We start from the raw sequence: 72,089 nt of genomic DNA on the forward strand, positions 1-72,089 counted from the left end.
GCTAACCAAAAAGGAGATCATTCGGGCTGAGAGAAATTCTGGAATTGTTAGCGGTGAACTTAGGGAAATTCAGGTAAGTTTCATGTTTGTACTTTCAGCAAAATACATATGTTTTCTGCAACATTTAGAGGTAACAATTTGGACGAGATGCGTTATGGGTCAAAATGATTAAAGAGGTTTTGTGCATTAGATATGCACTTTGGGTAACTTTCGACGTGTTCCGTTTAACCCATTATTTTAATTTTACGCTTGTGGCCCACTAGAGAGAACATATTCCAAATTAGTGGCTGTACACACGCAACAACAACAACAAAAGAAAAAAAAATCCTCTTTCAAATCAAGGGCGTTACAGTTCGACCCGTTGACCAACCAGGTGCCAAATTAGGTCCACGATATTTCTCTCATCCGTTGACACCCATCAAAGAGGTTCGTGTTTCTGATTTTTTCAATTAAATTTTCATTACCATTAACTTGCTAACATGTAATCTGGCCCAAAATTAGGGTTTGTGATTGATTCGTTAAATGTAATCGTTATCATCGTTGTTGAATTTTACCTATTTTGCTTCACTGATTTTTTGGAATCGTTTGAAGGTGATGGCCGATTTGATGATTTTGTTCTTATTTGTTAGAATTGATAGCGGAATTTGGCACAGGTTTGATTGCTTTTAGTGAATGAATGAATGTGAATGAATGTTTAGATTAATTAGGTTATCTTTATATAAATTTCCGTTTAGTATCTCCAATCTATCGAGTTTTTATATTTATTTTTAATTTAAGTATGTGTGAAGGTATAGGTACCAAAAAGTAATTATTTTTTCTTTTGTCATCTCTTGAGTTGTATGATGTCGTTGATGATGACCTTCTTAAAGATGTCTTAAGTAATGTGTTATTTTATTTTGTTTATGATACAGTTAGGCAGCGATGAATGATCGATGCTCATCAAAGGAGTTTCTTCATTGCTTTTGTTTCATTGTTCATCATAAGGTATGAAATACTATTTGATGCAGTTAAGTTTTAACGTTTTGACCTTTCTTTGAAGTTATGAAGTTATAGTTGTTAAATGAACACCATTGAGCAAGTTGAAATAGCTAATGTTTATTTGTTGCATTTCAGTTTGCACACTATGTGTTTGATGAAATGTCAAAATGATAAAGGGCTTAAATTTTGCAAATATAATTGTATTGTTTAGTTTTCAGGTGTTGATTTGAGCTACTCTTGATCAAATAATCAAATAACGGGTCAGATTTTCAACTTCAACTTTTAGGGTTTTTCCTGCTTGAATTTGTGATTATGTGTGTTACTTGAATTGACTCATTCTCGATCAAATGGGTTGAAATTGTGACCTGTGATTTTTTGTGATAGTCAAATGGGTGAGTTGGGTATATGAAGTTTGGATCTAAAACATCTATTTAGTAACTGTTATAAAAATGATCATGATGTAATATATCATAATTTGTATGGTACATCTCATAGTATAATATGGTTATTCAAATGCAACCTGAAATGAGCTACCATCACAGGAGAGCAATAAATGTTTTAACGTAGTTATTGCATTTAAAAATGATTATTTTTTTTGGTTAGATTGTACTTTTTGAGGTCTCTTTTTGTGATGTTATCTATAATGTGATATGTAAGTTTATTGACTTTGATTCCAGGTAATGAATATAAAGTGGTAAAAAGTAACGGCCTTTGACCACGTGTTGTGTTTGTTTAGTTCGTCTAGAGATTATCTCGAGGCTTGCTTTAGTGTGTCAATTATTTTTTTTGATGTACAAATGGTGTTAAAACAACTGAGTGATATTTTTTAAGGAGCCAAAAGTTCAGTGTTTGGGACTGAAAGGAGTAACGCACCACTATTTTATCTATGGTGAATCTCTACGTCCAACTATCTCCAAGTATTGTGACACTCATTTTTGTACTAAAATTTTCTTCCTTTGTTTTTTTGTATCATTTTTCAAAACCTTTTTTTCGTCTTTGTAATTTATAAAGCTTTGTAGATATCAATGTGTATATAAAGTTCCTTAAAATTTTGAAGCACACTGTGTATATGAAGCTACTTTTCTAATTACTAATGTGGATATAAATGGTTTGGTAACATGTGATTGTAAAATGTGTCGTCTAAATCGATAGCTTGCGTTAAAATCGCATAAACCTTAGAGCAGCAACGCGCGAACCCTCAATTCTTGTTCTATGTCAAAGCTAGTAAATGTAGCTTTGCAGTGTCAAAAATTGAATATCTTGGGCATATAATTGATAGAAAAGGAGTAGCTCCAGACCCTACTAAAATTCCATCCATGGTTGACTGGCCCACACCTCAGACAACTAAACAATTGAAGGGGTTTTGGGGTTATACAAGGCTATGCTAAAATTGCAGCACCCATGACAGAGCTATTAAAGAAATATGCCTTTTTATGGAATAGGGGAAGCTGAGGTGGCATTTTAAGCATTAAAAGAGAAAATGGTTACAGCTCATGTATTGATTCTCCTTAAATTTAAATTACCTTTTCAAGTGGTACTGATGCTAGTGGTGTGGCTATTGGAATGCAAGATAAGCACCCTATAGCTTATTGCAGCAAGAAAATGTGTTTAAAATTGCAAAGATCATCTACTTATATTAGAGAGCTGTATGCAATGACTTCGGCGATTTCTAAGTGGAGACAGTATTTGTTGGGTGGTCAATTCACAATATTCGCAGATTACAAGAGTTTGAAACATTTAATGGAACAAACTATTCAAACTCCAGAACGGCAACCCTATTTGACCAAGTTTCTTGGTTATCAATATCAAATAGTATACAAGCCTGGAATATCCAACCCTAGCAGATGCTTTATCAAGAATGCGTAGTCTAATTGGTTCATTTTTTCTATTACTACTGTGCAATTTGAGCTAATTAGAGACTTAAAGAAAGTGATCCATAATGATTCAAAATCTTAGCACTTGATTGTTGATATTACAAAAAATTCTCAACAAGTGGAGCATTGGAAATTCACAAATGGGTTGTTGTACTATAAGTACGGATTATATGTTACTGAGATCATGGAAATAAGGAGGGCAATATTGGAGGTATTTCATTCCACTCCCATAAGTGGACATCCTGAGATTCAAAGAAGAAATTTGAGATTAGCTGTCAATTTTTATTGGAAGGGAATGAAGCAAGACATGGATAATTTGTAACGGATTGCACTGTTTGCCAGCAGGTAAAAACCCTTAACATTGCACCTTATGGGTTGTTACGGCCTTTAAATGTACCTGATATGGACTTTATAACTGGTTTACCTAACTCTGGGGGTTACACAATTATATATGTGGTTGTAGATAGGTTGTCAAAGGGAGTCGATTTTGGTAGTTTACATTCTAAGTACACAACTGTTACAGTAGCCAATGTACTTGTTTTTTGAGATGGTGTATGATCATATACATAGGCATGTATATGCATATTTTAAGTGCAAAAGGCAATGTAAATACACGTGCAAACAGAACCGCAAAAACAAATAACAACTGCGAACTGCGCTATTAGATTGCGGAAGCCCGCATAAACTCAACATTGCGAAAGTGTCCCGCATAAACACTGCAGACCAATAAAGCATGCGCAAACATTGCGTCCGCGAAGATTCCAAACCTATAAATAGGGAGCTTGGCCTCTCATTTTAGGTAGTTGATTCTGTGCAGTTGCTCTAGTCCTTCGTGATTCACTTGTGACTACGCCCAAGTATCAATAATAATTCGACTAAGGTAATGCAATCAAGACCGGGACATGGTGATTGATCACTTGATTCTAAGTGAAAGATGATCATATGGTCCCAAAACATTATCTACGCCATCATCCACCCCTCATTGCACTCAATTCCTAGATTAGATCTTGCATCTGATCTAGGATTGATCAATTGACGCCATCCGTGGGACACGAATTAGAATTGAATTTGATAAATTTTCTTCGCTTAATCGAGTGATTTAGTTCAGAGTTCAATTTTAATCGTGTTCTTGTTTAATGAATTGCAGATTTACACGTCTGATTAAAGACATTGAATTCAAATGACGACGCATAATAAGAAGAAGACCAATTACACAACATATGTCTGTGATTTTAGAAATTCGACAGCATTCGATTTTCAAACAAGTCCTGAGATAAGCAAGCAAACGAAAGATTTGCTCGCTAAATCATCTGGAAATGTTGCCTCTAATGATGGAACACAGCCAAACGCTGCGGCTGAAAAAATAATTGCAGCTCGACGCAATACTCAACAGAATACACAGTTAACCGCGAAGAACATACCGCGAAAACTGCTTCTACAAATTCCCAAGGGAATGCAGATAAAAATTCAGCGAATGAAGGCACTACAAATGTTGTTAATAAAAACGCAGAAAAAGACGCAATAGCAAAAACCGCAAAGCTCGTGATAATGCCCTTAGAAGAAAGGCAATTACTTCAAGAAAAGGGCTTTGATCTTCATATTCCACAAAACTATGAATGGTCGCTTAATGACACTTTGCCAAATATGCAGCGATTAGTAATAAGTCACTGCGAAGATACAAATGATGACACGCGCGAACGCAATGCGTTTGGATCACCTGTTTTGATCCTAAAAATGCAAAACATTCGAAAGTGCAACGCCAGCTTTCTGATAATTCAGAAAGTGATCCTAAAATTATGGAGGTTACAAGAATCAAGCGTAAGAGTCCTGGAACACCAATTCCACGCTATATGGAAAATACGAAACTTCCCAAGCTACAGAAAAAGAAAACGCGTAGTTGTTTCTTGCTGATATGTTCCGAAAAATCGCGCCAAAAGACATGCAACATAAGTTTGAGCAGCCTATGTCATTCAGAAGATGATTAAGAAGTATTGCGTAGATAGCAAAGAAACGCGCACTTAAACAGCAACAGAAATCACTTCGGTGACTGACAAGTTTGTTCCGCATATTTCAGACTATCCAATCACAACACCGTCAATTGTGCCTGCAACATTGGGCGTATACTCAGGCTTGACTGGTCCGGTAGATTTTTTACAGCGGTTTGAAAGAGTAGTGAGCACATATAATTACGATGAGCCAGTTGCATGTAGCATTTTTCCCATGGTCCTACAAGGGCTTGCACGAGAATGGTTTCACAATTTGAATGCGCGAAGCATTGTTGGTTTTATTAAACTTCGCGAAAAGTTCCTCCTGCAGTTTCAAAATCTCTTGCCGCAAAAGAAAACGCACATTGAGTGTCATGATATAAAGTAAGGGTTTAAAGAAACGCTTGGTGGTTTGCTCACACGCTACATCTATGAGTGTCAAAAGATACCTAATTTGCATGAAGATCAAAAGATTTATGGATTTGTCCATGCAATCAATCCGCAGAAACATCCTACGTTAGTGCGGCGATTGTGCAGAGATGTACCACAAACCTTTGCAAAGGTTATGCAGGAAACTTATGATTATATTCGCTGCGGGGAGGATAGCAACATTACGCATAATTGCAATTGGGGCAAAGAGAAAAGTTGGCATGATGATCATGATTCTTACCGCGATCGCGATGGTAACCAAGATAATTATCGCGATACTAACCGCGGATCATGGTATTAAAGAAGAAATAAAAATGGAGGTTACCCGCGTAATGATCGGCAACGAAATAATGGCAATAATGGCAACCATGGGTACAACAATCGTGATCGCAATTCTTCCAGAAAGTGGAGTAATGACTCCTTCAACATAATTCAAGTGTTGTCTAAAACACCAAAGGAGATCTTGATGCAAGAGTGGATTTCCACAACTTTCCCGTATCCGCCGCCGCTATCAGAAAACAACAGACGCGATAAATCTAAGTTTTGTGTCTTTCATGATGATTATGGTCATGACACAAACAGATGTCGCGATATGGTTGAATTGATTGCTGAAGCAACTACGCAAGGAAAGTTGGATCATTTGTTAAACGCAATGATTGCGCCCAATTTGTCCAATACACCCAAAACACCGAATGTTAGCGCAACTGTGCAGCAGGAACGAAAGGCTCCCGTAGTTAAAAATTTGGGCGCAAAGGTTGTGGGAAAGAACGAAAATTTGCAAGAAATCAAAGTAATCAATATGGTCCAGGTGAAAAATAGAAAGCAAAAGAGAAAGGCTGAAGAAGTTTTGGAAAAATTTCAGTTTGCACCAACGTTTCCACGTGTCTACATTGGATTGTCATATGAGCCTATAATTATCTCTTGCAAGATTGCGGACACAAGAATTGTAATAATAAAAATTCACATTGACACAGGCAGTAGCGTTGATGTGATGTATGAGCAATATTTTAGCAAATTGCCAGAAGACATCAAATCAAAGTTGAAGCCAACCGCAGTGTCACTATCCGGCTTTTCTGGTGAATCTACATGACCTGTGGGGCAATTAGAGCTAAATATTGAGTTAGTGGATGAGGCAGATGCAAAGCTGACGCGAAAAACATGTTTGAACTTATATGTTATGCGCTCTACTTCGCGCTTTAATGTGCTATTAGGACGCAGTGCGCTTTGTAAGCTTGGCGTCATTTCATCAACAATATATGGCATGATTAAGTTTGCAACATGTAAAGGGATAGCGACAGTAACTTCTGCAGAAACAGAGCCAATTTTCAAATTGATTAATTCGCAGGAAAATGTGGGTGTTGAAGGTCACAGGGTTGTGACCAAACGCATTGTTCCAAAGCAAAGCACTGACGGTTCATCAGATGAGAATGCGAATCCAATGGCAATGACAATACAACACTTGTCGCAAAAGCCAATTAACTCTGCCGCAAAAATGCTACCTGCGAAGGGCAGTAGTGGTTTGTTTATGACAACATTTATGTGCAACTTGCGTCTTTTTGCGAATGGATTGCGCAAGTATTTTCAAAAGGGTCACACAGTTGATCTAATGCATATGCAAACTTCGGTTAAAACCAAAGGCCCTGTTAACATGGATGTGCATGTTATGCGGGTTTAATGAGCAACACTTAATGAGTCAAGTACTTCATGCGCATCATCAGAATAATTGTTACAACACATGAATACTTGTGAGTATTATGAAAGTTGTTACCTTATGAAAGGTTGTTTGAATGAAACTTTATATTGGCGCAATGGTATTGCGTTTTATGCGTAATTGTAATCTGAGTTTGATGAATAAAAGCAAAGTTTGCCATGTTATTGTGTACTTCTTTTTTGTGAAAATAAAGACCAGTTTGCGTATTAAGCCGCAATAATTATTAAAGCGATGTAAAAGCCCGCTTCAATGGAACACAAATTATTATTAAAGTGTTAGCGAAATGATGGAACTTATACATATTATTTACCTAAGTTGTGAGTTTACCCAACTTAGATGTTTCCCAATAACACATTTGGCGTATTTTAAACGCATTTTTTGCCTAAGGATCTGATGATGTTGTGCAACTATACATCTTTTACCCTCTAAATTTATATATGATTCAAACACTACAAATAAGCACACACAACTAACGAGCACTTAGAACCCCAGTTATTATAGCACTTCAATGTAAGTATTCTTATCAAGTTCGTCCCAAGAGAGTGGTGTAAGTCAAATATTTGAAACTATCAATTGTCCTAGGGTTTGTTTGATTGGGGGGTTTTGATTGATATTAATTAACAACTAAAACTTACACAATTAAACAAAATTTAACTTAACAAGTAAACTAGTAGCAAGTAACAAGTAATGAAGTATTAAGACTTAAATCAAATTAACTAAGAAGTGTTCACTTATCTAATCCTCTCTCTGCTTGGATTGCCCCGTTTTGCCCAAATTTCTATCGCACTAGTTGTTGAACTAATAAATGTGTAGCATCGCTACTAAACCTTAAATCAAATAACACTCTGCGAATTCACATAAGCATTGTATTTTAAGATCAAGTTAAGCATGATTTGGTTATTGAGATTATGCTTGGGTTGAAATCAGTTAAAACCCCCAACTATGGAAATCACTTAAGATAATCAGCACTAGTATGTTGACTAAAGGCCAATTGAAAACCAACCTAGATCAAGAACACAGTCACTTGAAATTCCTAAGCTAGTTGTCTAGATCACTCAAGGTGTTGAAGCACACATTGATTCACTTCTCAAATCACTAAGAGAGCTACTCAACATATGTAATCAAAGTCAATCCTAAACCAAACTCATAGCAATGGATCTTTAGCTAACACAATAACACATGATCATGTAATTCGTTCAAACAACATTATTCAATTGATTTTTTGGGCAAACACTAGCATTAGAGATTCACAGATAAGCAAACACAAGAGATTTAGCCAATCATGGCTAAGATCAAACTAATAATAAGCATAAAAACATAAACAATCATCATCTTAAAGTTATTACAAGTAATAGATCAAAATATATAAAGTAAAGTGAAAATTACAACCCAAAATGTAAAGAGATGAAGATCTAGAGCTAAAAAATGATGGATCTTGAGCTAGCTTCCTTGAATCCACCTTCAATCACCAATTGATGATGAAATTAGGGTTTTGTAAGTGAAATTCGGACCTAAGACAGCTACTATCTAAAGATACATATGAAAAATGACCTAATCTCGTTCCTTTTATAGTACTAAAAATCTGGGCTGAAACAGCGACAGGAGCGCCGCTTTTGGCTCAGGAGCGACACTTTTGGCTTAAATGAAGAGCGGCGCTTTTGATCAGGAACGCCGCTTTTGGCAACATTCAGGAACGGCGCTTTTGTTTTAGGAGCGCCACTTTTGGCTGGATAAGAGCGACGCTCTTGGCTGTAGGAACGATGCTTCTACTCACTAATGGAAAATGAAGCCAAAACGTGCATAAGAACGTCGCTTTTGAGATAGGTGTGGCACTTTTTGAGTTGAATCTTGCACTTGCCATTTCCTTAGCCACTTTTGATTAAAATTTGGTCAATTTTACACTAAATCAAGTTCTTAGCCCCCAAATTACCATTTAGCTCAATAGCACATAAAATAGGCTCCAAGATCGTCAAAAACCGAACTAAGTGATGGAGATATCGCGAGATAAAACATATATAAATGGAGCGATATCAGGATCGTTTAGGCGCACTTAGAAGATTCATAATATATATTAATTATACGATAAAAGATTGTTTCGTGAAAGTAAATATTTGTTATGTGCACAATAATGAATATCGAAATTGCAAATGATAAGTCTCTAAATTATGAATATAAACAAAGCGCTATATAAATTTAAATAGTTTGTAACTGAGATATAAGGGAAACTTCATTGCTAATATGCAACAAAATTGCGTCAAAATATTTACAGAATTTTACAATATAACTGCGGATAGATACGCAATACAAAATCAATTTATGAGAAATAACTACAAGTTGAGTTCCATTATGTATTCTGCAATCACGTTGTCCTTGCGGCTGATTTCTAATAGCGCAGGAATTTCAATTTTTTGCAACCTCTGCCGTGCACTGGTTGTATGCCTCAATTGCATATTCCATTGAGCACACTTCTTTCACAACAACTTCAGGCAGTGGCTCGGCAAGGTTGGTGACTTGGATTAGAAGATCTAAAAACTCACACCGCGTTCGAATTTTGGCAGCATGTAAAAAGTTGCGGAATTTATCAGTTACAGGCGCATAATCCATGATCTTGTAGCCCAGCTCAGGAAAATAATTGACAAGTTTTTTAAACTGATTTTCTGCACGATCAGCCCTTTTGCTTTGTTCTTGCGATGCTTAAGTGCGCCTCGAGCATTCTCAAGCTCTAGAGTTAGTTGCAGGTTGTCTTGCTCAAGCCTATGAACTTTTGCTTGATGTGCTTCGGTTGCCAACCTTTCCACTTCAACCGCTCTTGCCAGCGCATCGTGGCGTTTTACGCCATCTATCATTGAACAAACTGCGTTAAAGCAGTTTTGAATGTTCACATTTTCTCCGACAATATCGCCAAGTTTTCGATATTCACTGCGCACATCCTTTGGCACCACTTTGCGTAGTCTTTGGAGTTGATCTTCAGCTGCGGCATTGCTAACATTAAGGCTTTCAACAAAGTTTTCAATATGCATTGACTTGATTGGATTGTAAGGTGACGCGAATATATTAGGATCGCTAAAGTCATCCAGTGGAAGTTCTTGACTGATGAATTGATCATCTGTCTCCTCCGTATCCTCCGTCAAGTCTACGGTATCAGCTGAAAAGCATAAATACACATGCAGTAACATACAAGGCAAATGTAGAAATAATTTCGCATAATTGCTACACAAAATTATTATTTACCTTTTCCATTTCCTTTGTTGGAAACTTCTTCTACGATAGGAGAAATGCGAGGGCATTTGCGCCTGGATTCTGGCGCAGTAGATTAACTTGTGGTGGTGCTTTTGCGCTTGTCCTTCTCAGCACCTTCTGGGATAATGGAAACATTGAGCAATGGCTCCTCAACATCCACCGCTGCACTCCCACCTTCTTGTGGGCGGCGGATAGCTTTAAAACCAGTAACATCATCTAGTCGCATTACATCCGAAAGCTCAATTTCTGCGAAAAACAGTATTTGTTAGTAAACCTGGAGCGAAAGTGATTGTGCACAAAAGAATAACTTAAAAGTAGTACTGCGTACCTTGATTCTTGGCGTTTACTAATAGATCATCATAATTTCTCCATGGCCAATATCCCGAAACCTTTCCCATGTATAGTGGAACGTGGCTATATGGGCGGATTGCCAAATAAATATTCTTAATTTCTTCTTGCAGTTCTTTAATGTCACTAAGTTTGATGCGCTCGTTTGCGTTTTTGCCAAGCTCCATTGTCCAGGAGAGCCTACCTTTGTGCTCACGCACAACATCTACTTTGATAAAAAAGAAAGATTTGCGCCAATTCCCGACGAATACCTTGGGAGTTGTGATGATGCCTTGGCGTGACTTGAAAGAAAACCATCCGCTGTCAACTGGACAGATGGTGTCAAAATTGCGAAACACCTCAAGCAAGGGTGTTTGTTGATCGCCCTGCAATACATTTCAAATAGCACAATTTTACATAAGGGTGCAATTGGGAGATGACGATGTTGTAGCAATCACATACACCCTAGAAAAAGTCGGTCAGCGAAAATCTAAGATTTCCTTGGTACATAGCGGTTTCATAAACCGTAATCATCCCCTCTGGTGGATTGTTTGCCCTTGCATCCTCAATAGGAGCGATTGGGAAGAATTGATCCAATAATGGATAATTGACCTTTAACTGCTCAATCTCCTCATTTTTCATATACGATGAGAAGCTATTCACAGTCATTGAGTTGCGGATTGGGGAGTATAGGGGGAAGCCATAATCAATAAAGAACAATTAAGATTATTTGAAAGTAACGAAAAGTGGTAGAAAGTGCAAATGGCAAAGTAAAATTGAGTATTGAGCAGCGGTGAATTTATGGAGATAAAAATTAGATTGAAGAAAGAGATGAATAAGCAAGTGTAAAGTTGAATTGTGCAGTAATCGGTCCTATTTATAGTGTTAATAGAGGCGTTAAATGTTTATTCGCAATGATGAAAATCAACGGCTATAAGTTTGTATAAATGCATTAACGTCTAGAAAAGAGCCGTTAGAAAATTGCTGATATATAGTCTGTCAGGCGCATGCGCGTAACGGATATATTTTTGCGGACCGTTTTAAAAAAGAAAAAAGCACACATTTTTAACTACATTTTTTAGAGTTTATTATGTTATATTTTCCGCGTAAATATAACACAATAAACTGGGGGGACTTCATCATATACATAAGCATGTATATGCATATTTTAAGTGCAAAAGACAATGCAAATACAAGTGCAAACAGAACCGCGCAAACAAATAACAACTGCGAACTGCCCTATTAGATTGCGGAAGCCCGCATAAACTCAACATTGTGAAAGTGTCCCGCATAAACATTGTGGACCAATAAAGCATTCGCAAACATTGCGTCCGCGAAGATTCCAAACCTATAAATAGGGAGCTTGGCCTCTCATTTTAGGTTGTTGATTCTGTGCAATTGCTCTGGTCCTTTGTGATTCATTTGTCACTATGCCCAAGTATTAATCATAATTTGACTAAGGTAATGCAATCAAGACCAGGACATGATGATTGATCACTTGATTCTAAGTAAAAGACGATCATAAGGTCCCAAAAACATTACTAACACCATCATCCACCCTTCATTGCACTCAATTCCTAGATTAGATCTTGCATCTGATCTAGGATTGATCAGAGTACAAATACTATGGAATGCCCATATATGTGGTCTCTGACAGAGACAAGGTGTTTCTTAGCAAATTTTGGACTGAGTTGTGCAAGATTAGTCAAATCATAATGAGGTTAGCCTCATCTTATCACCCTCAATAAGAATGGAAAACTGAGGTAATTAACATATGCTTGGAACAGTATTTGACGTGTTATGTGGCAGAGTGTCCAAAACAATGGCACAAGCTCTTATCATTAGCTGAATGCTATTATAATACTATTGTGCATTCAAGTAATGGGATGAGTTCTTTTGAAGCAAGACCTCAACCAGTAATTTTTGATTATTTTAGTGATAGAATCACAATTGAGGCATTAGACTGTATGATGCAGGAAAGGCATGAAAAGTTATGGATTTTGAGGCAAGTGTGGATGCAGGCTAATGACAAAATGAGACTCATAGCTGATATGCATAGGACAGAGATGTCATTTTCAGAGGGTGATTTGGTATGGGTTAAACTTCATCCATATAGATATATTTCAGTGATTAAAAGACTAAATCAACAGTTGTGCAAAAGGTACTTTTGACCTTATAAAGTTGAGAAGAAAACTGGTCAAGTTGCGTATAGACCGGAGTTGCCAGAAACGTCCAAAATACAGCCTTTGTTTCATGTCTCTTTGCTTAAGAAATTTCGATGTGATGAAAGTGTACCATGTTGTCCATTATCGGAGGCAGAGGCTGATAATGGTAGTGGCCCAATATTGAAACCACATCATATAGTGGATACGAGGCAAATTTACGCGATGGTGTGCTAGTACCACAAGTCTTGGTTAAATGGAAGTTACTACCTAATGATGAAGCTACATGGTTAGATGAAATTGACTTTGATCAACTACATCAGTTAGATGACCATGAGGACATGGTCAATTCAAAAGAAGGGTGCACTGATACCCGGAAGTAAAGCAAGCCCATCAAGTGATTCAAGTGATCCAAATAAAGAAAGGCCCGAGAGACAAAGTGGACCACCCAAACGTTTTTCAGACTAGCTCAATTAAGTAGTTGAAGGTGGTTAAGTAGTTAAGAAAAGTTGTTAATGTTGTGTTAGAATACAGTTGTTAGGAAACAGTTATGCATTTAATGTACAGTTAATGTTAGAAGCTTCTAGGGTCATCCTTAACCCCTTCATGTATATATATATATATATATATATATATATATATATATATATATATCCATGGTGTATATCATAAAATGAAATATAAGAAAATTAGTTCCATGTATCATTTCTTTCATGGTATCGGAGGTTGGTTACATTCTGTTATTTCAGTTTTCGTTTTAAAAAAGGTACCTGGAGAGTATCTAATTGAATTTCAGAAGCACCAAAGTGTGTGCTTAGTCAGAATTAGGAGAAGCACCCCGTTTGAGTGCAAATTGGATCTCACCACTATCATCAATCGATTCAGAAGGGTGTGAATTGCAAAACCCTAAGTTGCGATCAGATTTCGACCACCGGAGACCATCTCATGCGCCGCCACCCACCGCCATCTGACTCCCACGCGCCGACGCATGGTACCGTGCAGAGCCATAGCTGCTGCCGTTTTAAATTTCCGGTGACTTGTTTTTGTGATTTCGACCGTACCCCGGTGAGTATTAGGTACTTCTAGATTCAATTTCGTGTATTCAGCTTTATTTGGTATTTCATGAGCTGCTCCTATTTATTTCGATGAACTTCTTCTAGATTCAATTTGGTATATTCAGCTACAGATTTATTTTAAAGTATCTGGTATTTGGTAGTTGGTATTTGGTGAGCTACTGCTATTATCTTTTGTTTGACTGATCTATTAATTTTTTTGGTTTACTACCCTTGAGAAATGTTCACTTACATGGGGTTTGTCCGTGGCCTCTCCCACATTCGCCATCTCTACAGAAGAATATGAGGAATATATCTAATTAAGAGAATCGGTGAAACTCATGACACCAGTGGCCGCTTTTGCTGAATCGGGTAAGGTCAGTACATGCCTCCTATCATCGGCTTCTAAATGGGTCATCGATTCTGGTGCTTCAGATCATATGACTGGTAATCATCATTTATTCTCTAATTTTAAATCACAACCATCTCATGTCACAATTGCTAATGGTACTACCTCCCTAGTTCTTGGTTCTGGCACCATCAATCTTACCCCATCTATTTTGTTATCTTCCGTTTTAAGTCTACCCAACTTTTCATTTAATCTATTATCTGTTAGCAAGATCACTCGTGATTTGAATTGTGTTACTTTACTCTATCCCGATTATTGTGTCTTCCAGGATTTATCGACAAAGCAGATTATTTGTAGGGTACGGGTATGTGATGGCCTATACATACCTGACCCTGAAACCAAAGTGCCATGTCATTAGTATGCTCTAAGTCATCATCCCCTTTTGATATGTGATATGTGAAATCGTATCTTAAAATAACTAGCTAAAAACTTAACAATTATCACACAAATTCAGGCAACTAGAACTCGATCATGCAGTAACTAATAAATAATTTGACCAGTTCATTTTACAGAGAGCATTTTAATTAAGATTCTAAAACTATTAATTATCCTAAGAGTTTAATAAAAGGGGTTTGAATTGTGTTTCAAATCACGAGAATAACGTGAAGTAAAAAATGAATTAACCAATAAAGAGAAAACGGTGTCTACTTGAATGATTCACTATTAATATGGATTGTTCATGCAGTTATTATCGATTATTATGCCCTTAATATAGTCTTATGACTTCTCACAAAGTCTAAATCAATTGAAGTCAATAAGCTAATATAAACCTTCTTCAAGAGATTAAACTATATTTGATAAAACTAATGAGACTTGATTTGGACTAAACTCACGTAAAATCCTAACTATAACAATCACTTGAAATAGTTACACGATTATTTTGTTCACAACTCTTTCAATCACCAATTAAACTAATGACACAATCACTTGAAATCACTTATCTAATTGTCTAGATCACCTAGGTGTTGAAGCATAAATTGCATCCCAATTTAACTCACATTAAACGATTAACGATCTATGTAATTGAATTAAGAGTATAAAACATGCATAACAATGGATCTTCAATCAAACACAAGTAATTTAAATCAACAAGACATTGAATCCAATAGATAGAACAATCCATTATCTCAAGTTTCACATTCAAATAAACACACAAAAGATGTAGCCTAACATATTAAAAGTGCATGAAACAAAAAAAATGAAAACTAGAATAATTCATGATTACAAAATTGAAATTAATAAAGAAATTAAGTTTCGAAAGTAATTAATGATGGAACAAATTAAAGTGATGAACTAATCTTCAAAGAATAGATGGTAGTCTTCAAAACCATCCAAAACTCATAGAAAAAAAGCTGCATAACCTAATTTGATGAAAAAACCCGTGTATTTATAGTAGGCGGAAAAAGACAGCAACCGCCACCGCATCGCGGCTGCAACAAGGCCATCGCGACCGCGATGCTTACTCTGTACCGCGACCGCGATGCTTACTCTGTACCGCGACCGTGGTTATGGTATCGCGACCGCGATCCACCGAGTTCCCAAATTCCCATGTTCTGTCAACACATCGTGACCGCAACTACCCCCATCGCGACCGCGATTCAACCCGCTTCAGCAAATCTTCATTTTTTTCTCGTTTTATCTTGCTTTGAGTTTATTTGGAGCTAATACTTTACCAGAATCAACCAAAACATTAAACCAAAGACTTCTTGAGCACAATTCATCATTTTCTCTCAAATACCCGCAAAAGTCTTCAAATCTTTGTGAAATAATAACCATAAAGAACCGATATCGGGACATTAAATGTGTATAATTTGAGCGATATCAAGATGAATTTTCGGTTAGGACATCCTTCTCTCCAGAGTATGAAGAAATTATGCCCTGAATTCTCTACTTTGTCATCTCTCTATTGTGAGTCGTGCCAGTTTGCTAAACATGATCGTGTCCATTTAGCTCCCAGAGTCAATAAACGGGCTTCATCTCCTTTTGAATTAGTACACTCTGATGTTTGGGGTCCATGTTCAGTTACCTCCAAACTCGGTTTTAACGTTACCTTTATCGATGACTATTCTCGTGTTACATGGCTTTATTTGATGAAATTAAAGTCGTTCCGAAGTATTTACTCACTTTTGTTCATTTGTTTCCGAAGTAAAAACGCAGTTTCAGGTTCCGGTTCAAACTTTAAGAAGTGATAATGCCAAAGAATTTCTTTTAGAATCTTTTTAATCATACATGCTTCAGAATGGTATCCTTCACGAGTCATCATGTGTTGACACACCAGCCCAAAATGGAGTTACGGGAAAGAATCGCCATCTTCTTGAAGTAGCTCGAGCTCTTTTGTTTCAAATGAATGTGTAAGTAACTAGGGGGTGAATAGTTAATACGTTTTTAACACTTTTTCGATTGATCACCAAATTCAATTAACTATGATCAACCAATTCAACTCAAACTTGATGTGTGTAGTGTATATGTTCAAAATGATGAATTAAGTAATGTAAAGAACATAAACACAAGGATTTATAGTGTTTCGGGTGGATGTTAACTAATCCACCTTAATCCACTCCCCGATTACACTAATCGGGATTTGTTGCTTCACTAAGCACTTTTCTCCAAACCCGGTGGAGATCCGATTTACAAGTCTTCAACTTCTTTGGTAGACAACAAACCTAATCTTTCTATCCCTTTGAAAGATCAACTCCAACCTAGATTAACTTGTCTTCACCTTGGACAAGTATTAATCTCCAAATAAGATTAATCAACTTCCTAAGTCCCTTTAAGGAAGTAGATCACTAAGCTAGCCTATGCTTCCACTAATTGAAGTTACAAGACTTATACACTTTGCAATGATGATCCTAAGACAATACTAGGACATACATTACACTAAGTAAACTCACAAGATTAATTCTTTTGATTAGTAAGTTTACAACAACCAAATTCTATATCTATAAGATCATATAATCTTCTCTTGCTTGATCACATTTGAGTAGTAATTAGAGCCCTTGTAATCTCTGGAAATAAGCCTTTGTAATATGCAAGAGGGTCAGCTTCAAATGATCTTCAATGCTTGCCTTTTATAGTAGGATTCACAAAATAGTCGTTGACACATGGTTGCCAGCACGGTCGACCGTGGTTTGACCGTGCGTGCTCCAGTCCAAAATTGGTATCCGTTGTATAGCCGTTTGACTCAAATTTGAACACCACATTTTGGCACCTTTACTCCTTCTAGCACCTGCAAAAGAAACCAAACATCGTATACAAGTACTATATGCATTAAGTGTATGAGATTTGGTCTTATTATGTGAAAGTGACATAACACTCCAATAGTGGTAAACGCAACATTCTTGGAGAAGTGTCTTGATTGATATTTTAGGAAATCTCAGTTTGGTCAAGACTTAGTTAGTCACTTTAATGCATTTGGTTCAATTCTAAAGACTAGTCAATATGTCATTAACTTCCTAGTTCCAATTAATCACAAGTCATGTTCATTGTAAGTTTAGGTAGAGATTAATTGAATGATATTTTTCTAAGATAATCGTTAAGTATGTAGAGACATTAAAGTTAAGTCATACTTGAACAAGAAATCACAATTTGTTACTTAGACAAGACCAAATAAACAATTGACCATAATTTCATTGTGAACCATTTTACACTTAATTTATTGGAGTAGACTAGTTACTTTAATCCTAACTAGTAAGCACATTGCAAGCATATTAATCAAGTTGACAATTTATGAGTATTAAACATATTAGCAAGTAGCAAGTAATACTCACACATAGCAAGAGATAGTTACACTAAGATCAATCATATAGATATTTTCACAACTTATAATTTAAGCTTTAAGCAAGCTTACTTGCAATATAACATATTGCATGATTAATGTGTAAGCACACATTAATGTCCAACACATGCACAAGGGAAGAGCAATCTCTAGTTAGGACTTGGTGACCATCCTAAATATATCTAAGTCTATTTTAGGATTACAAGTATTTACTAGTTACACTTGAAAGCATTTTTCTTCATTTAGCCTTAATTAATCACTAAGTCATCTTTAATAATAATTATTGTTCTAGTAATATTAGCTTAAGTGTGTTGGTACTTGATGATCATACTAAGGATGTCTAGATAAGATTTAAGATCACAAGTTATTGTTTAACACTTATGTGTTATGCTTAATCTTGGTTAATTTGTCATTAAGACGTCATTAGGTGTAATTAACCACGATTAGTGTTTTTATGACCAAAACTCGATTGAGTATGGAGAGGGCATCTATTCTAAGCATGTTGAGAAAGGTTTCATGAATCATAGATGCCGGGAACTAGTCAAACTTAATTTGGTCAAAATTGGTGACAGAAAAAATTGCGGTCGCACTACGGTTGACCGTGGTGGCTACCGTGCAACTTGTTTTTATAAAACTGCGTTGCAATTCAGTTTGGGGTTCTACGGCTAGGTGTACGGTCGACCGTACCTTGACCGTGTAGTTTGCTGATTTTTAATCTCATTCTTTGAGCAATGTTTAGCTTGGTCATTTGCAAGATAAAGTATGGATTAGTGACCTTGCGTGTTTTATGTTAAGATGTCAGTCATCACTTATGCATATGTATGTGTCATCATCAAAACATATTCTTTGGTTAATCATCATGCTTAACTTTGTCGTTTAGTTCATTAACCAACATTCTCTCCCTTTTTGATGATGACAAACATACAAGTGATGAGGGACATTTTGCTATAAATACGCAAGTGTTAACAATCACTTGTATCCATCTTTCTCCCCCTTTTGTCGAAGCGAAAAGGTTAGCTCCCCCTAGAACTAAGCTCACCCTTAGAGCAAAGCTCCCCCTTAAATTGTGCACGTTGAAAAATATTTATTAAAACATAACAAGCACACATTTTATTCATAGCAAATACTAAACATAGATAATTCATGTAGTACATCTCTCAAGTGAGATTTTTTACATGACAGTCAGAAAAGTTCAATTATCATGATGAGAGGAGTGACCCTTTTCCTTGTCTTCAAGTCGGGACAATCTTCGACCAAGTTTTAGAATGTTTCCATGAATCACACTGTTTTGTCCTTGAGTCGGAAGAGAACAAAAGTTGGGTGGACTTTCAAGAGGAGGTTCTTGAATCTGCTTGGTTGAGGCTTTGCATATTGGATATGAAGATACTTGAATGGAATGGTGAAACAGAGATGTCATTCCAACATATGTGAATAGTTTGGTCAGATGGAGACCATACGGAAGTGACATATGGGAATGTTGAGCTGCATGTTGCATTCTTGATGCAATAAAGTATGCAACATTTACTTTGGTGGAGTTCAGAAGACACCATAAGAAGGTGATTTCATTTGCAACAAGTCGATTCAGTAATTCCCCCCATCCGTAAACATTTCCAGTGATGATCTGTGGCCAGAGATCATACGTTGATGCAAGATGTTGACAAAGAAATCCATCCTTTTTGATGTATTCGGGTTTAAGTGTTCCGTTGCACATAATGTCTAGTGCACTGTCTCTCTTAACCCATTCAGGAAATTCATTAAATGAATTTGGTTTTAGAAAGAATGTTCGCCCTTCATTCGGAACATCCATAATATTTCCAAATTCTTTAAAAGTTAATGAATGATTTCTTCCATAAAGAGAAAATGAGATTTTCTTATTATTTTGTGAGAATTGAAAATTCACATAGAGTTCGTTGATGTGAAGTGGATAAAGTGGCCCTCTTAGATTTAAAAAAGCATCCCATTTGATGTTTGAGAAGCTTTCAAGAGAGTAGGTAGTAAGATGATGTGTAAGAACTACTCTCCCTTCAATAATAGACCTCATGTGAAGAATTTTTGGTTTGCAAAGAGATATTTGGAATAAGTGATGGGGTGTGAATTTTTTGAATGTATTTGCTTTTATAGACAAATGATGAATGTTGTCTAGCAAACTTGATGAGGTAGGTAGATGAATTGAAAGCATTTTGACAGAAATATCAATTTGTCCTTTTGTAATCTATTGATTATTGAATTTGTGTAAGAGTTAGGACAAATCAATTTCGTCAAGTGTTCTGCGGTCGAATCACGGTCGACCGTGGGTGTAGTCGTACAGAAGCAGATTTATCTTTTTACATGGGTATGCAAGAAGATTAATTTAAGCACACAATAAACATCACATCACAAATTATCTTACACATAATTGTTTAGTGCCAACATTCAAGCACTTCACAAACCACATAAGCATTTAATAAGGTTCATTACCCTAAACACACGAGTTATGACCTACTGCATGAGATTGTTTTCACAAATCCTTTCAATGCCTTCTTGAACTTAGAGTGATTATCACTAATCTCTTCCTCCCGTTTAAGAATCATGTCGATCTTGGTTTCAAAATTTGAGTTCACGAATTCTTAATGTTCCTGTAGATCCGCCTCCTCATTTTCTATTTCTTCTTCATCTGATTCCTCCTCTCGTTGATAGTTCTCAATTTCATCTAGATCTTCTTGAAGACTTGATCTTCTTCCACGAGAGGTTTCTGGTAGATGACCACTTCGAATGATGGTCAACTTGTCGAGTGGTTCAAATGAAGGTTGTTGAGCTATAGGGTGAGTTACCTTGAGGTAGCTAAACAAGCTATTCAGATGCATACCATAAGGAAGAGATCTAGTTGATCCAGTCATCAAGTTGTTCATTCGAGATGCCATTAGAAAAGCCACATTGATTTCTAGATTTAGTTCAATTGCCCACATAACATAGATTTGAGTTACATGGATGTGGGAGTGGTTTCCTAGCCTGCAGTAGATATTGTGGTCAATGATTTTGTTCAGAATATCATGATCCAAATGAAGATCCTTTCCAGTTAGTCCCTTGGATAGGATTTCGGAGTGATTAGCTTCAGGTTTGCAGAGCAGGGTTAATGTATCAGTAGCTTGAATAAATTCAGGAAGATGTTCCAGCTAGTGTCTTCTGCTGTAGAACTTCCTTCCCTCAGTAGGTACACCCAGAATTTCACCAAAGGTTTCGAGAGGGTATTCCCATCATTTTTTGTTAAGATGAAATCTTACGACCTTTGTTTCGGAGTTAAAACTGAAGTTGGCATAGAATTCTCTTATTAGCTCAGGATATATAGGTCCATTGATTAGCACAAAAGATGCTAGATTCCTTTGGAATAGCTTGTTAATTATTTCAGGAAATGCTTCAAGGTTTGTAATTCTTCCTTCTGCGATTGTTCTCGCTTTTAGCCATTTCTTGTTGTATAGTGTGCGTTGTCCTGCATCCGCTGGAGGATTATATCTTTCCTCACCACCTCTTGATTGAGCATCCCTGGTTCTTGCCATTTTATACACAATGATACTTCAAAATAATTCAAAGTGTATAATTCAATTGTAGGCAACAAGTTTTGCAAACTTTAATTATCATCAATACTTAGATGTTTTGATGTTAATGTTCTTACATTTTCACTCTTCATTAGTGTCAATGAGTTTGCAACTAGATTAAGATTTTCACAAAGTTCATATGTGTTCTAGACTTTTGAGATCATCATCAACACATGTTTTGACATCTAACATTATTACACTCAATTTGCAACAATGTCATTTATATCATATGAACAATGATTCTATGAAGATCTAACCTAGATGTATAATGAACCCTAGAATTAATCAAGGTTGAATTAATGCATAGATAGGCATTACCACCATCGTTTCTTAAGTTGTTCTTCAAGAACAATTTTGATTGTTTGCATTAATTTGGGATTAAATTCATTCTAGTTAGGGTTTCATCATAACCTTAATTCATCATACAAACACAATTGAATGCTAGTAAAGCAAGGATTAATCATACCGAAAGTAGGAATTGAGATGGAAGGAATGAGTGTTCTTCTTCGTGCGGTCGATCTCCTCAGCCGTGTGGAAGGTGTGTGTGTTGAAGTGAGTTTGAATGAAGTAAAAAGTGAGGGTTTTATTTAACTTAAAACAGAATCAGACCACGCACGATCGACCGTGGTGTTAGCCATGAAGAAATTTCCAGACGTATAAAACAGGAATCTGTGGTCGTGTATACGGTCATCAGTGATTCAGCCGTGGATTCTTCTGATCACCAATTTCTTCACTTCTTCTTCTTTTGAGCGCGTTTTGACGATTCTTAGGTTCTATAGAATACTTGAGGACAAGTTTTCATTTCCTAACGTTGAATGATCACATCCTCGTGATGTTTAATCATCAATGACACGTAATATACTATATTTATATGTGTGTATATATATATATATATATATATTCAATTATACACATAGTATACACAAAACGCATCAATCTTGTACTTAGCATGCAATTCATAGTTTCACACAAACACACAATCCTAATACAAGTAATCTTCCTTCAATAATCTTTTAAAATCATTTTTCAAAAATAATTTTGCATTTGTAAGAAAAACCTTTCATTAATTCAAAGTCTTTTTGAGAAGGTTATTCTCATTAGCATTTTAATCATTGGTTTTGATTGATTTTAAGATTACCCGATCCTTGACTTATCCCTACCATTAAATTGCTAGCTTGATCCATTTTCCCCATATTTTCAATTCTTCTAATAATAGAGAATGAACTTTGATTACATGATTTGTGTTTGCTAGAGTCGTGACACACATTCATTTCATGTTTGTCTTTTGATGAATCATAAATAATCATTCTTTCACGTTTTCTTTTCAAAGTGTTGTTTTCATCAATTAAGACTTTGTTAAGTTGTCTAACATTGTGTAATTCTTTCTCTAAAAGTTTTATTTTATCACGACTACCATCATACACAAATTTAATAGTTTTGTAATCATCTAACAATTCTTCATAATTAGAAGGATAGAATATATGTACCTCATTGCAATCCATGCTTGAGACATCATCTTCTTTGAAGGGAGTTTCAACCTATTCTTCACTTTGACCATCTTGATTTTGATCATCCCAAGAACTCATGAGGCAAAAATCTTCATTTCCATCCAAACCTTTTTCTTGAAAATCTCCAAGTTTCTCCAAATTCTTCCTTACTCCTTTACCCCTTAAACTCCTATAGTTTTCTTCTTCTTGAGAGCATAGTGAATCCCAACATTCCTTTGCACTTTCACATGAAATTATCTTTATTCTTTCTTCATTAGGAAGAACTCCATGAAGTAGTGAAGTTGCATCAAATTGTTTCAAAACATCATTGTTTTGAAGTGTTGACTTCACTAGTCTTGAACTTGCTTGTGGAACAAAGTCTCCTACTTTGATTATTCTCCACAAGAAGTAATATTTGGATTTGAGATAAGTCTTAAATCTCAATTACCACACATCAATATTTACCATATCAAAGATTGGTGCTTCTTTCACCAATTCTTAAGTATCCCATTGTTTGAGTTGATCCGAGAATCGTTGACTCAAGTTTTTACACAAAACGAATTTTGAAACTTTCATAAATGTTTATATGATTTGAGCAACTGCTCTGATACCAATTGTAAGTAACTAAAGTGGGGTGAATAGTTACTTAATATGTTTTTAACACGTTTTCGATTGATCACCACATTCAATTAATTATGATCAACCAATTCAACTCAAACTTGATGTGTGTAGTGTATATGTTCAAAATGATGAATTAAGTAATGTAAAGAACATAGACATAAGGATTTATAGTGGTTCGGGTGGATGTTAACTAATCCAACTTAATCCACTCCCCGATTACACTAATCGGGATTTGTTTCTTCACTAAGCACTTTTCTCCAAACCCGATGGAGATCCGATTTACAAGTCTTCAACTTCTTTGGTAGACAACAAACATAATCTTTCTATCCCTTTGAAAGATCAATTCCAACCTAGATCAACTTGTCTTCACCTTGGACAAGTATTAATCTCCAAATAAGATTAATCAACTTCCTAAGCCCCTTTAAGGAAGTAGATCACTAAGCTAGCCTATGCTTCCACTAATTGAAGTTCCAAGACTTATACACTTTGCAATGATGATCCTAAGACAATACTAGGACATACATTACACTAAGTAAACTCACAAGATTAATGATTTTGATTAGTAAGTTTACAACAACCAAATTCTATATTTATAAGATCACAGAATCTTCTCTTGCTTGATCACATTTGAGTAGTAATTAGAGCCCTCGTGATCTCTGAAAATAAGCCTTTGAAATATGCAAGAGGGTCAGCTTCAAATACTCTTCAATGCTTCCCTTTTATAGTAATATTCAAAAAATAGCCGTTGACACACGGTTGCCAGCACGGTCGACCGTGATTTGACCGTGCGTGCTCCAGTCCAAAATTGGTATCCGTTGTATAGCCGTTTGACTCAAATTTGAACACCACATTTTGGCACCTTTACTCCTTCTAGCACCTGCAAAAGAAAACAAACATCCTATACAAGTACTATATGCATTAAGTGTGTGAGATTTAGTCATATTGTGTGAAAGTGACATAGCACTCCAATAGTGGTAAACGCAACATTCTTGGAGAAGTATCTTGATTGATATTTTGGGAAATCTCAGTTTGGTCAAGACTTAGTTAGTCACTTTAATGCATTTGGTTCAATTCTAAAGACTAGTCAATATGTCATTAACTTCCTAGTTCCAATTAATCACAAGTCATGTTCATTGTAAGTTTAGGTAGAGATTAATTGAATGATGTCTTTCTAAGATAATCATTAAGTATGTAGAGACATTAAAGTTATGTCATACTTGAACAAGCAATCACAATTTGTTACTTAGACAGACCAAATAAACAATTGACCATAATTTCATTGTGAACCATTTTACACTTAATTTATTGGAGTGGCTAGTTACTTGAATCCTAACTAGTAAGCACATAGCAAGAATATTAATCAAGTAGACAAATTTATGAGTATTAAACATATTAGCAAGTAGCAAGTAATACTCACACATACCAAGAGATAGTTACACTAAGATCAATCATATAGATATTTGCACAACTTATAATTTAAGCTTTTAGCAAGCTTACTTGCAATATAACATATTGCATGATTAATGTGTAAGCACACATTAATGTCCAATACATGCACAAGGGAAGAGCAATCTCTAACTAGGTGTACGGTCGATCGTACCTTGACCGTGTATTTTGCTGATTTTTAATCTCATTCTTTGAGCAATGTTTAGCTTGGTCATTTGCAAGATAAAGTATGGATTAGTGATCTTGCGTGTTTTATGTTAAGATGTCAGTCATCACTTATGCATATGTATGTGTCATCATCAAAACATATTCTTTGGTTAATCATCATGCTTAACTTTGTCATTTAGTTCATTAACCAATATTCAACCAACAGAATGTTCCAAAACCGTTTTGGGTTGACGCTGTTTCAACTGCATGTTTTCTTATAAATCTAATGCCATCCGTTGTTCTCAATAGTGATATCCCATATTCAGTTTTGTTTCCCACAAAATCTTTATTTCCGATTGATCCGAATATTTTTGGTAGTACTTGTTTTGTGCTGGACACAAAGCCTCACCTCACTAAATTAGATCCTAAGTCCATCAAATATGTGTTTCTTGGATACTCTCGCCTTCAGAAAGGTTACATATGTTATTCCCCTACTCTTCACCGTTATGTTGTTTCCCACGATGTTACATTTCAGGAAAAGTTACCTTTCTTTCCATTGTCCACCTCTCACAATCATGAGGAAAGTGATGACTTATTGGCATATATTGTAGATGTATCAACACCATATCCTACACCAGATCCCACATCAGATCCCACACCATCTTATGATCGCTTTCAATATGTATACAATCGGCGTCCCCGTCCTACATCAGAGCCCGCTCCTATTCCACAATCATCATCGACATATTCTTCCAGTGAGTCACCAAATGATAATGATGTTTCTAGTGATAGTCATGACATTCAATCTTCAGATTCAGATTCCGATATACCCATCGCTCTTCGAAAAGGTAAACGTACAAGTACCTATCCTAATGCTTCGTTTGTCTCTTATGATAAATTGTCTATATCTTCTCGCTCTTTTGTCGCTACTCTAGACTCTGTCTCCATTCCGAAAAATGTTGGTGACGCTTTGACTCATCCTGGATGGCGTGCCGCTATGATTGAGGAGATGAATGCTCTTGATCATAATGACACTTGGGCGTTAGTTGATTACGTGTTTCCAAAAAGGCTATTGGTTGTAAGTGGGTCTTCACGATAAAGGTGAATCCTGATTGTTCTTTGGCACGGTTGAAAGCTCGGTTAGTTGCTAAGGGTTATGCTCAAACATATGGGGTAGATTATTCTAAGACATTTTCTCCCATTGCTAAACTCACATCTATCAGATTATTTGTTTCTTTAGCACGTATCAGTGGACACTTCATCAACTTGATGTGAAGAATGCATTTTTACATGGAGATTTGCAGGAAGAAGTCTACATGGAGCAACCTCTTAGGTTCGTTGTTCAAGGGGAGTCTGGTAAAATATGCAGATTACGAAAAGCAATATATGGCTTGAAGAAATCTCCTCGTGCCTGGTTTGGCAAGTTCAATGTTGTGGTAGGGGAGTTTGGCTTAAAAATAAATGCATATGATCACTCGGTATTCTTCGCTTCATCTAACTTTGGATGCATTTTACTCGTTGTTTATGTGGATAATATTGTAATCACCAGAAGCGATAAAGAAGGAATTGACAAATTGAAAACATTCCTAAGCACTCGATTTCAAACAAAGGATCTAGATCCTTTGAAATACTTTCTTGGTATTGAAGTCTCTCAAAACAAAAAGGCATTTTCTTATCTCAGAGAAAGTATTGTCTAGATGTGCTCAGTGATTCTGGTTTGATTGGCGCAAAAACTTGTGAAGCACCAATGATACCGAATATAAAGTTAACGACGGATGATGGAGAACTACTCATGAACCCAAAAAAGTATAGAAGAATTGTTGGCAAGTTGAATTATCTTACTCTCACTCGTCCTGATATTGCCTTTCCCGTGAGTGTGGTTAGTCAGTTCTTATCATCTCCAAGAACCTCACATTGGGATGTCGTCACTCATATTTTGAAGTACTTAAAAGGTACACCGGGTTGTGGTATCTTATACCAGAATCACGGTCATCACACCATTGAGGGTTTTTCTGATGCTGATTACAATGGTGATCCCACAACTAAACGTTCTTACAACAGGTTATTGTGCCTTTGTTGGAGGAAATCTTGTATCTTGGAAAAGTAAGAAACAGAATGTGGTCTCACGTTCAAGTGCGGAATCTGAGTATCGAGCCATGGCACAGACTACTTGTGAACTTATATGGGTTTGTAATCTTCTTGGCGAGATTGGTTTTGTTCAGTCCGAACCGATGAACTTGTGGTGTGATAATAAGGCAGCCATTCATATTGCAAGCAACCCTGTCTTTCATGAAAGAACCAAGCATATAGAAAGCATATAGAAGTTGACTGTCATTTCACTCGAGAAAAGTTAGAAGAAGGGATTATTAGAATACCCCATGTCAAAAGTAATGAACAGTTGGCCGATATTTTTACCAAAGCATTACCTGGAAATTGTATCCGTCGGTTTTGTGGCAAGCCGGGCATGATCAATATCTATGCTCCAGCTTGAGGGTTAGAATACAGCTGTTAGGAAATAGTTATGCATTTAATGTATAGTTAATGTTAGAAGCTTCTCGGGTTATCCTTAACCCCTTCCTGTATATATATATATATATATATATATATATATATATATATATATATATATATATATATATATATAGAGAGAGAGAGAGAGAGAGAGAGAGAGAGAGAGAGAGAGAGAGAGAGATAGAGATTTAATCAAGAGGGAAGCACTTTTTTGGGGGGAAGTGGGGGGAAGTAATTTTTTTTCGTTTTTTGAAAAATCTTTGTTCACGAACATTATAGATTAGATGAAAATATGAACATTTAAAAAAGACACTTTGTGATGAATGTCATTATTTTGGCGGGAAAATGCTCGAAGAAAAAAATAAAAACATTCAATACACTGAATGTTTTGCTGCTGAGTTTTTTTTTTTAAGGGTTAAAAATTAGGGTTTAAAAATTAGGGTTTAAAAATTAGGTGGTTATAAATTAGGGTTTAGCCATTAGGGTTTAGAAATTATGATTTTGGGTTTAGAAATTAGGGTTTAGGGTTTAGAAATTAGGGTTTAGATTGAATATTTTAACACGAACGGTTTATAGTTTAGAGTTTAGGGTTTTGGGTTTCGGGTTGAGGGCTTACGGAGTAAACCCAAAAACCCTAAACCCTAAACTCTAAATCGGGCTAAATTCGAAAAAAACACTTCACACAAGATGAAAACAAAACGATGCAAATAAACTCAGCAGCAAAACATTCAATGCATTGAATGTTTTTATTTTTTTTCTTCGAGCTTTTTTCCGCCAAAATAATGACATTCATCACAAAGTGTCTTTTTTAAATGTTCATATTTTCATCTAATCTATAATGTTCGTGAACAAAGTTTTTTCAAAAAATGAAAAAATAAAAAAAAATAATTTGCTTCCCCCTTCCCCAAAAAAGTGCTTCCCTCTTGATTATATATATATATATATATATATAAGAAAGTGAAATATAAGAAAATTAGTTACAGGTATCATTTCTTTCATGTTGTAACGGAACTAGGGCTAGTATATACACTTGATAATTCATTGTAATGATGATAACAAACTTTCAAAATTAAAAATATTTTGTTTCCCTCTCTTAATTTCTTTGTAGAAGTGACTTTCTCGAATCAAGTCGTATCACATGGCCATCAAGGCGGGAAAATTCTAGAGTCTTATCGCGCCAGCGACTTTGTGGGCTATTTGGAATGCGAGAAACAAGGTTACTATTAAGACCGAACCAACGGTTTAGTCATTGACACCGTCACTTTATAATATCAAATGACACCACAGGTATAACCTCGTCATTTTACTTCGTTCATAAGAATTTAATCAATCAAACTAATGAACCTAAAAGACTGTGTTTGAATGGGGCCCATGAGCAAAAGTAACGCCACTAATTTTAGTTTTACCCTTGATGACCCATTTCAACATATAAAAACAACAAAAAATATTCGTCTAGCGTTAGTTTTTTAAGAATTTTCAACTTGAATAATTCCAAAAAAAATTTATAACTTTTAAAACTTTATAATTTCAATAATAAGTTTTTTATGGTCCAACGGTAGTGTTTTTACTTTTATTCAATGCAATATTTTTCTTTTAAATAATTAGTTTTTAATTTGAATAGTTAGTTTGTTCCAGTCTTTTTGAGAAAGTATGTGATTGCTGGTAGCATTAAGTCTTTTTCAATTATTTTGAAGAACTAATTGTATTATTAAGAATTTGGCTACTGATAATGTCAAGCAAGTGGTTAATGATGCTCATGTTCTGACCGAACCAAACGAAGACAACCTAACATTCGCGGAAAGATTGGCTAGATTGAAGGAGGAGAAGAAGAGAAAGAAAGAAGAATTGTTAGCTACACGAACGGAGGAGAACGAAGATAGGCGTGTTGGTTGGTCGTAGTGGTAGAAATTATTGCGATTGCAAGGTCCCATCTTGCGAAGGTTTTTGTAAATCTTGGTACGTCTTGAATAGGAACGTTCGAAGATGTCTAATTGGTGAAGTCAATTTGAGGTCAAGAAATAAGGCGAAGGAAGCATTCACATCCGGTTCTTATAAGCTTAAAGATAACTTTGATGATTTGGATTACGGGGAAGCTATCCAAAATTTTTTTTTGGGTGGTTTTGAAGCTAAAAGTCATTGGCAAACGAGAATGGTAAAATGTCCAAGGATGCGCTCGCGGCTTTTGACAATATGATGACGAGTATGGTCGAAGAGTGTGAACCAGATAATGTTTCTCTTATTAATCCTCGCAAGATTCCTAGTACGCCGTTTAAAAATAAAAATCACCAAAAGAGGAAGAAAAGATTGGTTCAAGGCGCCGAGATGGAAGAATTCGGCGTGTTCATCAAAGACATTTGAGCTCGTGTTCTCGGCTTCACGCTTTCTAGTGTCTCTTTCGTTTTTGAGTTTGGTGTAATTGTTAGTTTATTGTATGCGTTGTTTATTATCCGTTTGGTATTTCGGTTTGGTCAAGATGAGGCTCGTAATCCATAGTTTGTAAGTTTGCCGCTTTCTAGGTTCGATTCGAGCCTTATCGGAGGATCTCTCGTTGTTTCATTTGTCGAAGACGTTTTCTATTCGAAAACGTTTTCCGTATTTATAAAGTTTTCGTTTTTTTCTCCAAAAAAAAAAAAGTAATGAGGTTGCGCTGATGTGGCACTCAGTCTTTCTTAAGAAACATGTCATGATTGGGAATGGTCTAATGGGCGTCTTTGGTACCGAATATCAAATTAAAGGTGTTTCAATGACATCTGTGCTAAATTGGGCGCTTCGCATCAAGGCTACATCCGGTGATTGGGCGCTTCGCATCAAGGCTACATCTGGCAATCACAAGTTCACAAGCTTGGTTACTCATACATGGTGCTTAAGTCACGTTACTGAGTTTGTAGGGTTGCCCAAGCGTTTTTCATGTTTGCATGTCTGCTACTCATTTCCTCAAGTCCAGCGGCAGCTTTTTATTCTGTAGGCTAAAAAGCAATTGGAAGCTTAGTCTGTTCGGCTAAAATCTGCTTGTAATCCATATTCATGGGCTCAATTGTAATGGGCCTTTTTGCACATCTTGGTGAAAAACCTTTTTTAATATACTTAAATACTTAATTGCTGTTTTTTCGCCATAAAAAATAAATTATTACTCCGTAACTCTTAAGGTGGGAGAACGAGTTTTTGTCAGTGGCGACTCCACCCTTGGTGGAGTGGGGTCCTATGACCCCATTAAATTAAATTTATTTTAGACGATCTACTATTAAAATCGTATAGGACACCGCTAAATTTAATCATAGGACCCCATATATTTTTAAAATTAATAGTTATTTAAAGGTAAACAACCACTAGAGTACCCTCAAATTATAATTAGTTTTGAAAAAAAAAAAAATTAGTACTCCATTAGGTTTTCATTCTAGAATCGCCACTGGTTTTTGTGGTTGAGCTCCGTTTCTTGTGCAGGAAATGGCGATGTATCGCAGAAATCATGTTACTTCTGCTGTTAATTCTTTCATCAACTTCAAAGGTAATCTTTCTCCTACCAACATAATCTTTGAAACCCCTTTATCATATTCCTGTCAGTTAGGTCTTCCATTTGATCCTCCTCATAGTACATTTTTAGCTGCTTCCCTCCACTCAAATTCTTCCGCAATTCATAATGATTATGATGATCGCCCACTGTCTAGGTATCAAAAAGTTTCCAACTTGAATGATGCTTACAATCTGTTTGATGAAATGACTCAAAGACCTCTGCCATCTGTGGTTCAATTCAATCAGTTGTTGACTACTGTCACCAGAATGAAACATTATTCTTCTTCACTTGATCATTTCAAACAAATGTGTTCAATTGGTGTTCCTCTTAGTAAATACACTATTAATATTTCTATCAAGAGTTGTTGCCACTTGCACCGTACGAATGACGGTTTTGCACTTCTAGGTATTTGCTTCAGACAAGCCATTATACCAGATGTGTGGACTTATAGTATACTATTAGATGGACTTGTTATAGAAGATAGGATTCTTGAAGCTGAGATATTCTTCAAAAAGATTATTAAACAGAATATCTGTGAACCTGATGTAGTTATGTATAACACAATGATTAAGGGACTTTGTAAAATCGGAAACAATGTTACTGCTACTGCTTTGCTTAGGCTAATGGATAAAAGAGGTCATAAAGCTAATATTGTTACATATAGCACCATCATTCACAGTCTTTGCAAAGACAAAATAATTGATGATGCTTTTGATCTTTTCAAAGAGATGGTGTTTTGCAAAGGTATTCTACCAGATGTCATCACATACAACTCTTTGATTTATGGTCTTTGTAACTTTAGTCGTTGGGATGAGGTTTGTAACTTACTAAAAGAAATGGAGAATGAAAGGATCTCTTTAGATGTGCAAACCTACAGTGTATTAGTGGATGCATTATGCAAAGACGGTAAAGTAGATGAAGCACAATTTGTTATCAACATCATGTATGAGAGAGGAAAGATTCCTAACGTAGTAACATACACTTCACTTATTGATGGTTACTGTTTACGAGGTGAAATGAGTAAAGCAAAAGCAACTTTTGATTCAATGAGACTTAGATGTGTCCCTGATGTTTTCACTTACAATTGCTTAATAAATGGTTATTGTAAGAACATGATGATAGACAAGGCCATGGATATGTTTTCTGATATGGAAAGGATAGGTTTGAAACGTAATAAAGTCACTTACAACACCATGATACAAGGATTGTTTAGTGTTGGACGTTGTGCGGCTGCTCGCAAACTCTTTGATGAGATGCTTGCACAAGGTCAACTTCCCAATGAATCAACTTATAGAATAATCTTAAAGGGTCTTTGCAGCAACAATCTGGAAGAAGATGCATTCTCTTTGTTTAAGTTAATGGGTAATAGCAAGCTCAATTCGGATATCGTTGTGTATAACATCCTGATTGATGGTGCAAGCAAATGTGAAAAGTTTGATATCACGGGGGTTCTTTTTGAGGACCTAAAAGATAAAGGCTTGAAACCTACAATTATAACATATAATGTGATAATCAGTTCTCTTTGTAAGGAAGGTCTACCAAGTGATGCAAAGAAGTTGTTTCTAAAAATGGGTGAGAGTGGTTGTCCGCCGGATGATGTTACGTACAGAGTTCTTCTGCAAGGATATCTAAAAAACCAATACTATGATGATGTAGAGATGCTTTTACATGAAATGGAAGGAAAAAGTTACTCACTTGATGTTACGACCTTAACACTGTTAGTGAATAAGATAGCAAATGGTTCATTGAAGAATAGGTTGACTGAGTTGATAGGTAGGCTAGTGCCAAAATACTTGATAGAAACTTGCATGTAGCCAGAATACTTAACTACTGGATGAAGACATCCGCGTTTCACCTTTGTTGACAAGTGTTGTTGGTGCTCCTGGAGACATGTATAATGTCATCCTTATATATGAAGTACTATTCAGATGAAAAAGAGGTCTCGATGGGAGTGATTCTCGTGACGTGTGTTGGCGTTCATTGATTGTTTGTTGTTGTATTGGTGCATTTGGTTATTGCAATAGGACTAGATCTTTTTGATCTATTTAAATAAAAAATAGTGTATTATTCAAATACAGTAGCTAATGTTTACATTAGTAGTTTTATAAGCTATCAGTTTAGTAACCGTACTGCTTTAATTTCATTAATATAACTATGCACTTGTTATGTGTTTGAAGTAATGAAAAAGTTGGTGTTAGCCAAGTCTCTGTTTCCCTCTTTATTTCTTCGGAGTTCGCGACTGACTCGAAGACGCTGTAATAGGGGCCCAGTTAATTATTCACTGAAGGGTAAGAGCGAGTCAGTAGTCACCACCTAGCTATCTGGCGGGGTATTAGACATCCACATAAAAAACGGTTGAAGATATCCCGAATGGATGAGATTTGAGATGTTCATCTATTGCATAAAGAAAGTCATCTATATTGTATCAACCATTACATTACATACTGATACGGTAACACAATTGCATATGTGATGTACATTATGCTCTTTTACAATCTTAATGCACATTAAATTCGGCCATTAAACACAACCATCAACCACAATTCTTCCCACCTTTTCCCCCAATTCTTCCACTTCCACATGACAGATCGGATCCTTCTACCTCTAATCCAAATCCTAATCATGCTTCGTTCATGGACCTGCTTAGATCCTGTGATGTATCTGTCCGTCAAAAGGTTGGTGTCTCTTTTTCTGATGGTGGTCCTGCGGTGGCCCGCAAATTTCGTGTCCGGAGACAACGTTAAGTTGGTGGCTGGTTTGTTCGGTGATGTCTTGTTGGTGGCTGGTTTGTTCGGTGATGTCTTGTATGTGGCAAATCCTCGTCTATGCTCGGTAATCTGGGCTCTCTTTATGCGTTTGTTAAATCTAATTCTACGAGGCATGTGCACGGTTTAGTTGAAGTTGAGCCATAAGATATGGGTGATCGTATTACTCATGTTTGGGTGAGCGAAATCTGCGACCAGACCGTGATTGGTAATGTGATTGAGGATGGTTTCTTTCCAGACTTTTTTGCTTCGGTTAATCGAGCCATCTGGTTTGTTGCTGACTATGATGTCGATGTGGGAGATCAATCGGTTCCTGCCCTTGAGGTGGTGTCTCCGACTTCATCATTTTATGACAACCGTCTTGGGTTGCCCAAGTTGTATTCGTACGAGTCCCGTTGGGGAAAGTCCGTGTCATTTCAAAGGGTTGAAGGCAAGTTTTCTAAGCCGAGATCGCATGGCAAAAAGGCTTCTATTTCCGCGTGGAAGTTTGGTCGTATTTGATTGGATTTGGTCGAACATTTTTGTTATATCTGTTATTGTTTGTTGGCTATTATTAGGGTGTGTTTAGTCTCATGGTTTGGTAGTTTGGATCTTGGCTTGTGTGTTGTTTAGTTGTAATATGTTTCACTTTAGGTTTTTCTTTGGTTGCGTTTGTTTCTGCAATTGGTGATTTCCTTCGACTTGGCTAGTTAGGGTAGTGTGCTTTTTAGTTGCGAGGCAAGCTGATTTATCTTGTATCGTTTTGTTTGGTCGTTCATCAGTCGATGAAAGGCCATTAGTAATTTAAGTCTTCGTTTATTGAAAACAAAAAATTAAAAAAGAAAAATCAACCACATAGCTACACAATAACAATCAAATGCAACCAAAACTATACAAACATCAACCACAAAATTACACATTAACAACCAACAAAAACTACATATGTAATAAGCATTATGCATATATACAATCTTAATACATAATTGGGTAGTCTACTTCAACAAATCATGCAATTGAAAGTCACTGATGAATGAAAGTTACCTTGACCAAGTGTGAACTTAAATGGCGTCCCCCTATCACGACTAGAGTCAACTTTGTCCAATCAACCTACGTTTCAGCATAATGAACCATCAACAACGACGAAAAGCATTAATAAATTCAAAACCATAATAAAATTACAAATTTTAACGACACTGGAAGCGTACAGTAATATTTCTAGTACTTTAATGTAAGTGTACAATACAACTTTCTACTTAAAAATACGGTAATATACTAATACATATATAGAATATAAGACATAGATTTTAGTGGGCAATGAAATTGTGAATAAAGGTAACCATAATAATAACTTTAGTACCTAAAGTAATATTTGGCTACCAATTACCAAGAAGAATGAGATTTTTAATTCTCAATGGCTCGACCCCGAGCCCAGCTTTCGGGAGACTTACATTTTTCCATCCTATTAGATGCATTATACATATTTGCAATCTATATTCTATATAGAATATAGATTGCAAATATGTATAATATAGAATATAGATTGCAAATATGTATAATGCATCTAATAAGATGGAAAAAGGTAAGTTTTATTATTTCTTCAAAGGTGGAAGCTGTTCCGGTTTGGGCCCCTTTATTTGGAACCGACTTATTTCGTTCAAAGGTTATTCTTTTTCATTGGCTCACTGTACATGGATGTATTCCAGTTAAAGAGGTTCTCGTTCATAGGAGGTGTCTTCGAGATGGGCTTAGTGAGAGTTGTATGTAGTGCTTGGATCATGTAGAATGATCATCTTTTTATTCATTATGAGTGGTCGGTTTATGTTTAGAAGACTTTGCTTCAATGGTGGAAATTAACGTGGGTAATGCCTATGCCGTTGAATCAATTCTCCTTAGCGGCATGGGCATCAAGGCGGGGAAATTCTAGTCTTATCGGGCCAGCGACTTTGGGCTATTTGGAAGAGGTTACTTTTAATGGGCAATATATGTGTTGGGCGTCTTTGTTACGGAATATAAAATTAAAGGTGTTTTAATGGCGTCTCTCTAAATTGGGCGCTTCGGATCAAGGCTACATCTCGTCACACAAGTTCACAACCTTGGGCTAAAAAGTAATTGGAAGCTTAGTGTGTTCGGCTAAAATCTGCTTGTAATCCATATTCATGGGCTCAATTGTAATGGGCCTTTTGCACATCTTGGTGAAAAGCCTTTTTAATATATTTAATTCCTTTTTTTTGGGACCACACCGTAACCAACATCGCCGACGTAACAATTACTACCACAATAAACGTTTTTCTCTCTCTCCTGGCCGTTGGCGATTATGGCGGGAAATGTACTTCCCCAATTTTCTGCCCTAATTCGAGTTTTTTGATCAATTTTTCACGATTCATCCATTGATTCATTGTATATACGATTCATCCTGAAAACTTCTCAAAAAAAATTAGTTACTTTTAACAAAATTTGGACAGCCGGTGGGAGATGAAGGGAATGAGCTAACACAATATCTTGGTACACTTGTAAGAATGGCTCAACACGTTGGTATACAATATTCTGATTGGAGAAAGGTTCCACCTCATAAAAAAGATCAGGACATGTATACTCTTGTTAAGGTACAAGCTGTAAGAGCATTTGATTATCACAATGTAATTATATACATGTTAACATAAATATAATGTATTTGTAGGCAAAGTGTAAATTTTATCCTGCTGAAACAACTGGTATTAAGAAATGGATTCTTGGTAACATGGCGAAAACGTGGAGGACTTGGAAAGATTCATTAAAAGCACGTGCATTTGACACAAGTCAGTCCATTGATGATATTGTGGCTAACCAAATCGAAAAGGACAAGCGGGTAAACCCAGAGCAATTCAAAGAACTTGTGACTCGATGGTTTGATCCAAACTATCAGGTAACATGTATAAATAACATTTAGAGTCATCCTAAAACCTAATAGCTTATTGTTTACATTAAAAAGCCTCATGTGACTGAATCACTTATTATTTGAATTTAATAGAGTCTATGTGCTGTAAAGCGTGCGAGTCGCTCAAAGATGCAAGAGCCTCATATGACTGGTACAAAATCGTTTGCTAGACTTGCTCATGAAGAGGTACTCATTTAATTTGAAATTTAATTGTGTAAGTTTGATTATTTCTTTAGTATAATTAAAATGTAACTGATTATTTATACAGGCAATGAAAAAAGATGGTGTGTATCCAACAAGAGCAGAAATTTACATAAAAAGTCACACACGCAAAGATGGAAGTATTGTCGATAACCAAGCTAGAGAAGTTGTGGTATGTGAACTAGGAACATAAGATATTTAATGTATATTAATGAAGTTGTTAAAAAGTGTTCATTTTATGTAAGCTTCATTACAATCTGTTACAAGTAACTCTACCAATACACAAGGAGCTGATGATGATTTTTCAAATGACGCCTATTCTAAAGTTAAAGGGCCTGAAAAAAGGGGGTATATTCATTGCATTGGGAGGATGCCGGCTGTAAAAGAGAATTGTGCTTCAATTTCCACAAATGAGCAAACTGTTCAACGATTACAAAATGCCGTGAACGTTATGTTTAACCTCTTTCAACAACACATCCCAAATGCAAACATAGTCGGAGTCCTTAACGATCTAACATACATGTATGGTACTGACATATACAAATACTTTATTTGATATTAGCCCCACACTTTTGAATCTGAATCATTTCTACGTAAAATTATTTTAGATCCCTGGCATGTCTTCGTCTTCTATTCCGAACGACTCACCATCAATTAACCAAAGATCTCCCAGTGAAAGTCATAATAACAATGGTAATAGCATTTTTACTCATCTTAATTTAGTATATATGAGTTTCTTTGTATACCTATACAACCATGGCACTGTTCATATTTGCATCCTTTCCTATGTATTTAAAGGTTCTTTTTGCTATTTTTATTTGTTGCCTTTTAATCAATAATTTTCTTTCATGAACAGGTTCTTAGTCTCGCTCAACTAGATACAATACCAGCTGATAAAGTAGGATAGGTGTTCTTTTGACGAAGTTTTAACTTATTTAGCCATCTAGTGTTTTGTAAGGTAGTTTATCTTTGGTGTAGTTTAAGATCAGAATTTGTTTAACTTTTGCTTGTAAGTACGTGGAAAGATGGTTGAAAGATGATTGATGTTTTGTTGCAAGTAATGCAATTAATGTTTTATGTCTATTAATGTAAATTGTCTATGTTTGCATTTGATAACAAAAACAAAATAGAGCATATTGGAACAATAAAAACAATCTTTACAATCATTATATTTAAGAAATTTGCCTCTAAAAAGAGCATAATTGTTGGCTTGTAGTTATGTATTCAATGGCATTAAAGTTTATGTCACCAAAGCATTCTTATCTATAGTGACATTTAAAAAGTCCCAGTATAGCCTTGGATAGTTTTGCTGGCAATTTCAAAAAGTCCGACTAAAAGGATTTAGTGGGAGCGTTTTTAGTGGGACTTATTTTATGTGTCACTGATTCCCATCTGGGCATATAGTGGCACTTTTTGCTGATTTAGTGGCACTTTTTGTATGCCACTAGATGTCATTTAGTTTGTAGTGTCTCTAATCACTTTCGTTTGTTTTAATCATGTCTCCTAGTCGTAGAACTTCAAAACGAAAAACAAAAATTCCGAATAAATTTTCAAATCAGGCATAACCTGAAATCGAAACAACTATGAATGATCTCAAAGCTGGATATGAATGCAACATGGAGCAGTTTCCCCTCTAGCTTCGAACGGTAAAAAGATAAAGGAGGATGTGAATGTTCCTATATCAATTGCTAATGAGAAAATTGTTATTGATAATAGTATAAATAAGGATAGTAACTCGTATGCTAAGATTGTTACTGATGTTTTAGATAAGAATGTATCCTTTATTCCTTTAACTGTTGATGATGATGGCAATGAAATAGTTGTTTTTGATGAGGAATTTGTGGAGGAATGTTGTGCTAAATGGAATACTACTGCTTATGGTTATATTGTAGGTGGTAGTATGTCATATGGAATGATTCAGTTCAATTTGAGAAAAATGTGGTATAAGTTTGGCATTCAGGAAATAATCATGGATAGTAAGAATATTTGTTATTTCAAATTAAAAACCATTTAGGGTATGAATAAGGTGATAGAGCAGGGGCCTTGGATACTGAATGGTAAACCTTTGTTTTTGGCAAAATGGAGTCCTGATGTTACGATAGAGAAGGTTGAGCCTAATAAGTTACCTGTTTGGGTCAATTGTCTAATGTACCACTTGAAGCATGGAATGCTAAAGGTATTAGTGCCATTGCCAGTAAACTTGGTAAGCCTTTGGTTATGGACAATATGACTGCAACTATGTGTCATAAGGGTGTTGGGAGAGCAGGCTATGCTCGTGTTATGGTGGAAATTGAAGCATCTAAAGGATATACTGATCATGTGGATATCCATTATAAAGATAAGATGAAGCTCACTAAAGGTATAAAAAAGGTCAAAATAGATTATGATTAAAAGTCAGCCTTATGTGATCATTGTGTTGTGTTTGGACATAACCATGATGCTTGTGTGGTTAGGCCTAGAACTAGTGCAGTGTTAAGTCTCAATTTATTGTATTAAAATGTATAGAATTTGTGCTAGGACTTAATTGTAAAGGGAGTGGGTGTTGTGTTTATAAATACTTACACACCCTCATTGTTAGGGATTGATGCTCCTAACCATGTTCAAAAGAGCAAGTGGAATATTCTAGTTAGAAAGCAATAACAAATTCAGTTTGACATATCTCTCTCTCTTTAGAACTCAAGCTTTCTCTCTCTAGTTCTAAGCATCATTCATCAATCAAACAACAAATCGAAGCTATAATTCAGGTAATTACACGTGGTATCAGAGCAGAACAACTGCTGTTGATCGATCTTTGCTTCTGATTCGTTGTTAGAATTCACAGATTCACGTGTTCATAGGGTTTCAAGTCAAATTTTGTCAAATTTGAGATCATTTGTTAGTTCTAGAGCTACTTAGATCAATCTGATTAGTGATTTAGATTCTTAAACTATCATTCAAGCTTCGTTAATCACCTAATCTGATCAACGAACAGCAAATCGAACGAATTCATTGAGTCAAACTTTTCTGTGTTCATCTAGAAAGTCAAATCTGATTTTGCAGGATTAAGATTCAGTGTTTTTCGCTCAAATCTGAGTTTTCAAATAGCTTTAGCATTATATCGTTGTTTATCCTCCAAAGTTTTAAGTCCTAATTCAATTGTTTGATTCGGTTTTTATCAAATTTTCAGATTCAAGCTATTTTTGTCAAAAACTAAATCGATACTGTGAAATCAGCATGTTTTAGGATCGAATCTCATTCAATAAGTGATAATCGCTGGTCTAGGATTATTTTGCAATCAAAATCAAGTGTTTTACCTTTGATTTGAGCGATTTCAGTTTAGAACCACCATAGGACCACCGTAACCGTTTTCTCCGGCGACCGGAATCTGCATCTGATGTTCATCGACTTCATCAATATTTACTCGTACGTCTGACCACACGGGTCTCCATCACTCGTACTGATTATCATACCACTCGTACGGATTATTCATCAATCATATCTCGTTTTGTATCACTCGTATCCCGTGTGCTGTTATCATCACTCGTACGTGTCATCATCACTCGTGTATCACTCGTACGGTTGATTTGGGAAGAAAGAAAAAAAACTGATTTGAACATTAGGGTTTCACGTTTTTGTGTCGGTTGTTTGGAAAGTACGTACAGGGAAGAGGACTAGAAGGGTCACATATTGTATTGTTTTTGCAGGCCTATCGAAAATTGACATAAGCCCAAATTCAATAACCCATTTAGCTACAATTTTTTTTTTTGACACAATCTGATGTCCAAAACCAATACGGGACAAATTGGAAAGTCCAAATATTCAAAACCCAAGTAATACGGGCCCAAAAGATCTAAACCCAAATTTAAAAATAATTCAGTTTTTGTCTAAGATCAGTTGTTTGATTCATTAAAGGTAATTCAAAATGGATCTAGCAAAAATAACTTGAATTAGGAATTGAGATTTTGTCGATGTGGGTTATAAGAGAAGTTAAAAGAATTAGTTGTTTTTAATTCCAAGATAACAAAGAAATTATTAAGTGATCATAATTCACTCTTTGGATATATACTTACTCTGTATTTGTTACACATTAAGTTTAGTTCGATTTTAACAAGTTCACATTGTTCAATATTTTTTTTATTTCATATTTTTAAGTGGACTAATCTTTGATAAGTGTTTCAGAATTAAGTAAGTTTTAGCAAGAATGACAACCAAGGATCAATTGGCGTTGGGATCTGACACAAAACCACCAGTTTTGTTCCGTGGAAGCTATGAGGTCTGGAAAGACAGATTTGAGAACTTCATTGATCGTCATCCGCAGAGCAAGAATATCCGATTATCTTTTAAATATGGTCCAGCAAAGTTCACCAATGCAACTACGGGTCAAGAACTTTCCGAGGATCAGTTGAGTCAAGAGCAGAAAGAGCGCATTCATGCAGACACGCTGTCTAGATCATTAATCATGTTGGCACTTACGGATGAAACCTATTTGAACATCAACAGTAATAAAGATGGAAAAGGTTTGTGGGATGAACTAGCGAAGCAAATGGAAGGTGCTAAGATGTCCTCTCAACAAAGGATGTCAAATGCTATGTCCGAATATGAGACGTTTAAGCAAAAACCAGGAGAATTGCTTGAAGATGTGTATATCCGATACAATACCATTCTGAATGAGATGAGGAAAAACAACATGCAAAAGGGAAACATGGAGGTTAATATGAAGTTTCTCATGAATTTGGAAAAGGATTGGTCTCGTCATACAATGAACATATGCCAAAATAAGAATCTTGAGTCACTGGATATACATAACATTGTGGATATCCTGAGAATGAATTAACCTGAGGTACTAGAGGTACAAGAGGAAAGAAACAAGGCAAATCATGTGCATGCTATTCCAACACAAGCAGACCCTCTGGCTATTGTTGCCGATGGATCAACTCCACGTACATCACGAACTGAACGTTCAATGTCTCGTTCAACAAAAAGGGTAGTGATTGTTGAATATGAATCTGATAGTTTATCTGATTCCGAATTAGATGAAATTGACAGGGAATACATGGAAGCTTTGTCTCTTTATACAAAAGCTGCTCAAAGAAAGTTCTATGGCAAGCCAAAAACAAACAATCAACTTCGAACTTCGTCAACTTTTGCAAAGCCAAAAACTACTCAAGCTAAAGAACCCAAAGTTGAAAACAAAGTTGTCAATACTGCTAAGGCTGAGAATGCTTGCTACAGCTGTGGTAGTAAGGGTCATTTCGTGAAAGATTGTAAGAAACCAAAGAAGCGGGACTCTACATACTACAAGAACAAGTCTATTCTGGCTGAGCAGTTAGAATCAGGGGTTGCTTTGATGGCTGAGCAAGAGACCTGGTTGTGTAGTACTGATGAGGAAGAAGAAAGAGTTGCTGGATGTTTCATGGCTAATCTCATATCATCACATGAGGATGCAAACTCGTCTGAGGTAGACACTTCTCCTGATTTTGTAGATCAAATAAAATTCATGACAAAACATTCTCGACGTTTGACAAAAGAAAAAAATTCTTTTAAAAAGAGAAATTAAAACTTTAAATGAAGACTTTAATATTAAACTTTCAAATCTTGAAACGAAAAATCAAAGTCTTTCAGATAAAGTAAATTCTTTGGAACATCTTTTGAGTCAAGTCAAATTCAAGAATACATCTTTAAAAGAAGTATTTGATGCTTCAAAGTTGAGATCAAATGAAGAATTAGCTCAATTTCAGTCAAAACTTCACATAAGTGAAAATTTGAGGACTGGCCTTGAAAAGGAGCTAACAACATGTCAAATGTCTATTTGTAATTTAAATGAAGAACAAAACTTCGGATAAATGGAGGGTGCAGTGTCTAAAAGACGAAATGTCTGGGATTCGAGATAAACTTAAGACTTTAATCGAAGGATATAAACCTACTCTCACAAAGCTAGAAGCTGAAATCAGTAATTTGAAACATACTGTGTATCTTAAAGAATGTGAATGTACAAAACTTTTGAAAGAGATTGAAAAGTTAAAACTTCATGCATCTTTTTATGAAGAAAAATCTTTAAAACTAGATCAATCTCAACAAACGATTTTTATGTACAAACCAAAGAAATTGGATACGGTTGGTTCTTATGATAAAGAGGGGTTGGGTTATGAGAATCCCAAGATACTTGAATCCATTAAATCCGAGATTTGTCAATTATATGATGAGGAATTCATTAGACATGGTGTGCCTGAACATATTAAAAAGGTAAAACAGGAGGAATTTGAGGAGGAAGATTCAAAACGGAAAAATCTATTGATCATGAGTTTTTATTAAAATACGCTTTTGTCAATGATGAAGCTTTTCAAAAACCTTCGTTTAAACCAAAGATTGAGGAAGAAATCGAGTTTGATTGTTCTTAATACGATGAAACAACTCACAAGAAACGTCCTATTAAATCTTACAAGGCTTCATCTAATTCTTACTTGTTAATAGGAGTAGATGAGAATAAATCTAAGGATAAGTTTTTAAAACATAAGGTCAAGATTAAGACTGAAACAAGTCCTTTCAGGTTAAAATCTCGTTTTTCTCCTACTTCGGTATATGCTCGTAAGAAAGTCAACAAGATTTCTCAAAATGTGCTAAACTCGAACAATAAGAAAACAATTCTCAAAAAGTCACCAGGGAAGAAGGGAAAAACGTGGAAATCAAAATCATTGTCTTTTGATGTCAATAGGAATTCGTTAGATTCTGAACGAACAGAACGAAAGACTTCTCAAAAGAAGTCAATGATAGATGTGAAGTTTACAAGTACTAAATCTCAGTTTCCACAAAAGAATTCTAACAAAAATCATTTTCAAATGACAGGTCTAAATTCAGGGGAGGAAATTAAACAAGTTTGGATTCGGAAAACAGATTTAGTCAAAGCAAATATTAGTCTTTCTGAGTCTAAGATTCCAAAACTTGTAAAGAATGTTAAATTTGAATTTGTACCTTGTCATTCTATATGTAATAAGTCGAGTGTGGAAACTCGAGATCATACTCGTGCTACTTTGAAATCTATTGTGCATGTTTTGAATGGTGATTCTAGATTTTATGTGAAGAATATTCATGTTGGTTTGAGACCCACTTTTAGATGGGTTCCTAAATCTATGCATTAATCATGTTTGAATGCAGGGGGTTCCAGTATGTGTTTGGATCCTGGATTCAGGGTGTTCTAAACATATGACTGGTGATAAGTCATTGTTGCATAATTATGTAGAACGTTTTCTTGGTACGGTGCGCTTCTGAAATGATCAGGTTGCTGCAATTTTAGGCTATGGTGATGTCATCCAAAATGGTATTACTATCAAGCGTGTGTCATATGTTGAGGGTCTAGGACAAAACCTTTTTAGTGTTGGTCAATTTTGTGACAGTGATTTACAAGTTCTTTTTCGTCGTTACTCGTGTAAAGTCCAAACCGAAGACGGTGATGATCTGATTGTTGGTGGAAGATCTAATAATCTATACACAATCAATTTGTTCGACGTTACTCCTTCTCAATCGTTGTGTCTTGTTTCTAAAGCTTCAGCCCAGAATTCATGGCTGTGGCATCGACGATTCTCTCATTTGAACTTCAAAACCTTGAATAATCTTGTCACTAAAGATTTAGTAGAGGGTCTTCCTTTGTTCAAATATGACAAACAACATGAATGTCCTTCTTGCGCAATTGGGAAAATGATGAAGTCGTCACACAAATCGAAGACCATTCCAAGCTCTGAAGCTCCATTGCATCTTGTGCATATGGATTTGTGCGGACCGATGAGATGCCAATCAATTAATCATAAGCGTTACATTCTGGTCATTGTCGATGACTATTCGAGATACACTTGGGTTTATTTTCTAAGAAGTAAAGATGAAACTCCCTAAGTCATTATTGACTTCATTAAACAAATCCAAGTAAATCTTCAAACTACCTTTCGAGTTTTACGAACTGACAATGGAACTGAGTTCAAAAACTCTAATCTAGATTCTTATCTTAAGTCAGTAGGTATTACTCATCAATTCTCTGTCGTTTGGACACCTCAACAGAATGGGGTTGTTGAACGAAGAAATCGTACGTTAGTAGAAGCGGCTAGGACTATGTTGTCATATGCTAAGCTACCTCCTTTCCTATCGGCAGAGGCTTGCTATACGCAAAACTGCTCTCTGATTAACAAACATTTTTCCAAAACTCCCTACGAAGTCATAAACAAATGAAAGCTAAATGTGAATCATTTTCATATTTTTGGTTGCATTTGTTATGTTCTTAATGATCGAGATAATATAGGGAAATTCGATGTTCATGGTGATCAAGGAATTTTCATTGGCTACGCGAAGGACAAAAAGGCATTTCGAGTGTACAACCGACGTACAAAACTTATCATCGAGAGTATCAATGTGAAGTTTGATGAACTTTCAGGGATGGTACTTGAACAACACGGTTTAAGTCCCGGTCTTCAAGATCCAAAAGCTTCATCGTCAAATTCTTCTAATGCTTTTCAACCACTTCATCCTTCTTCTGAAGATCTTAATCTACTATTTGATAACTTCTTCCGAGAACCATCTTCACAAGGATCAATTGTAAATCCAGCACAATCTATAACAATTGAGGAGCCAAGTGTTATGAATGGAGAATCTTCAACTTCTATTTCGGAGAAAATTTCAATTCTTGATGATCCCCAACCTGGAATATCAATAGAATCCTCTCCTTCCATTCCAATCGTACCTAATCCAGTTCCTGAGATTGAAACCTCTTCTTCATCTCAAGTTTTAGCTACTAATTCGCCAAATTCAAACAATGTGCAATCATCATTCGAATCAGTTGAACATGTCACACCATCCACGTATGTTGACGACTCTATGAATGACGTTCACATTGAACATCCTCCTCATGAGCGTAAATGGACCTTCATGAAAAGCCATCCATCATCTCTTATCATTGGTGATCCATCAGCTCCAATGAAGAAACGAAGAGCAACTGCAAACGAATGCTTATTTTCCAACTTCTTAAGTGTCGTAGAACCAAAGAAAGTACCTGATGCTCTTCAGGACCCCGACTGGTAAAAGCGATGCAAGAAGCGTTAAACCAGTTTGAGCGTCTAGAAGTGTGGGAACTAGTACCCGAACCTGAGAATAGAAATGTCATAGATACCAAATGGATTTTAAAGAATAAGCGAGATGAAAATGGAGTCATTGTACGTAATAAAGATAGACTAGTTGCAAAGGGGTACTCACAACAGGAAGGAATAGATTACGACCAAACATTTTCCCCTGTAGCTAGGATAGAAGCTATTAGGATGTTCTTAGCTAATGCTGCTTATAAGAACCTCATAGTTTATCAAATGGACGTACAGGCTGTGTTTCTTAATGGTCACTTAAAAGAAGAAGTTTATTTCTATCAACCCGAAGGGTTTGTAGATCACAAACGTCCGAATGATGTTTACTTGTTAAAGAAAGCATTATATGGCCTTAAGCAAGCTCCTAGGGCATGGTATGATGCACTTACCTCATTTTTGATCAAGTCTGGTTTCCACAAAGGTACGATTGATACTACCTTGTTTATTAAAAGGCATGGTGATGATATAATGTTGATTCAAATTTATGTCGACGACATAATTTTGGGCTCAACCAATCAAAAACATTGTGTTCGATTTGCTGCGTTAATGTCAAAACATTTCAAAATGAGTATGATGGGTACACTAAAATTCTTTTTAGGTTTACAAGTTCGACAACTTCCAAGTGGAATTATCATAAATCAGTCGAAGTACATTTTGGATATTTTAAAGAAATTCGAACTTGAGTCATGTCAATCCATTGGTACTCTGATGGAAACTCATACAAAGTTGAACGCCGATTTAAATGGAAAATCTGTCAACTCAACTAAATATCGCAACATGATCGGATCACTAATGTATTTAACTTCAAGTCATCCCGATATTATGTTTGCCACTTGCTTGTGTGCACGTTATTAGTCCAACCCAAAAGAATCACACTATCAGGCTGTTAAACGAATTTTCAGATACCTTAAAGGTACTGTGAACTTAGGTCTATGGTACCCAAAAGACACTGGGTTTGAATTAGTTGCCTATTCTGACGCAGACCATGGGGGTTGTAAACTTGATCGAAAAAGTACCTCTGGAGTGTACAATTGTTGGGAAATAGACTTGTTAGTTGGTCATCCAAGAAGCAACTCTGTGTTTCATTGTCTACAGCTGAAGCTGAATATGTAGCGGCTGCTAGTTGTTGCTCTCAAGTTCTTTGGATGAAAACACAACTAACTGATTATGGGTTTAATTTTGATAAAATCCCAATATATTCTGATTCTAAGAGTGCCATTGCTATTTCATGCAATCCTGTTCAACACACGAAAACAAAACACATAGATGTTCGCTACCACTTTATAAAAGACCACATAGAAAAAGGAAACATAGAACTGTATTTCGTTCCTACAGAATATCAACTTGCTGATATGTTTACGAAAGCGTTAGATGAGAAACGTCCTGATTTCTTAAAATTGAAAATCGACATGTTGGATTTACCAGAACAAGAGGAACCATAATGCATAGTATGTTTTTTTCTACATGTTGTTTTTCATTTTAGCAGGTGTTCATGGTTTGAGGGGGAGCTAATATTCTTAATGTTCGGAAGATTTTTAGCTCAGAATGCATAATTTGAGGAATTGGTGAGAAATTTCTTAATAATGGCTTCTGTATACTTTTGTACAGAACCCGTTCTTAAAATGATTCCTAGAAAGGAAATGTTTGTGAATATTTTGGTTTATTTTCGAAAATCAATACCTATAAATATGTTTTGTTATTCTTAAATGTTGAAAACCAAAAATATTTTTCTTTATTTTACTATGGTTTTTGTACACATAACAGTGCAAAACCCGTTCTTTAGTGTTTTTCTCGCAGGCTGAATCGCAAATTCATCAGTTATCGAGGTTTTACGAAAACAAGAGGATCGACCTTGTTTCTGTAGTGACCCGATCTTTTCCAAACTTTTCTATGATTATATATTGAATGAAAACTATATTTGTATGATTAAATGTTTCCAACATATTAAGCAATCAAACTTGTTAAGACTTGGATAATTGAAACAGAAATTATGTAAACGTTTGACCACCCAGTTTGACCGATGATTCACGAACGCTATAAGTTGTATATGACATGATGATACATATATGGATAAATATATATATGTTTAACATGATATAATGATAATCAAGTATCTTAAGTATCTCATTAAGGATATTAACAATGGGTTATATACATAAAAATGAGACTATTGACGTATGAAATTCGAAACGATATATATAACGATTATCGTTATAACAACGTCTTATTAAATAAATATATGAACCATATTAATATATTGTTACACTATATTTAACATGATAAAATGATAAGTAAATATATCATTAAGTGTGTTAACAATGAACTACATAAGTAAAAACAAGACTACTAACTTAAGAATTTCGAAACGAGACATATACGTAACGATTATCGTTGTAACGATATTTTAATGTATATATATCATATTAAGATATATCCATATATCATGTTAACATGTTAATATAATAATTTAACATCTCATTTGATATAATAAACAATGGATTAACAATATTAAATGAGATCGTTAATTTAAAGGTTTCAAAACAACACTTACATGTAACGAATATCGATGGCTTAACGAATTCAATAAAATGTATATACATGTAATGTATTTAAATTTATTTGAACACTTTTTAAAGACTTCAAGATATATATCAAAGTACTTCCAGTTAACAAAAATACTTACAATTACATTCTCATTCATTTTCATCAACAATTCTACACGTATGTACCCGTACATGTACTCGTAGAATACGTAGCTTCTAGATGTATTTACTATTAGTATATACACTCTAATAATCAGCTCTTAGCAGCCCATGTGAGTTACCTAACCTTGTGGGAACCATCATTTGGCAACTAGCATGAAATATCTCACAAAATTACAAACTTATGGAGACTATATGGACACTTACATATCACGTTTTTTAGGAGCATCATAAACACATTCACTTTTCAATTTTTTTGAATCAAATTACTCTCTATCAAGTGTTATTCATTTGTTCTAAGTGTTCTTCATCTTTTTCTTCATAATCTAGCTCAATCTAGTTCATAAATCCTAAACTAGATCAACATACAAAACAACAACTCTAGAAAACACCAAGAACACTTTCAAGTTTGCTAGCTCACTTCCAATATTGTAAAGTTATCATCCAACCTCAAGAAATCTTTGTTGTTTATAGTAGGATATCATTCTAATTCAAGGTAATACTCATATTCAAACTTTGGTTCAATTTCTAAAACTATAACAATCTTATTTCAAGTGGAAATCTTACTTGAACTTGTTTTCGTGTCATGATTCTGCTTCAAGAACTTTCAAGCCATCCAAGGATCCTTTGAAGCTAGATCCATTTTTCTCTTTTCCAGTAGGTTTATCCAGAAAACTTGAGGTAGTAATGATGTTCTTAACATCATTCGATTCATACATAAAAAGCTATCATATTCGAAGGTTTAAACTTGTAATCACTAGAATGTAGTTTAGTTAATTCTAAACTTGTTCGCAAACAAAAGTTAATCCTTCTAACTACACTTTTAAAATCAACTAAACACATGTTCTATATCTATATGATATGCTAACTTAATGATTTAAAACCTGGAAACACGATAAACACCATAAAACTGGATATACGCCGTCGTAGTACAACCGGGGGCTGTTTTGGTTTGGATAATTAAAAACTATGAAAAACTTTGATTTAAAAGCTATACTTCTGGTAAAATGATTTTTCTTATGAACATGAAACCATATTCAAAAATCATGGTTAAACTCAAAGTGAAAGTATGTTTTTCAAAACAGTCATCAAGATGTCGTTCTTTCGACGGAAATGACTACCTCTTTCAAAAATGACTTGTAACTTGTATTTCCGACTATAAACTTATACTTTTTCTGTTTAGTTTCATAAAGTTAAGTTCAATACGAAACCATGGCCGCTTAAATCTGAAATGCCCCGTCCTAATCCATCCGGACGAAGTCCATATCGAGTATAAATGATTCATAATAGTTGGTTACATTGCGAGGTACTTGACCTCTAAATGATACATTTTACAAACATTGCATTCGTTTTTAAAAGACAAACTTTCATTTCATCAAAAGTTGATAGGTATGCATACCATTTTATAATATCCAAACTATAAATGACCTAATCCGTCATTTACTAAATAATAATCTCTAATGAACTTCAACGACTCGAATGCAACGTCTTTTGAAATATGTCATGAATGACTCCAAGTAATATCCTTAAAATGAGCTGATGCACAGCGGAAGATTTCTTTCAAACCTGAGAATAAACATGCTTTCAAGTGTCAACCAAAAGGTTGGTGAGTTCATTAGTTTATAGTAATCATTTCATTTTAATCATTTTAATAGACCACAAGATTTTCATTTTTCATTTCCATAAATATCATTCTCATAGCAGGCATTTCGCATCTTACTAGAGATAAAAATCATTCATATGTCGAACACCTGGTAACCGACATTAACTAGATGCATAGAGAATATCCCCATCATTCCGAAACTCTCATCAGAATGATAAATCGAAGTACTAAAGCACCCCGTATCGAGTGAGGCTCGTTGGGCCAAATAGATCTATCTTTAAGATTCGCGTCAATTGGTGTAAGAACACCAATTCATAGGTTACCAAGCTAAAAAGGGGTATATTCGGTTCGATAAATTCAACATAGAATGTAGTTTCGATTACTTGTCTATTTTGTAAAACATTCATAAAAGTTGCGCATGTATTCTCAGCCCAAAAATGTAAAAGGGTAAAAAGGCAAATGAAACTCACGCATATAATTATTGTAAAACAGTTAATAAAATATTTGCATGTATTCTCAGCCCCAAAAATGTAACGAGTAAAAGGGGATCAAATGAAACTCACGCATATAATTATTGTAAAACAGTTAATAAAACATTTGCATGTATTCTCAGCCCCAAAAATGTAAAGAGTAAAAGGGGAGCAAATGAAACTCACGCATATAATTATTGTAAAACAGTTAATAAAATATTTGCATGTATTCTCAGTCCCAAAAATATATATTGCAAAAGCATTTAAAAAGGGAGTAATGAAACTCACGCATATAATTATTGTAAAATAGTTAATAAAACATTTGCATGTATTCTCAGCCCCAAAAATGTAAAGAGTAAAAGGGAGCAAATGAAACTCACCTAGTGTATTTTGTAGTAAAAATACATAGAACGACATTGAACAAGTATAGAGTTGGCCTCGGATTCACGAACCTATATTATTCATTTATGTATATTAACATATGTAATGGAAATCGAACAAATATATATATATATATATATATATATATATATATATATATATATATATATATATATATATATATATATATATATATATATATATATATATATATCATTAGTGATTTTAATTGTTATTTTATATCATGAGTTTTATTAACAACTTAATTAGATATATTTCTTTTTGTATAGATAACTAACATTTACTACTAAAGTATTAATATAGTTACATTTTATGTCCTAAATATATTTTTATATAGACAATCTTTATTTAATATATAAATAATACTAATGATAAAAGTAATACTACTTATGATAAAAAATATGATAATTCTATTAATAATAAAAGTGATAGTTTTAATAGTAAAAATGATAGTTTAAATAAAAGGTTAATTTCAATAATAATGAAAAAAATACTTTTAGTAATAGAGATCATAATAATATTATTAATGATAATAATAACTATTATAATAATTTTTCTACTAATGATAATAATGATAATAATGTTAATGGTTTTATTAGTAATAAATATAATAATAACAATAATGGTTTTACTCATAATGGTGTTACTAATAATATCCTTAATACTAATAATAATACTAATACTAATAACAATAATTCTAAAAATAATAATTTTATTAATAATGATACTTATATTGATAGTAATAATAATAATCACACTTATTTTACTAATAATAATAATAATAATAATAATAATAATAATAATAATAATAATAATAATAATAATAATAATAATAATAATAATAGTAATGATAGAAATAAAGTAAAAGTGTATACCCTTAAAGCTTTGTCTAAAAAGAATGCTCCAAACGGGATTCGAACCCAAGCCCTCTTGCTCACCCTCATCATACTTAACCACTAGACTATTTCGTTTTTCTGGTTATCATATCATTTATTTTTAACCCTTTATTCGCCTGTTTCTTTCCCCCTTCTTTTTCTAAAAAGAAATGACATGGCTGAGGGTTGAACCCGCGACCTCTCGATACTCAACAACAACTTAAACCATTCCGTTATTCCTACTTTTCTGTTATAATTCGCAGCCCAAATATATTTAACCGATTTCCTAGCTCGTCCCAGTTTATTCATGGCCCAACATCAATCAATTTCGACCCAACATGGGAAAACAATTTTGGCTCAATTAAAACGTATGGCAGCCCAAAACAAAACCTAATTAAACTATTTGATTCATTAGCCAATTAAACCTGTGAAAGTGATCGATGGATAAATGAATGTGGGGTTCATCTGGGACACAAATACATCATCAAATCATCATCATCCCATCATCTTCCATTAACATATTCATAGCACAGTTTACCGACAAAGTGAGTAATAATACTTTATATAAATTTTCAAGTATATTCATAAGTATCTTACTTTTCGTTGGTTCATCATCCACAATATCACTATTTCAATTCTATAAACTACCCGACAGAAAAACAGTAACAAACGTATATCTTCTTGGGTGTGTGATGGTGGTGATTTGGTTTGGGTTCATGATTTGTGTTCGATCAAAACGGAAATAAAATGATGGTTTGTTGTTTGTGACTCGACAGGAAAAGAAAAGATGCAACATTTAGTTATTAATCGACAGTTGCAGGTGCATGTTATGTGGGTGGTTTGAGTGGTGTTTCGTTTGAAGAATAACAAGAAGATGGTGGGTTTGGATGGTGGTCATCGCTTTTAAAGTGGTGATGGAGATTTGTTGATAATAGTTATGGTGATGAATAAATGATCGATGGTGGTGAAAAGGGTGACGATTGAACGGTTACAACTTGTTAGGAGTCTGGTGGTTGAAGATGGTAATCAAAACAACAAATAGGAAGAGCAGGCTTTTGTTGAAGTATAATATCGAGTAACACAAAATAATAGAAGTTATTTTGTAGTACATTAGTGAAATAGAAAACGAACAGGAGATTGAAGCCGAACTTACAGGTCGAGCAGCAGTAGTTAGGAGACTGCAAGTGGCGGTGGAATGATTGTTTTGAGTGTGGTGTTGTTCATCGACATCTAAACATAAAGACAGAAGTATGTATAGCGGCAATGATATTGCAAGTCTTGTGGTTAATGGGTGATGGTTGTACGTGTGTTAGTATCTCTATATGTAAAGGTATATAGATATTAATTTAGATAGGAGATAGATAGTTGTGAAAGTGATTTAAAATAGAAAGCAAAATAACTTGACCAATCATTCAATCAAATACACTAATTTAAATATATAATTGAAAGTTATTTTGCAGCAAGAACAGGTGGACAGATTTCAATCAAGGAGAAAAATAAAAAAAGGCAGAAAGGGACTTGAAAATGATTTTGTTTGATAATGCAAAAGGAATTGACATGTATTTCAATCAGCAAGAAAATTAAAAGTATGAAAAGGACTGAAACAGATTCGTTCAATGATCTCATATATTACATTTACATTTAGTATTGATAATTAATATATATTAATAATAATAATATTATTAATGATAAATGTAATAAATTTTATTATTTTATCTTAACTATAATAAATAATCATAATAATAATCAAAATTCTAATAATAATGGCATTAATAATATTATTAGTGATACTAATAATAATCATAATACTAATTTGATATTATTATGATAATAATAATAACAATCTAACAATTTATACATATTAAATTTCATATCTTCATATTATATATTAATAATACAAATAATAATATTACAACCAATATTGATATTAATAATGAGAGTAATAATGATATTGATGTAATACTATAACAATTTTTATTTATATTTGTGTGTATACATATTTATTTATAACACTAAATGTACATAATAGTTTATTAATGTTCATGTTATTATATATATTATACATATATTTATATATACACATATATCTACATATTTACAAGCAATGGTTCGTGAATCATCGGGAGTAGTCAAAGGGTAATTAATTACATTAATATAGATTTCAATATTTCGAGACTCAACATTACAGATTTTTCTTATCGTGTCGGATGTAGTGACCCGAACTTTTCCATGTTTATATATATTAATTGAGATTTTTATTTACATGATTAAATGTTTCCAACATGTTAAGCAATCAAACTTGTTAAGACTTGATTAATTGAAATAGGTTTCATATAGACAATTGACCACCCAAGTTGACCGGTGATTCACGAACGTTAAAACTTGTAAAAACTATATGATGACATATATATGGTTATATATATAGTTAACATGATATTATGATAAGTAAACATATCATTAATTATATTAACAATGAACTACATATGTAAAAACAAGACTACTAACTTAATGATTTTGAAACGAGACATATATGTAACGATTATCGTTGTAACGACATTTAATGTATATATATCATATTAAGAGATATTCGTACATCATAATATCATGATAATATAATAATTTAAAATCTCTTTTGATATTATAAACATTGGGTTAACAACATTTAACAAGATCGTTAACCTAAAGGTTTCAAAACAACATTTACATGTAACGACTAACGATGACTTAACGACTCAGTTAAAATGTATATACATGTAGTGTTTTAATATGTATTCATACACTTTTGAAAGACTTCAAGACACTTATCAAAATACTTCTACTTAACAAAAATGCTTACAATTACATCCTCGTTCAGTTTCATCAACAATTCTACTCGTATGCACCCGTATTCGTACTCGTACAATACATAGCTTTTAGATGTATGTAATATTGGTATATACACTCCAATGATCAGCTCTTAGCAGCCCATGTGAGTCACCTAACACATGTGGGAACCATCATTTGGCAACTAGCATGAAATATCTCATAAAATTACAAAAATATGAGTAATCATTCATGACTTATTTACATGAAAACAAAATAACATATCCTTTATATCTAATCCATACACCAACGACCAAAAACACCTACAAACACTTTCATTCTTCAATTTTCTTCATCTAATTGATCTCTCTCAAGTTCTATCTTCAAGTTCTAAGTGTTCTTCATAAATTCCAAAAGTTCTAGTTTCATAAAATCAAGAATACTTTCAAGTTTGCTAGCTCACTTCCAATCTTGTAAGGTGATCATCCAACCTCAAGAAATCTTTGTTTCTTACAATAGGTTATCATTCTAATACAAGGTAATAATCATATTCAAACTTTGGTTCAATTTCTATAACTATAACAATCTTATTTTAAGTGATGATCTTACTTGAACTTGTTTTCGTGTCATGATTCTGCTTCAAGAACTTCGAGCCATCCAAGGATCCATTGAAGCTAGATCCATTTTTCTCTTTTCCAGTAGGTTTATCCAAGGAACTTAAGGTAGTAATGATGTTCATAACATCATTCGATTCATACATATAAAGCTATCTTATTCGAAGGTTTAAACTTGTAATCACTAGAACATAGTTTAGTAAATTCTAAACTTGTTCGCAAACAAAAGTTAATCCTTCTAACTTGACTTTTAAAATCAACTAAACACATGTTCCATATCTATATGATATGCTAACTTAATGATTTAAAACCTGGAAACACGAAAAACACCGTAAAACCGGATTTACGCCGTCGTAGTAACACCGCGGGCTGTTTTGGGTTAGTTAATTAAAAACTATGATAAACTTTGATTTAAAAGTTGTTATTCTGAGAAAATGATTTTTATTATGAACATGAAACTATATCCAAAAATTATGGTTAAACTCAAAGTGGAAGTATGTTTTCTAAAATGGTCATCTAGACGTCGTTCTTTCGACTGAAATGACTACCTTTATAAAAACGACTTGTAACTTATTTTTCTGACTATAAACCTATACTTTTTATGTTCAGATTCATAAAATAGAGTTCAATATGAAACCATAGCAATTTGATTCACTCAAAACGGATTTAAAATGAAGAAGTTATGGGTAAAACAAGATTGGATAATTTTTCTCATTTTAGCTACGTGAAAATTGGTAACAAATCTATTCCAACCATAACTTAATCAACTTGTATTGTATATTATGTAATCTTGAGATACCATAGACACGTATACAATGTTTCGACCTATCATGTCGACACATCTATATATATTTTGGAACAACCATAGACACTCTATATGTGAATGTTGGAGTTAGCTATACAGGGTTGAGGTTGATTCCAAAATATATATAGTTTGAGTTGTGATCAATACTGAGATACGTATACACTGGGTCGTGGATTGATTCAAGATAATATTTATCGATTTATTTCTGTACATCTAACTGTGGACAACTAGTTGTAGGTTACTAACGAGGACAGCTGACTTAATAAACTTAAAACATCAAAATATATTAAAAGTGTTGTAAATATATTTTGAACATACTTTGATATATATGTATATATTGTTATAGGTTCGTGAATCAACCAGTGGCCAAATGTTACTTCCCGACGAAGTAAAAATCTGTGAAAGTGAGTTATAGTCCCACTTTTAAAATCTAATATTTTTGAGATGAGAATACATGCAGGTTTTATAAATGATTTACAAAATAGACACAAGTACGTGAAACTACATTCTATGGTTGAATTATCAAAATCGAATATGCCCCTTTTTATTAAGTCTGGTAATCTAAGAATTAGGGAACAGACACCCTAATTGACGCGAATCCTAAAGATAGATCTATTGGGCTTAACAAACCCCATCCAAAGTACCGGATGCTTTAGTACTTCGAAATTTATATCATATCCGAAGGGTGTCCCGGAATGATGGGGATATTCTTATATATGCATCTTGTTAATGTCGGTTACCAGGTGTTCACCATATGAATGATTTTTATCTCTATGTATGGGATGTGTATTGAAATATGAAGTCTTGTGGTCTATTGTTACGATTTGATATATATAGGTTAAACCTATAACTCACCAACATTTTTGTTGACGTTTTAAGCATGTTTATTCTCAGGTGATTATTAAGAGCTTCCACTGTCGCATACTTAAATAAGGACGAGATTTGGAGTCCATGCTTGTATGATATTGTGTAAAAACTGCATTCAAGAAACTTATTTTGTTGTAACATATTTGTATTGTAAACCATTATGTAATGGTCGTGTGTAAACAGGATATTTTAGATTATCATTATTTGATAATCTACGTAAAGCTTTTTAAACCTTTATTGATGAAATAAAGGTTATGGTTTGTTTTAAAATGAATGCAGTCTTTGAAAAACGTCTCATATAGAGGTCAAAACCTCGCAACGAAATCAATTAATATGGAACGTTTTTAATCAATAAGAACGGGACATTTCAGTTGGTATCAGAGCGTTGGTCTTAGAGAACCAGAATTTTGCATTAGTGTGTCTTATCGAGTTTGTTAAGATGCATTAGTGAGTCTGGACTTCGACCGTGTTTACTTGAAAAATGATTGCTTAACAAATTTTGTTGGAAACTATATATTTTTAACATGTGAATATTATGCGATATATTAATCTCTTAATGCGTTTGATATTATGTGATAGATGTCTACCTCTAGAACTAGTCCCATTGACTCACCTAATAATAATGAAGAGTCAAATGTAAATTGGAATGATTCGTGGACTGATTCACAAGTTCCCGAAGAGGAACCGGAAGAAGAGTCGGAACCGGAAGAAGAATCGGAACCGGAAGAAGAATCGGAACCGGATGAAGAAATAGAACCGGTGGGGGAAATAATAAAACGTTTAAGTAAAAGAAAATCCTCAACCAACCGACCAAGGTTAATTATGGTCAATGGTGTTTCCGCCAAGGAAGCAAAATATTGGGAGGATTACCAATTCTCCGATGAATCGGATTCCGACGAGAATTCCGATGATGTTATAGAAATTACCCCAACTGAATTTAAAAAGGCAAAAGAAAATAATAAGGGAAAGGGCATAAAAATAGAGAAATCTAATTCCAACCCCGATGAACTTTATATGTATCGTCAACCCCCGAAGTCCTTAAGTTGTAACAATGACCCGGGAACCTCTAAACCACCAGGTTTTTCTAAACCAATGTGGATCACGACGGCTCGTATTAGGGGAACATCATATATCCCTAGAAACTTGGAAAAACGAACCAAAACCGAAGAAGAAGAAACAAGCGAGTCGGAATAAGATAGTTGTATTCGTGTGGTGTAATATATGTAATATAGTGTGCTTATGCTTTATGATATATGTAAAAATTGCTTGTATTAATAAGTATTTTTTTTATGAATCTAACTCTTGTCTATTTTACAGTATAAAAACACAAAATGGATAGACAATCCAATATTTTAAGAGACCTACCCGGAGACATGATTGATGAAATCTTGTCTAGAGTCGGTCAGAATTCTTCGGCACAACTATTTAAGGCGAGATCAGTTTGTAAGACATTCGAAGAACGTTCCAAGAATGTCTTGGTTTATAAGAGATTTTCGTTTGAAAGATGGGGGATATCACATTGGGAAACCAATAAGTTACGATGTGTTTACTTTGACGCATATATTGCGGGGAACCCAAATGCTATTTTACGCAATGGGTTAAGAAATTATTTTGACTCAATATATCCGAATATTGGACTTCGTGATTTAGAAAAAGCGGCTAACATGCAACATAAAGAAGCATGTTATGCTTACGGATTAGTAATGTTCGCTTCTCACCAAAGTGAGAACAAGAACATCGGGCTACAACTATTAAACAAAACATTCCCACAAGTGACGGAGTCGGTAATTGGGGTAAGAAATGAGGTTTTTAGATTGTTACGGGACTGTTGGACATTACGTAACCCTCGTCCCTTTGACGACGTTACAACACGCTGTCTTATCAACGGCCATAACGGTTATGTTCCACAAGACCAAGGATGGGAAGTAGTCCTAGTAAAACCAGAATGCATGACTTGTTTCTGGACGTATGAATTACGTGTCTTTATTGCCTTTGCTGAACGACTTGTGTACTAGCTAGAATTATCTTCACAACCATCTAGTATCAAATTTATTGTGTGCTATATTTCATGCTATATGTAAAATAAGCGGTATTGTAAGTTTGTAAAATATTGTGTAAAAGTTTGAACGCGAAATATTATTATAATCAGTTTTTCATATAGAATTGTACTAGTTGAATTGTATATTAGCTACTAAGTATGAACTTAATGGGTAGGTACTACCCGAATTTAAACTTATAAAACGCTAATATGAAGAAAAAGCTTTTATAAATGAGTTCATATTATGCTACGAAATACTATTAACTACTCTTAATATTCTGTATGATTAACTTGTTCAATTTAACTATTTTGAAGGAAATGGCACCGACTACTCGACACACCGTGAATATGAACGAAGAGGAATTCCGTACTTTTCTAGCTTCAAACATAGCCGCAGTACAGGCTGCGCTACATACCAACAATAACCTTGGATCTAGCAGTACAGGAAATCGCGTAGGATGTACCTACAAAGAATTCACTGCCTGCAAACCTTTGGAATTTGATGGAACCGAAGGACCGATCGGATTGAAACGGTGGACCGAGAAGGTCGAATCGGTGTTTGCCATAAGTAAGTGTACTGAAGAGGACAAAGTGAAGTACGCTACGCATACCTTCACAGGTTCTGCGTTAACATGGTGGAATACCTATCTAGAGCAAGTGGGACAAGGCGATGCGTACGCACTACCGTGGTCAGCATTCAAGCACTTGATGAATGAGAAGTACCGTCCCAGAACCGAGGTCAATAAGCTCAAGACAGAACTTAGAGGGTTACGAACCCAAGGATTTGATATTACCACGTACGAAAGACGATTCACAGAATTGTGCCTATTGTGTCCGGGAGCATTCGAAGATGAGGAAGAGAAGATCGACGCGTTTGTGAAAGGATTACCGGAAAGAATCCAAGAAGATATAAGTTCACACGAGCCCGCCTCCATACAACAGGCATGTAGAATGGCTCACAAACTAGTGAACCAGATTGAAGAAAGAATTAAAGAACAGACTGCTGAAGAGGCCAATGTGAAGCAAGTCAAAAGAAAGTGGGAGGAAAACGGTGATAAGAATCACCAATACAACAACAACAGCAATTACAACAATAATCGCAGCAATTATCCCAACAATCGCAACATCAATCGCAACTACAACAAACGGCCCAACAACAACAACATCAACTACAACAATCATCCCAACAACAATAATAACCGCAACAACAACAACAATCAGAAGCAGCTATGCCAAAGGTGTGAAAAGAATCACTCGGGGTTTTGCACCAAATTTTGCAACAAGTGTAAAAGAAATGGTCATAGCGCGGCGAAGTGTGAGGTCTACGGACCAGGGGTTAATAGAACGAAAGGAACAAATGGTGTCGGAACGAGTAATGGCGGAGCAAGTAGTGTCGGAGCAAGTTATGCCAATGTAGTTTGTTATAAATGTGGAAAACCGGGCCACATTATTAGAAATTGCCCGAACCAGGAGAACACGAATGGACAAGGCCGTGGAAGAGTTTTCAATATTAATGCGGCAGAGGCACAGGAAGACCCGGAGCTTGTTACGGGTACGTTTCTTATTGACAATAAATCTGCTTACGTTTTATTTGATTCGGGTGCGGATAGAAGCTATATGAGTAGAGATTTTTGTGCTAAATTAAGTTGTCCATTGACGCCTTTGGATAGTAAATTTTTACTCGAATTAGCAAATGGTAAATTAATTTCAGCAGATAATATATGTCAGAATCGAGAAATTAAACTGGTTAGCGAAACATTTAAGATTGATTTGATACCAGTAGAGTTAGGGAGTTTTGATGTGATAATCGGTATGGACTGGTTGAAAGAAGTGAAAGCAGAGATCGTTTGTTACAAAAATGCAATTCGCATTATACGAGAAAAAGGAAAACCCTTAATGGTGTACGGAGAAAAGGGCAACACGAAGCTACATCTTATTAGTAATTTGAAGGCACAAAAACTAATAAGAAAAGGTTGCTATGCTATTCTAGCACACGTCGAGAAAGTACAAACTGAAGAAAAGAGCATCAATGATGTTCCCATTGCAAAAGAATTTTCCGATATATTTCCGAAAGAATTACCGGGATTACCCCCACATCGATCCGTTGAATTTCAAATAGATCTTGTACCAGGAGCTGCACCAATAGCTCGTGCTCCTTACAGACTCGCACCCAGCGAGATGAAAGAACTGCAAAGCCAATTACAAGAACTTTTAGAGCGTGGTTTCATTCGACCAAGCACATCACCGTGGGGAGCTCCTGTTTTGTTTGTCAAGAAGAAAGATGGTACATTCAGGTTGTGTATCGACTACCGAGAGTTGAACAAACTTACCATCAAGAACCGCTACCCATTACCGAGAATCGACGACTTATTTGATCAACTACAAGGCTCGTCTGTTTATTCAAAGATTGACTTACGTTCCGGGTATCATCAAATGCGGGTGAAAGAAGATGATATTCCAAAGACTGCTTTCAGAACACGTTACGGTCATTACGAGTTTATGGTCATGCCATTTGGTTTAACTAATGCACCAGCTGTGTTCATGGACCTTATGAACCGAGTGTGTGGACCATACCTTGACAAGTTTGTCATTGTTTTCATTGATGACATACTTATTTACTCAAAGAATGACCAAGAACACGGTGAACATTTGAGAAAGGTGTTAGAAGTATTGAGGAAGGAAGAATTGTACGCTAAGTTTTCAAAGTGTGCATTTTGGTTGGAAGAAGTTCAATTCCTCGGTCACATAGTGAACAAAGAAGGTATTAAGGTGGATCCGGCAAAGATAGAAACTGTTGAAAAGTGGGAAACCCTGAAAACTCCGAAACACATACGCCAGTTTTTAGGACTAGCTGGTTACTACAGAAGGTTCTTCCAAGACTTTTCCAGAATAGCAAAACCCTTGACTGCATTAACGCATAAAGGGAAGAAATTTGAATGGAATGATGAACAAGAGAAAGCGTTTCAGTTATTGAAGAAAAAACTAACTACGGCACCTATATTGTCATTGCCTGAAGGGAATGATGATTTTGTGATTTATTGTGACGCATCAAAGCAAGGTCTCGGTTGTGTATTAATTCAACGAACGAAGGTGATTGCTTATGCGTCTAGACAATTGAAGATTCACGAACAAAATTATACGACGCATGATTTGGAATTAGGCGCAGTTGTTTTTGCATTAAAGACTTGGAGGCACTACTTATATGGGGTTAAAAGTATTATATATACCGACCACAAAAGTCTTCAACACATATTTAATCAGAAACAACTGAATATGAGGCAGCGTAGGTGGATTGAATTATTGAATGATTACGACTTTGAGATTCGTTACCACCCGGGGAAGGCAAATGTGGTAGCCGATGCCTTGAGCAGGAAGGACAGAGAACCCATTCGAGTAAAATCTATGAATATAATGATTCATAATAACCTTACTACTCAAATAAAGGAGGCGCAACAAGGAGTTTTAAAAGAGGGAAATTTAAAGGATGAAATACCCAAAGGATCGGAGAAGCATCTTAATATTCGGGAAGACGGAACCCGGTATAGGGCTGAAAGGATTTGGGTACCAAAATTTGGAGATATGAGAGAAATGGTACTTAGAGAAGCTCATAAAACCAGATACTCAATACATCCTGGAACGGGAAAGATGTACAAGGATCTCAAGAAACATTTTTGGTGGCCGGGTATGAAAGCCGATGTTGCTAAATACGTAGGAGAATGTTTGACGTGTTCTAAGGTCAAAGCTGAGCATCAGAAACCATCAGGTCTACTTCAACAACCCGAAATCCCAGAATGGAAATGGGAAAACATTACCATGGATTTCATCACTAAATTGCCAAGGACTGCAAGTGGTTTTGATACTATTTGGGTAATAGTTGATCGTCTCACCAAATCAGCACACTTCCTGCCAATAAGAGAAGATGACAAGATGGAGAAGTTAGCACGACTGTATTTGAAGTAAGTCATCTCCAGACATGGAATACCAATCTCTATTATCTCTGATAGGGATGGCAGATTTATTTCAAGATTCTGGCAGACATTACAGCAAGCATTAGGAACTCGTCTAGACATGAGTACTGCCTATCATCCACAAACTGATGGGCAGAGCTAAAGGACGATACAAACGCTTGAAGACATGCTCCGAGCATGTGTTATTGATTTCGGAAACAGTTGGGATCGACATCTACCGTTAGTAGAATTTTTCTACAACAACAGCTACCATTCAAGCATTGAGATGGCACCGTTTGAAGCACTTTATGGTAGAAAGTGCAGGTCTCCGATTTGTTGGAGTGAAGTGGGGGATAGACAGATTACGGGTCCGGAGATTATACAAGAAACTACCGAGAAGATCATCCAAATTCAACAACGGTTGAAAACCTCCCAAAGTCGACAAAAGAGCTACGCTGATATTAAAAGAAAAGATATAGAATTTGAAATTGGAGAGATGGTCATGCTTAAAGTTGCACCTTGGAAAGGCGTTGTTCGATTTGGTAAACGAGGGAAATTAAATCCAAGGTATATTGGACCATTCAAGATTATTGATCGTGTTGGACCAGTAGCTTACCGACTTGAGTTACCTCAACAACTCGCGGCTGTACATAACACTTTCCACGTCTCGAATTTGAAGAAATGTTTTGCTAAAGAAGATCTCACTATTCCGTTTGATGAAATCCAAATCAACGAAAAACTTCAATTCATCGAAGAACCCGTCGAAATAATGGATCGTGAGGTTAAAAGACTTAAGCAAAACAAGATACCAATTGTTAAGGTTCGATGGAATGCTCGTAGAGGACCCGAGTTCACCTGGGAGCGTGAAGATCAGATGAAGAAGAAATACCCGCATCTATTTCCAGAAGATTCGTCAACACCTTCAACAGCTTAAAATTTCGGGACGAAATTTATTTAACGGGTAGGTACTGTAGTGACCCGAACTTTTCCATGTTTATATATATTAATTGAGATTGATATTTACATGATTAAATGTTTCCAACATGTTAAGCAATCAAACTTGTTAAGACTTGATTAATTGAAATAGGTTTCATATAGGCAATTGACCACCCAAGTTGACCGGTGATTCACGAACGTTAAAACTTGTAAAAACTATATGATGACATATATATGGTTATATATATAGTTAACATGATATTATGATAAGTAAACATATCATTAATTATATTAACAATGAACTACATATGTAAAAACAAGACTACTAACTTAATGATTTTGAAACGAGACATATATGTAACGATTATCGTTGTAACGACATTTAATGTATATATATCATATTAAGAGATATTCGTACATCATAATATCATGATAATATAATAATTTCATATCTTCATATTATATATTAATAATACAAATAATAATATTACAACCAATATTGATATTAATAATGAGAGTAATAATGATATTGATGTAATACTATAACAATTTTTATTTATATTTGTGTGTATACATATTTATTTATAACACTAAATGTACATAATAGTTTATTAATGTTCATGTTATTATATATATTATACATATATTTATATATACACATATATCTACATATTTACAAGCAATGGTTCGTGAATCATCGGGAGTAGTCAAAGGGTAATTAATTACATGAATATAGATTTCAATATTTCGAGACTCAACATTACAGATTTTGCTTATCGTGTCGGATGTAGTGACCCGAACTTTTCCATGTTTATATATATTAATTGAGATTGATATTTACATGATTAAATGTTTCCAACATGTTAAGCAATCAAACTTGTTAAGACTTGATTAATTGAAATAGGTTTCATATAGACAATTGACCACCCAAGTTGACCGGTGATTCACGAACGTTAAAACTTGTAAAAACTATATGATGACATATATATGGTTATATATATAGTTAACATGATATTATGATAAGTAAACATATCATTAATTATATTAACAATGAACTACATATGTAAAAACAAGACTACTAACTTAATGATTTTGAAACGAGACATATATGTAACGATTATCGTTGTAACGACATTTAATGTATATATATCATATTAAGAGATATTCGTACATCATAATATCATGATAATATAATAATTTAAAATCTCTTTTGATATTATAAATATTGGGTTAACAACATTTAACAAGATCGTTAACCTAAAGGTTTCAAAACAACATTTACATGTAACGACTAACGATGAGTTAACGACTCAGTTAAAATGTATATACATGTAGTGTTTTAATATGTATTCATACACTTTTGAAAGACTTCAAGACACTTATCAAAATACTTCTACTTAACAAAAATGCTTACAATTACATCCTCGTTCAGTTTCATCAACAATTCTACTCGTATGCACCCGTATTCGTACTCGTACAATACACAGCTTTTAGATGTATGTAATATTGGTATATACACTCCAATGATCAGCTCTTAGCAGCCCATGTGAGTCACCTAACACATGTGGGAACCATCATTTGGCAACTAGCATGAAATATCTCATAAAATTACAAAAATATGAGTAATCATTCATGACTTATTTACATGAAAACAAAATAACATATCCTTTATATCTAATCCATACACCAACGACCAAAAACACCTACAAACACTTTCATTCTTCAATTTTCTTCATCTAATTGATCTCTCTCAAGTTCTATCTTCAAGTTCTAAGTGTTCTTCATAAATTCCAAAAGTTCTAGTTTCATAAAATCAAGAATACTTTCAAGTTTGCTAGCTCACTTCCAATCTTGTAAGGTGATCATCCAACCTCAAGAAATCTTTGTTTCTTACAATAGGTTATCATTCTAATACAAGGTAATAATCATATTCAAACTTTGGTTCAATTTCTATAACTATAACAATCTTATTTTAAGTGATGATCTTACTTGAACTTGTTTTCGTGTCATGATTCTGCTTCAAGAACTTCGAGCCATCCAAGGATCCATTGAAGCTAGATCCATTTTTCTCTTTTCCAGTAGGTTTATCCAAGGAACTTAAGGTAGTAATGATGTTCATAACATCATTCGATTCATACATATAAAGCTATCTTATTCGAAGGTTTAAACTTGTAATCACTAGAACATAGTTTAGTAAATTCTAAACTTGTTCGCAAACAAAAGTTAATCCTTCTAACTTGACTTTTAAAATCAACTAAACATATGTTCTATATCTATATGATATGCTAACTTAATGATTTAAAACCTGGAAACACGAAAAACACCGTAAAACCGGATTTACGCCGTCGTAGTAACACCGCGGGCTGTTTTGGGTTAGTTAATTAAAAACTATGATAAACTTTGATTCAAAAGTTGTTATTCTGAGAAAATGATTTTTATTATGAACATGAAACTATATCCAAAAATTATGATTAAACTCAAAGTGGAAGTATGTTTTCTAAAATGGTCATCTAGACGTCGTTCTTTCGACTGAAATGACTACCTTTATAAAAACGACTTGTAACTTATTTTTCCGACTATAAACCTATACTTTTTCTGTTCAGATTCATAAAATAGAGTTCAATATGAAACCATAGCAATTTGATTCACTCAAAACGGATTTAAAATGAAGAAGTTATGGGTAAAACAAGATTGGATAATTTTTCTCATTTTAGCTACGTGAAAATTGGTAACAAATCTATTCCAACCATAACTTAATCAACTTGTATTGTATATTATGTAATCTTGAGATACCATAGACACGTATACAATGTTTCGACCTATCATGTCGACACATCTATATATATTTCGGAACAACCATAGACACTCTATATGTGAATGTTGGAGTTAGCTATACAGGGTTGAGGTTGATTCCAAAATATATATAGTTTGAGTTGTGATCAATACTGAGATACGTATACACTGGGTCGTGGATTGATTCAAGATAATATTTATCGATTTATTTCTGTACATCTAACTGTGGACAACTAGTTGTAGGTTACTAACGAGGACAGCTGACTTAATAAACTTAAAACATCAAAATATATTAAAAGTGTTGTAAATATATTTTGAACATACTTTGATATATATGTATATATTGTTATAGGTTCGTGAATCAACCAGTGGCCAAATGTTACTTCCCGACGAAGTAAAAATCTGTGAAAGTGAGTTATAGTCCCACTTTTAAAATCTAATATTTTTGGGATGAGAATACATGCAGGTTTTATAAATGATTTACAAAATAGACACAAGTACGTGAAACTACATTCTATGGTTGAATTATCGAAATCGAATATGCCCCTTTTTATTAAGTCTGGTAATCTAAGAATTAGGGAACAGACACCCTAATTGACGCGAATCCTAAAGATAGATCTATTGGGCTTAACAAACCCCATCCAAAGTACCGGATGCTTTAGTACTTCGAAATTTATATCATATCCGAAGGGTGTCCCGGAATGATGGGGATATTCTTATATATGCATCTTGTTAATGTCGGTTACCAGGTGTTCACCATATGAATGATTTTTATCTCTATGTATGGGATGTGTATTGAAATATGAAGTCTTGTGGTCTATTGTTACGATTTGATATATATAGGTTAAACCTATAACTCACCAACATTTTTGTTGACGTTTTAAGCATGTTTATTCTCAGGTGATTATTAAGAGCTTCCGCTGTCGCATACTTAAATAAGGACGAGATTTGGAGTCCATGCTTGTATGATATTGTGTAAAAACTGCATTCAAGAAACTTATTTTGTTGTAACATATTTGTATTGTAAACCATTATGTAATGGTCGTGTGTAAACAGGATATTTTAGATTATCATTATTTGATAATCTACGTAAAGCTTTTTAAACCTTTATTGATGAAATAAAGGTTATGGTTTGTTTTAAAATGAATGCAGTCTTTGAAAAACGTCTCATATAGAGGTCAAAACCTCGCAACGAAATCAATTAATATGGAACGTTTTTAATCAATAAGAACGGGACATTTCATCGGAAACCTATAAAGATTAAAGTTTAAATTTGATCGGAAATTTCCGGGTCATCACAGTACCTACCCGTTAAAGAAATTTCGTCCCGAAATTTGATCAAGGTCGTCATGGCTAACTATAAAAATGATTTCATGACAAATATGAGTTGATAAATAGAGTTTTATCATCATTGAGTAATATGGATGAAACCATTTGATTTTGTGAAGAGTACGAGTGAAGCAATCACCAAAGAGTGAAATGATTAGGTATAGATTCGTCATATCTTTTGACGTAGATAGGATTGATTTCCCAAGTTCAAGTGATTTGGAGGAAATTTTCGTAATAAGATTTGATTCTTCAGTAATCAAGGGAATTAGGATCCGCTTTAAATCCGATCATCTGTTTTGATTGCTCTGTCGGATATTTCACTATAAATCCACCCCCGTCGTTTCCTTACAACTCACACCTTCTATTCTTTCTCCCTCAATTCGTACTTTAAAGCATTCATTAATATGCTCCATCCAATACTGATTCTTGATATACTCCTAACCTTCATATCTGTCATTCTTCTCTTTCATCTACCACCGGAGGATTTTATTTACTTCTACTATTATCTTGGGGTTATAATGTTATTAATTTTCCCGTGGCAATACGTATTGATATGCACGGTTTGTAATTTATGTGATGTTGTCGAGCTTTATATTTTCTTTTATATTCAAGTGTCCCATACTTTTGTCTCCTCTTCCCGACTACAAGTCAAGCGAATAACGGTCCGGAATTCGTAGGTATGGATTTTGAAATGAACATAGTTAATGTTCTAAGAAGGAAATTGTAATGGCACGATCTTGATTTGGTAAATTACCAGATTATCTGGAAAGATAGAACTATCAAGAAAATATGTTCTTAATATGTTTAGAGATTGAGTAGAATGCCAGAGTCATGTAAATGGCACATGATGACGGTATGTTCTGTGAATCATCACGTTCCATTAGAAACTCAACATGAATTACTATAATATAATCACGTTGATCAAGTGTCATTATATTATACTAACTCATACTTCAGTTCCCAACACTACTTCAAAAAATTCAGAATTTAAATTCGATTTTTTTTTTTCAGAATTCAGAAACTAAAACAGTTTCCTTTCTGGGATAACACTGATATCGCGAAGAGATAAATGATCTCAGATGAGAATAGGTATGAAAATATCTTCAGAAATATCGAGGATATTTATAATGAAAGATACGATGATATCTTAGAATTTCTAATATCGATGGATGATGCAGAAGATTTTCCCGTAAAGGTTTAGAGTCAGGAGCAAGGTATTCGATAATAACTTCAGCAGGCACTGAATCATTTGGATTCTTTGAAGGCAGGTTTAGTCTTTGTGATTTGTCCATGGCCTTCATCATAGTTTGCTCATTTTGTTTTCCAGTACCAATTTTCTATTGAGTGTTTCCAACACTCCATTCTTTATCATCAAACTTTTGGCCATTAAGAGCATCTACAACTTTTGCTGCTTCATCAGCATTTTCAGAACTCAGAGATCTGATTCGTAAGATAGAGTGCTTTTCAAGAATTCAGAGATTCTGAATTAAAATTCATCGGCCCAAAAGATATACGTTATATATAGATATATAACTGTTGACGTAGGAACGCTGTGAAATTCGAGAATTAATTATTAATGCTTCCCGGTATTTGGTATGGCAACTATCACTACAAGATGTCGATGAGTACATGATAGGGTTTTAATAGATAAATATAGTGATTTTTTGGAGAGATTTAAGCTAAGGAGCAACGAGATTGTTGGTATGTATGCTGTTAATGTGGTGGGATATAAGTGGTTCTCCGGTAACATTGACGAAAGGCAAACTTATATATCAAGGTTATAATAAGGTTGTTTCGAACGAAAAGTCGAAGTTGACTTACTGGAGCTGTGACAAAATTGGCTAATTTGGAAAGAGATTGAAAAGTTATTTTCGGTAATAATAACGCTAAAGGAAATTAGCACAGCTACGCATTAAACGTTTACTCAGTTTTCGAGAGTTTTCAGGTACATAACTATACGCATCAATCTTTTCTTCCATAGATGAAGTGCGGTTGGTTCATCCTCCCGATTGAGGTGTTTTCACGAATTACGAAAGGTTTGAACGCAGATTATAATCGTCAATATACAAATGAGGTTTAAGATGAAATCAAGTGACAAATTTGAGGAAATATTTAACTGTAGTAGATGTAATTTATTTACGATCTTTTAAGTCAAAATATGTTGTATTTAATATTTCCTACTCTTGTAATACTTTTTAATTGTCCATGATAGTAGTCTAATAGTTCAATAGTTCCACCAAAACTAGTATATTTTAAGGAAATAGTCATATAAGAACTGTTAGCTTGGAACAGTCAGCTAGAATTTAGTTAGTATAAGTTTAAAATTTTACGTAGTTAATTAATTGGTTACTAATCAATTTTATTTTGTTCATTATTTTCTTCATTATGCCACTTGTCAAATCTTGACTTGGATTCTGATCGGTCAAAATCCAAATATGAAATTGAATTTGGATGAAAATAGTTGTTCTTTGGTGAACGGATACGTATATGTGTGATTGTACGTAGGATAGTAAATGACTGTTGAATTAAATTTGAAGAATGTACTGTGTAACTTATTAATGTGAAATCTAAATATTCCTCGGGTATTACCTACCCGTTAAAATATTTTCACCATTAACAGTTTGTACAAAAGAATTTTTAATCACAATCTTTATGAAAATATATATACATATATATTTTCTTCAGATGTAATCATGGATTTAATGAGTCAATATAATATTAGACTCATTTGATCTTCGGTTTGAGCTAGAATAAGTAATCTCTAAAACTATTAGGATCCACATATTCTTCGCAGAATATTGATGAAGTTATGGATCAATACTTCATCGATAATTATTAGGATCCACATATTCTTCGCAGAATATTAATGAAGTTATGGTCCAATACTTCATTGTTAATTGCTGTTGATACTCCTTGGTATCTATGGTGAGTATGATGTTGATGTTCGTGGGACAGATTGTGATGTTGACGTGTGGGATGCGGATGTTGCTGTTGGTGATGGTGGTACTGTTGATGTTGCTGAAGCTGGTAAGTTTTGCACCATATTCTCCACATTGATTACTCGAGCGCGAAGTTCGTTGACTTCTTATATTACTCCGGGATGATTGTCGGTCGTAACAAGCAAATGAATAAGGTTTAAAATTTTAGATAGAATCTAATCGTGGCAAGGTATTCGGGAAATGAGTATGAAAACCGTGTTTCAGATTGGTTCGTCGGCGAGTGCTTCAGGTTCATCGCCAAGAGGGAAATTTGGTTGATGGAAAGTATCGCCTTCTTCTCGTCTTCATTGATTGAGTAGACTACGAACTCATCAGATGAATTGGGGATGACTGATTGATTGGTTCATTCTGGTTACGCTGCCTTCGGAGCTGGAGTGGGACTCCATATCGGAATCCGAGGGACTTAAACTAGTGGTAAGTTCCATTGCGTACGATTGAATAAAGGATTTTTCGATATGAAATGATTTTCGGATATCGGATGATATTCTAATTACATAAAATACCTATACATAGTACAGAAGATCTCGTAGATTACGGAGGAATTTACGGAATACGTCAGGCAAAGTTTACAGTAACAGATATGCTAAGATATGAATTAGCAGATACGTTAAGATATGAATTTTGTCTATACACTATTCATGCAATCAATGCAGTAAGACGTGTTTAGACTAAGAATGATAAGCAGGTAATTTTCGACAAGAAATGATAAACAAAACTTT

General features: G+C 34.7%; 3 protein-coding genes and 1 long non-coding RNA gene across 7 annotated transcripts; all 4 read left to right on the forward strand.

Moving 5' to 3' along the window:
• The first annotated feature begins 313 nt into the window (after positions 1-313).
• On the forward strand, positions 314-3,391 carry LOC139894586 (uncharacterized). The gene is made up of 3 exons (XR_011775093.1): positions 314-426; positions 912-984; positions 1,190-3,391. It is a non-coding gene; the product is annotated as an uncharacterized lncRNA (long non-coding RNA).
• Positions 3,392-13,807: 10,416 nt separating this feature from the next.
• LOC139894585 (uncharacterized) lies at positions 13,808-38,177 on the forward strand. Of its 4 annotated transcripts, none has more exons than XM_071877955.1 (9): positions 13,808-14,205; positions 28,835-29,013; positions 35,585-36,584; positions 36,659-36,883; positions 36,989-37,081; positions 37,164-37,268; positions 37,342-37,618; positions 37,705-37,789; positions 37,953-38,177. In XM_071877955.1, the coding sequence occupies exons 3-7, from the start codon at positions 36,498-36,500 to the stop codon at positions 37,477-37,479; spliced, it is 648 nt and encodes a 215-aa protein (XP_071734056.1). In that variant the 5' UTR covers positions 13,808-14,205; positions 28,835-29,013; positions 35,585-36,497; the 3' UTR covers positions 37,480-37,618; positions 37,705-37,789; positions 37,953-38,177. The 4 variants fall into 4 exon arrangements, with proteins under 4 accessions (XP_071734056.1, XP_071734057.1, XP_071734055.1 ...); XM_071877956.1 differs by lacking the exon at positions 13,808-14,205 and adding an exon at positions 27,658-27,708; XM_071877954.1 differs by lacking the exon at positions 13,808-14,205 and adding an exon at positions 31,168-31,231 and having other exon boundaries at positions 28,996-29,013; positions 36,444-36,584.
• LOC139894243 (uncharacterized) lies at positions 31,363-33,237 on the forward strand (the record flags this gene model as incomplete). The annotated part of the gene is made up of 1 exon (XM_071877447.1): positions 31,363-33,237. A coding segment is annotated over one exon (1,689 nt), but the record flags the coding sequence as incomplete, so codon positions are not given.
• Positions 38,178-41,276: 3,099 nt separating the features above from the next.
• On the forward strand, positions 41,277-46,135 carry LOC139889813 (uncharacterized). The gene is made up of 7 exons (XM_071872738.1): positions 41,277-41,783; positions 41,916-42,533; positions 42,902-43,295; positions 43,547-44,163; positions 44,228-44,236; positions 44,351-44,939; positions 45,360-46,135. The coding sequence occupies exons 1-7, from the start codon at positions 41,277-41,279 to the stop codon at positions 46,133-46,135; spliced, it is 3,510 nt and encodes a 1,169-aa protein (XP_071728839.1).
• The last annotated feature ends 25,954 nt before the right edge of the window (positions 46,136-72,089 follow it).

This window comes from Rutidosis leptorrhynchoides, chromosome 2, assembly GCF_046630445.1.
Source record: "Rutidosis leptorrhynchoides isolate AG116_Rl617_1_P2 chromosome 2, CSIRO_AGI_Rlap_v1, whole genome shotgun sequence".
NCBI classification, from domain to species: Eukaryota; Viridiplantae; Streptophyta; class Magnoliopsida; order Asterales; family Asteraceae; genus Rutidosis; species Rutidosis leptorrhynchoides.

What these genes read in the sequence shown, in the direction of transcription:
- LOC139889813 (XM_071872738.1), top strand. Translation starts at nt 41,277, where the DNA reads ATGACAACCAAGGATCAATTGGCGTTGGGATCTGACACAAAACCACCA. An exon ending in TGCAAAAGGGAAACATGGAG is followed by an intron (nt 41,784 to 41,915) that starts GTTAATATGAAG and finishes AATTAACCTGAG; the next exon opens with GTACTAGAGGTACAAGAGGA. An exon ending in TGAGGAATTCATTAGACATG is followed by an intron (nt 43,296 to 43,546) that starts GTGTGCCTGAAC and finishes ACTTGTTAATAG; the next exon opens with GAGTAGATGAGAATAAATCT.
- LOC139894585 (XM_071877954.1), top strand. Translation starts at nt 31,193, where the DNA reads ATGTTACTTCTGCTGTTAATTCTTTCATCAACTTCAAAG. An exon ending in TTCTTTCATCAACTTCAAAG is followed by an intron (nt 31,232 to 36,443) that starts GTAATCTTTCTC and finishes AAATTTGGACAG; the next exon opens with CCGGTGGGAGATGAAGGGAA. An exon ending in GGTTTGATCCAAACTATCAG is followed by an intron (nt 36,884 to 36,988) that starts GTAACATGTATA and finishes TGAATTTAATAG; the next exon opens with AGTCTATGTGCTGTAAAGCG.